The sequence below is a fragment of the Lucilia sericata genome, unplaced genomic scaffold, assembly GCF_015586225.1.
Source record: "Lucilia sericata isolate MDLA Ls3-8-SP2 unplaced genomic scaffold, ASM1558622v1 Contig001326F_arrow, whole genome shotgun sequence".
NCBI lineage: Eukaryota > Metazoa > Arthropoda > Insecta > Diptera > Calliphoridae > Lucilia > Lucilia sericata.
In genome coordinates, this window is record NW_023995271.1 from 28925 (window position 1) to 101013 (window position 72089).

General features: G+C 30.8%; 1 protein-coding gene across 1 annotated transcript; it reads left to right on the forward strand.

The window, feature by feature from the left end:
• The first annotated feature begins 4834 nt into the window (after nt 1–4834).
• LOC119610968 (transcription factor hamlet) lies at nt 4835–41619 on the forward strand. Its single transcript, XM_037966394.1, is given in 9 exon segments — nt 4835–4946; nt 10507–11006; nt 18886–19023; nt 19097–19256; nt 29818–29965; nt 34400–34556; nt 39219–40214; nt 40279–40544; nt 40546–41619. Coding segments are annotated over 9 exon segments (3285 nt in total). The 5' UTR covers nt 4835–4918; the 3' UTR covers nt 41438–41619.
• Nucleotides 41620–72089: the final 30470 nt, after the last annotated feature.

Here is a 72089-nt window from a genome sequence, read left to right on the forward strand (position 1 = left end):
AATTATTAAAAAAAAAGTGGAATTTTGCAGATTCTCAAGAAATTTTTTGAAACTTTTTATCATTTCACAAGAAAAACGAAGAACTATAAAAATTGGAATCTGTTTTTCTTCAAAATTAAAGTTTTAAAAGATAAATTTATAAAAAAACGAATCAAGTTCTGCAATCACACTTAATTGGTTAAAAGACGGCCATTTTTTTTCATCAGATATTCTTCTAACTTAAATAAAAGTAAAATAGAATACCAATAAGAAACGGATGAATGAATGAATGAGTGTAGTCTAACCTCAGGCTACTTGAATACAACAAATGCATTGTGATGATGATGAAGACTTTCTACTCATACTCTAAGGGAGTTTGAGAGAGAAAAAGAGCTCGGTGTAGTATTGGAGTGGGTATGTAAATGATATAAGTTGTATGTGTATAAATATTTAAGAGAGATGAGTGGTGACTCAAAAAAAGAAAAAGTTTTTATAAATTTGAAAAGTATTATATGGGTTTTATTTGATTTGGTTTCGTTTTGTACGTTACAAAACGATAAACTTTTCTTTATTTTTTTTTGGTTTTATAAATTCAGATGCTGACTGTGGTTTCAATTTCTTGACTGTGTTTAAACAACAATAACAAAATCCATATAAATGGAATGGCAAAGAATAAACGCCTTCGTGTATGTACATTTCAGAATATATGTATGTTGTTAAAGATATGGGGTTTTTGTATGTAAACCTAGATAACAACAAATACTCCTTAGGGGTCTTCGTTTCGTCGTAATGTGACATTGATTTGAGAGCAAAAAAGCAACATTTAAAAAAGCAGAAAAAAAGACGGCGCATAACTTGTACTATGTGATATAAAAAAAATAGAAAAATCCCAAATACACCCAGTCAACAATGTCTGGCTGAGGTTTACTTGTTCCCCAGACATGGAAATTGAAAATTCAAATAGTTCCGAGTTTTAGCAAAAGAAGAATGTACTTTTATTGGTTTCAAAGTACTTTTTATGTGATCTCTTCAATATACTTATTTCCATAGTCAATATACTATTCCATAGACAAGTCAATTGACTAGTTCATAGACTAGGCCATAATATAGTCCATAGTATGAATAGGCAAAAATATGATGGCCTAGTCTATGGATTAGTCTAAAGGCCATTGATTGGTCCATAGACTAATCTACGGACTAGTCTATGGACGAGTTTATAGACTAGTCTCTGGACTAGTATATGGACTAGAATATGGACTATTCCATAAACTAGTCAGTAGACTAGTCTATTGAATAGTCTGTGGACTAGTCTATTGACTAGTCCGTGGACTAGGCTATTGACTAGTCTGTAAACAAGTATACGACTAGTCTATTGACTGGTCTAAAACTAGTCTATTGACTAGTCTAAGACTAGTCTATTGAATAGTCTATAGTCTAGTCTATGCACTAGTTTATGGACTAGTCTGTGAACTAGTCTATTACTCAACTAGTCTGTGAACTTTTTTTATGGACTAGTCTATTCACTAGTCTACGGACTAGCCTATGGACTAGTCTTTGACTAGTCTATTGACTTGTCTATTGACTAGTATATGGATTATTTTATAGACTAGTCTACTGACTAGTTTATAAACGATTCTATGAACTATAGGTTAGTCTATGGACTAGTTCATTGAGTAGTCTACGGACTAGTCTATTGAGTAGGTCTATTGACTAGTCTATGAACTAGTTTATCGACTAGTCTATGGACTAGTTTATGGACTAGTCAGTGGTCCAGTTTATGGACTAGTCTATTGACTAGTCTACGAACTAGTCTATTGACTAGTCTACGAACTGGTCTATTGACTAGTCTACGAACTAGTATATTAACTAGTCTACGGACTATTCTATTCAGTAGTCTACGGACTATTCTATTGTCTAGTATATGCACTATTTTATGGACTTATCTATGGACTATAGACTAGTCTATTGACTGGTCTATTGACTAGTCTATGGACTTGTCTATTGATTAGTCTATGTACTACTCAATAGACTAGTGTATTGCCTAGCCTATTGACTAGTATATGAACTAGTCTATTGAATACTATATTGATTAATATAGGGACTATTGTATGGACTAATATATGGACTATAGACTAGTCTATTGACTTTTCTATGGACTTGTCTATTGATTAGTCTATGGACTACTCTATAGACTAGTGTATTGCCTAGTCTTTTGACAAGTCTATGAACTAGTCTATTGACTAGTCTATATACTAGTGGTCTAGTTTGTCGATTAGTCTGTGGACTATTTTATGGACTAGTCAATGGACTAGTCCATTGACTTGCCTATTGACTAGTATATGGACTATTTTATGGACTAGTCTATGGACTCCATTGAATATTCTATTGATTAGTCTATTGACTAGTCTATGGACTAATTTATGACCTATAGACTAGTCCATTGACTGGTCTATTGACTAGTCTATAGATTTGTCTATTAATAAGTCTATAGACTGGTCTACGGACTAGTCTATGGATTAATCTATGACCTATAGACTAGTCCATTGACTGGTCTATTGACTACTCTATGGATTTGTCTATTGATTAGTCTATGGACTAGTCTATAGACTGGTTTATGGACTACTACATAGACTAGTGAATTGCAAAGTCTATTGACTAGTATATGAACTAGTCGGTAAACTAGTTTTTGGTTAAATCTATGGACTAGTGTATGAACTAGTCTATGGATTATAAACTAGTCTACGGACTAATATATTGACTAGTCTATGGATTGGTTTATGAACTAGTATAGTCTATTGACTATTCTCTGGACTAGTCTATAGACTAGTCAATATATTAGTCCGATATTCTGTTGACTAGTTTGTGGACAAGTCTATTGGTTGTGGTGTGGACTAGTCTATGAACTAGTTTATTGACTAGTTCATAGTGTATCGACTGGTCTATGAACTTGTAGATACTAGTCTCTATTGAATTCTCTTTGGACTAGTTTATGGACCCGTCTAAGGGCTAATCTATGGAGTTGCATATGGATTAGCTTATGAATTACTCTATTGACTAGTCTATAGACTGGTCTATGCACTAGTCTATTGTCTAGTTTTTGGATGGGGCTATGTATAAGTCTATTAACTGGTTTAGGGTGTAAAGTAATGACTGGTCTATGGTTTAGCAAATGTTTTTGATATTAAAAAAGGTACTAAAAAACTACTACAATATATAAAACTTTCCATTCCTGTTTTACACAAAAATGTAAAAAGGAATACCAAGAAAAAAGTTATAAAAATATTTCTGAGGTTTTGGGACTGAGACGTTGGTTTAAGCGGGATGATGGCTAAAGTGGGGTTTTTAATATATTCTTATGGTTTTTATGTTTTTTTACGTTTGTGTTTTGCTTTTGAGGTTGGGGAAATTGAAACAGACGAATGTGTCTTTTTTTTTTTTTGTATATTTTTTTCTTTTCTCCTATATCGTATAATCTGTGTACTAGACTAGGGTTTGAACAGCAATACAGCTACTGCTGTTGGACATAAGTTAGTTGGTGTAAAACTTCTTAGCAAATAAACTAAACGGCGGTAAAAATTTTTCGTAACAAAATACGTGTGCTTGTTAGTAGAAAGAAAATTATCTTTTTGAGACAAAAAAAAATAATCAAAATAATTCCAATTAGAATATTTTAGTTTTGCAACAGTAAAATGTTAAATATACTCAAAAATTTGTGATAGGAAACAACCCCTACTGAGAGTATAGTTGATTGAGTAACTGGTTTAATCATCATCATCATTATTATCCTCATTATAATGTAAAGAGTACAACATATCATGTCTGTGTGAGTGTAGGATTTTGAGTAGTTGTATGAGTAGAAATAACGATACATCGTCCTGCAATCTACCCTCTTAAACTGTTGGTTTTGTTGTTCTTCTTGTTGTTGTTGATAATTGTGTTGCTGATGTTGTATATAGATGTTGAGGATGATACTTATAGGTTGATGCTCTACTGTTAGCATTTACCCATCATCTATGGCTACAACCACCACCAAGCAAAACCTTTATTATTGCTGTTGTTGTTGTTGTTGTTGGTTATACATTCTGCCCTTACTGATGTGAGTGTTCTGTTGTTGTTTTTTTGTTTGAAATTCAATCTCAATGTTTGTTTATTTGTTAGAAGAGATTCATCTCTTTACAGATACACGACGACAACGACAAAAACACAAACGGTCACAATTGAATATACAATCGCACCACTCACATACAACATCCTCACAACACACAACACAACATCATCATCTTCTTAATATTAAACCAACACACACAGTTCATTCTCTGTCACGACGTCATCACGTCAAATACGCGACACACTACGCATTCGTGTATATCCTATATAGATGGATATAATGTGATTGTGATATTTTACTAGTAGATTTCATAATTTGTTTTTGTTGTTATTACTACTACTACGGTTATTTCAAAAAACGAGAGACATCATCATCATCGACGTCATATTTATTATATATATTTTTTTTTCACTTTGGATACAAATTATTCTTTTTAAATGTGAAATATATATATAAAATTTCTTCCGTTTCTGTTACTGTGTTTCTGAGCGGTGGTTTTCTAATTCAGTATTTAATTGTAAAGAGTTTACGCAACCAGTTGTTACGCTTCCGTTTTGAAAATAATTGAAAAAAAAAACAAACAAAATTTTAAAATTGATAAAATTTGTGAAAAAAAAATTATATAAAAAATTTAAAATAATAATAAAAAACTAGTGTTTAAAAATTAATCTATGAAAATTATATAGAAATACTAAATATTTTAAATAAGTGTAACAAAAGTGCCAAAGTTTAAAAAAACCTAAATTAAAAGGATTTTAAAAACAAAAACAACGAAAATTTAAGGAAAATTTCTCAAAAATTTTTAAAACTGTGGAATAATATTCAAACAAAATGATATTTGATCGTTATGCCGTCTCAGGTAGGTTTTGGATTTTAAAAGTGTTTAAACTTTAACACGTCCCCCCTCCCCCCTTCTTAATAAGGGTCCCTTAGTCGTGGCTAAAAATATTAATAAAAGCCGTCGGAAAGACGGAAAACTTAAATGGCAGCATGATTGCAGATATTTTGCATAAATTGATTGGTTCAGAATTTTTTTGTTAAAAATAATGATTTTAACAAAAATGTTAAGAAAATTTTGAAACCAAAAAAAGTACTTTTTTCCAAATTTTCTTTATTAAGGTTCTTTATAACAAAAATATATAAAACAAGATGCTTGTGCCTTTAAAATAAAGTTTTAAAATAAAGTTTTAATACAAAATACTTTTAACGTAAATTCCCCTTAATAAGGGATTTATAACAAAAAAGTACTTTTTAAAAAAGTTAAATTTTTCATAAAAAATATATAAAACTAGTTGTCCCTTTAAAAAAAAGTTTTAATAGTTTTATTTTAAAAGAAATCTAACGTAAATTCCCGTCCATAAGGGATTTATAACAAAAAAGTACTTTTTTAAAAAGTTAATTTTTTTTTAAAATTTTATTAAAACCAAATTTAAACAGATTTCAATTAAAAAAAAACTCCAAAAAAGTACTTTTTTAGTTAAACTAAAACTACTAAGAAAAAAGGTACTTTTTTTGTAAATCCCCTTTATTAAGGTTGCTTATACCCAAAATATATAAAACGAGTTTTTAAGCCTTTCAAATTAAAGTTTTAATAGTTTTGTTTTAAATTAAATTCCAACAAAATACTTTAAACGTAAATTCCCCTCCATAAGGGATTTATAACAATAAAAGTACTTTTTTAAAAGTTAAGTTTTTCATCATTTTACCAAAACTATTAAAACAAATGGTTTTCAACAAATAAAAGCTTTATTATAGTATTTTAAGCTAAATATGTATTGAATATGAAAACGGCCCTGAAAGGCCCCTCAAATTTCTAAAAAATAATTTCAAATAAATTATATTAATAACAATATTTTGAGGGAAAAGTTTTTATTAAAAAAAAGTACTTTTTCGTATTAGCATTCGTTTCAGCAAGGGGACTAATAATTAATAAACAATTTTGTATTAATTTTCTTTCAAATATAATTGAAATGACTTATCAAATAAATTGACATCACTTTCTGAGCTTTTTTTTATAAAAAAATTCGGTTTATCTGAAAAAAGTACTGTTTTTGGTACTATTTTATAAAATATGTATCCTTCTACATATGAATATTTAGTAATAGACTAACACTACGTTACAGAATATTTTCAGAATAACATTTTAGTTGTCTCAACAGGGAAGGGGAAAAAGTACCAACGTTTTCATTTAAAATATTGGTTTTAACTTAAAAAATGTTCTTTCCAATTTACGGACTATTGCCACTATTAAGGGGAGTAAGATTGGGTAAATTCAATAACGTAATATCTACTAAAATAAAGAAAATACAACAACAATACTAAACGTGATTTATTACAAAGTGTAACGGTCTGGTACTTTTGGAACGTTTAAGGGTTTAAGGGTAATAGACTAACGTTATGTTAGTGAATGTTTTCAGTATTGTTGTTTTAATAGGGAGTGGGAAAAAAGTACCTAAAACGGCCTAAAAATGGTACATTAAAGTTTATTGGAACTTTTTAAAACAATTTTGATAAAATTTTAAAAAATTGTTACAATTTAGTCAAACTAAATAGTGTAGTATTTGGAATGTGGATATCAGGCCCTATATGGGACCAAATTTGTGGGAATAATTTGGTACTTTTTCTACATACTTTTTAAGCAATTCAAAACAGATTTGTTTAAGTTTAAGCTTTTCTGTTACCTAAAACTTTAAACTGTGAATATTTTGAAAATTTACATGTAGCAAAAGTATGTTGCTGAGTTGAAAAGTGGAAAAAAAGGTACTTTTTTTAAAAGAAGGTACTTTTTGCAAAACAAGAATTTTTTATAATTTTCAATTTCTAATTCTTTTTCTTTTAAATTTCAAGGTTGTTTTTAATATAGAAATAAGAATTTTAATATAATTGTTATCGAAAAAACCAAAAAAAAGTACCAAAAAAAGGGAACTTTTTGGTACTTTTTTTGTTTTTTATCAGGTACTTTTTGAATTTTGTTATAAATATTGAATATATCAACATAAAATTAATTAAAAGCAACATGAATGATTGCTAAGCTGTAAGAGAGGACTTTTGGTACTTTTTTTTTTTGTTCTTTTAAAGGGTACCTTTTGGAATTTTGTATAAAATTTAATCTAGAATTATAAATTAGTTCAGGCCATATCTTGTTAGAATGATAAACTATAAAAGAGAAAAGAAAGGTACTTTTTGGTTCAACAAATGGTACTTTTTTTGGTGCCACTCTAATAAGTACATAAGTACTTGAAAAAGTAAACAACATTTAAACAAATAGATAATAGTTAATATACTAAAATATAAAAACAAAATTTCAAGTTAAATTATCTTAAAACAATCTGACACTAAAGGAAATCACAAAATTTGGCATTATCAGGTGATGTCCATCAAGTGATTTTTTTTTTTTTTTTTTTGGGTTTTAACAACTATCTTCATATGACAACTAGATTTCAATAGCTAAGAAAATACGCAATAAGTACTTGATTGACAGTTATTGAGAGATGACAGACAAAAGACAAGACGTTTAATCGTGTTAATAGCAAATCATGCACACAGATAGTTTATTATCATTTTGAAACGTTTAACTAAAGTTTAAGGGGGAAAAAGCACAAAAAAAGTACTTTAAAACAAAACTGTCACACAACTGCAAATCTGCAGTAATGAAGAACTTAAAAAAGAAATTTTTGAAAATTAAGTTTTTAAAAGGAAATTTTCCTTATTTTTAGCTGACCACACACACATACATTTACACAACTAAATCATGTTAAATAATTTGGCGCTTAAAATTTTTGTTCCTTATTTATCTTAAAGTTTATTTATTTAGAGTGTTTTTTTACAATTTCTAACAAGAGCAAATATAGCATCTCTTACCTTTCTCGTTTTAGTGGTTCACCGCTTTTATTGTGTTTTATTTATCTTAAACAAGTGTGAATAACATTGTTTTTCAAAATTTTATGAAATTTAACAGATAAAACGAAGAAACACTTTTACAAAGAACTAATTACAACTCCCTTGTCAGGTACTTGATGTAAAGGGGAAACATACATAGACACATACATATATAAATAAATATTGATAAAGGATTTGTGTTGTTTCTTAAGAAGATATGGCGCTATATATCACACATTACATGGAGTGTAAGGTAAAAGATATGTTAATAAGATCAAAATGGTTAAACGGTTTAATTCAAAAAAGGAAAAGTTCTTTTAGACTTCTGCAGTACTAATCAAGTAAATTGAAAAACCTTGTTAAAAACAATATAATTAATAACAAAATAAAAAAGTTAAGAGAAAAATTATAATATCATTAGATTTGTAATCTTAGTAGCTATCTTTAGTTATATTTTTTGCTTTATAATACAATTCTAACATATTGCAAAGCTGTCCGTCCTTCTGTGTGAAAAACTTTTAAAAATTCATTTTCTATATGAAAAAAATTCTTATTAATTCTCTTAAAACTTAAAATTTTATATTGAATACTAAATTTAGCAGAATTTTGCTTATAGCATTAGATTTCCAAACAAAATATTTTTCATAATATATATTTTTTTTGTCCTTATTAAATTCTAGGACTTCGTAAGAACATCCTTCCTTCTGTGCAAAAGTTATAATTTTTGTCTTTAATTTTAACAGTTTCACAGCGGCTTTTTATAAAAAATATTTTTTTAAAAATATCCAAAAAATTTTAGCAAATTATTAATTTTTATATAATTGAATAAGCTGTGGGAGGAATATTTTTTAGGTTCTAAAAAAATTCCAAAACTTCACTAGAACGTCCGTCTTTCTTTTTATAAAAAGTAAATTTTTTCATATTTAGGATTTTTGCAGAGTGGCTTTTTATAAAAATAATTTTTTAAAAATATCAAAAAAAATTTAGCAAATTAATGATTTTTATCGTTATATATATAATTGAATTAGCTGTTGGGGGAATATTTTTTTAGGTTCTAATAAAATTCTAAGACTATGTTAGAACGTCCGTAATTCTGCCTAGAAAAAAAAATTGTATATTTAGGAATTTTGCAGAGCGGTTTTGTATAAACAATAATTTTTTAAAAATATCCAAAAAATTTTAGCAAATTAGTGATTTTTATCATTATATATATAATTGAATTAGCTGTTGGAGGAATATTTTTTTTAGGTCCTAAAAAAATTCTAACACTTTGTCAGAACGTCCGTCATTCTGCCTAGAAAAAAAGTAATTTTTTCATATTTAGGATTTTTGCACAGCGGATTTGTATAAAGAATAATTTTTTAAAAATATCAAAAAAAAAAATTTAGCAAATTATTGATTTTTATTGTTATATATAATTGAATTAACTGTTAGGAGAATAATTTTTTTAGGTCCTAATAAAATTTTAAGACTATGTTAGAACGTCCGTCATTCTGCCTAGAAAAAAAGTATTTTTTTATATATTTAGGATTTTGGCAGAGCGGCTTTGTATAAAAAATAATTTTTTAAAAATATCAAAAAAATTTTAATAGATTATTAATTTTTATCATTATTATATAATTGAATTAACTGTTGGGGGAATATTTTTTTTAGGTCCTCAAAAAATTCTAACACTTTGTTAGAACGTCCGTCATTCTGCCTAGAAAAAAAGTATTTTTTATATATTTAGGATTTAAGCAGCAGGCCAATGAGAAATGTTAGTTTGTAAGCGTTTTTAAGAATTTTAAAATTTCAATTTCATTGTTGTATTACCCATAGAAATATCAGTTCATTATATATAAGTTCTGTTAAATTATCCCCTACTAATAGGTTGTTTAAATGTCTGTCGTTCTGTCTGAAACTAATACAATTTATATAATAATGTTTTTTAATTTTTAGCAGCGGTCCTTTTATATATTAAACATTTTTCCTTAAAGCAAATAGCTAAAAGAAGTTTTATTTTATCGTTGTATTTGTTATCGTTTTATCCATCGTTTAAGATATTTTTGATGTCTTTATATAGTTCCCTGTTATTGTAGCTACGTCTGTCCTTCTGTGTAAAAATTTTACAATTTTTATTTTTTATTTTTTTTTTTTCATATTTGAAACCGGAGGGTTTCAAAAATTAAAATTTTTGACTTGAATCAAAACTTTATGGGAATTTTGTTGTTATCTTAGGGTTTCCTGGAAAAAATATATGTCATTTTTATATAGTTTTGGTTGCCTTGTAAAGATCTAAGGCACTGTATCAATGTCTGTCATTCTGTGTATTTATAAGCGTGATATACTTTGAAACCATTTGGAATCAAAATTCTTTAGGAATCAGAAAAATACTTTTTGATATAGTATTAGCACTTAGTACCAATTTCTATAATTAATTTTCTTCTGTTGCCTAGAACAAAATTCTTTGTAAATAATAATAACTTTATGTCTAGTTTAAAGAAACTTATTTAGTTTATTATTTAATTTTATTTTTTTCTTTTTAAATCCCTTTTTTTTAGGCAGCACAGTTGACGACTACGAATTCGGTGGTGCATTCAAACAATATCCCAATAATTTGGCCTCACCCGATTCCACAAATACTTTACGTTTGTCCACCAATACCAACGATATTAACAGTTATCATAATACACAAACACATCATCAGCATCAACATCATCAGCAGCAGCAGCGTCTTAACGGTTATAGTCAAAGTAATTCACCTACTAGTCGTTCATTGGGCGGTCTTATTGATTCTACAACATTTACGAATACATTATCGCATACACCAGCCCATATGGAACATTTATTTAGTAGTAAACTACAAGCTGAAAGGCTTTTACTAGAATTGACACGTTTTCAAGAAACTATCTGTGATTTAAAATCAAGCGAAAATGGCATTGGTTCTGGTTCTGGTCCGGGAGGCAGTGCTGGTGTTATAGCTAAACAGCATTTAAGAAGAGGCACACGTTTTGGCCCGTTTGCTATGACGGAAACAACGGAGAAATCAAATGCTTGGGATGTAAGTAGCAAAATCTACAGGACAATTTTTAGGCAATTTTAATCCTTTCACATCTGTTTATGTTTTGTTACGTTCTATCTTTTTTTTTCCCTTAAAATGTGTGCAATTTTTTGGCATTAGATCAAATTTCGCAATTATAAGACATTTTCATTAAAATTCAAACAGATTTTATTTTTTGTAACTTAATCCTGTTACAGCATTAAACCCAAAATAATATTCATGACGTTTAAATTTAGCCAGATATATTCACACACCGCACAAAATTGCAACCGAATTAGAAAGAAATCACCCAAAAATTAATTCGTTTTTGGGTGCGAAATTAAATGTTTGGAAAGTTATTTAATTAAAGAAAAAAAGATGTTCGTGCTAAAAATGTTCTCCCTTAGGGAAACTGTTAAAACTCTTCAAATTGACTGACAAATCAATTAGACAATTAAAAACAGGCAAAAAAATGTTTAGCACACACACATACACACACGCAAATGTGTTATATGCAGAATTTAACTGCCCCGTTAAAGGATAATACCCTAAATACCCCATCACTCACCCTACAAATGAACACAACCAGAGCTAATTTTCAACAAACACACGCACACACACACACACAAAAGATTTTGTCCAAAAAAAAAGAGAAGAGCGAAAAACTAAAACGGAAGCAAATAAGCGCAAATCCACAAAGTATTTCCTAAATGAGGCTTAAATTCGGTCTATAGATAATTCCAATTAGGGGCTTGTCACACTCTATGCTTAAAATAACAACAACAATAGCACCTTTATCATTTGCAATATCTCTATGACAAAAAAAATAAAGATTGACAGACAATCCAATCAATTTTTTTGGGTAAAGAAAGTAAATTGAGTTTAAGATCAGCAGCTACTCAGGTAGCATTCATGCTATATTGGCAATATTTATAAAACACACTCGAAACCGTATCTCTTGTATCTTTTTCATCCGACAACAAATAATAATTTTCACAGTTTTTAAGTGTTTGAGCTGTGAAACATCTATAAAATAAACATTTTGTAAATTCGAAACTATTGAAATGTTGTCTTGTCTTGTCTAGTGTAACAGGAATTATTATGATTTCATAAACATATTTCTACACTCTTTCATTGGCAAAGGTGCAAAAATGTCTATTCCTATGTTATGGTTTTATTTAAATCTTTTAACACAAAAACAAAGTCTCAGTTGACATTAGTAAATGTGTTAGACTTTTTTTTTTTGCTTTAGCAAGCAACAAAATAAAAACAGGAAACAAATGTATATCAATTTTAATCCTCATATTCAGATGAGATTAAAGATGATCCTGCCTTATTTAGGGATGTTTTTTTGCTTGTCCTTCTTTTTCATTATAATCATAAATTCTCATATTTTGTTTAAAAAATTAGCAAAAATAACCTAAAAAAATGTAAGAGTTAAATTAGAGCATTTTTAAGGCTTCAATATGAAAACCAAATTGAAAAATAGCTTAGAAATTTAAGATACATTCTTTAAAGTTTAAATTAGTGAGCAACAAACACAGTCCCAGATTACGAAGATTTATCAGTTTTTTTATACAGATATCAAACATTTATATTTTGCTCTTTCCCACCTCTTATCTAAATCGTTTAAAGCTGGCTTTAAACGACTAGACTATAGACTAGATTATAGACAAGACTAGGCTGTAGACTAGACTATAAACTAGACTACAGACTACTCTATAGACTAGACTATAAACTAGACTATAGACTAGACTATAGACTAGACTATAGACTAGACTATAGACTAGACTATAGACTAGACTATAGACTAGACTATAGACTAGACTATAGACTAGACTATAGACTAGACTATAGACTAGACTATAGACTAGACTATAGACTAGACTATAGACTAGACTATAGACTAGACTATAGACTAGACTATAGACTAGACTATAGACTAGACTATAGACTAGACTATAGACTAGACTATAGACTAGACTATAGACTAGACTATAGACTAGACTATAGACTAGACTATAGACTAGACTATAGACTAGACTATAGACTAGACTATAGACTAGACTATAGACTAGACTATAGACTAGACTATAGACTAGACTATAGACTAGACTATAGACTAGACTATAGACTAGACTATAGACTAGACTATAGACTAGACTATAGACTAGACTATAGACTAGACTATAGACTAGACTATAGACTAGACTATAGACTAGACTATAGACTAGACTATAGACTAGACTATAGACTAGACTATAGACTAGACTATAGACTAGACTATAGACTAGACTATAGACTAGACTATAGACTAGACTATAGACTAGACTATAGACTAGACTATAGACTAGACTATAGACTAGACTATAGACTAGACTATAGACTAGACTATAGACTAGACTATAGACTAAAGACTAGACTATAGACTAGACTATAGACTAGACTATAGACTAGACTATAGACTAGACTATAGACTAGACTATAGACTAGACTATAGACTAGACTATAGACTAGACTATAGACTAGACTATAGACTAGACTAGACTAGACTATAGACTATAGACTAGACTAGACTATAGACTAGACTAGACTATAGACTAGACTAGACTATAGACTAGACTAGACTATAGACTAGACTAGACTATAGACTAGACTATAGACTAGACTATAGACTAGACTATAGACTAGACTATAGACTAGACTATAGACTAGACTATAGACTAGACTATAGACTAGACTATAGACTAGACTATAGACTAGACTATAGACTAGACTATAGACTAGACTATAGACTAGACTATAGATTATACTAGACTGCAGACTTGACTATAACCAAGACTACAGTCTTTACTATAAACTAGATTACAAACTAGACTATAGACTAAACTAGAGACTAGACTAAAGAGACTATAGTCGAGTCTATAGTGTAGACTAGTTACTTCTATACTCTAGTTTTAAGACTGTTTTTTTATAGTCTTGTCTAAACTTTACTGTCTATAGTCTAGTCATTAGTCTAGTCTATAGTCTAGTCTATAGTCTAGTCTATAGTCTAGTCTATAGTCTAGTCTATAGTCTAGTCTATAGTCTAGTCTATAGTCTAGTCTATAGTCTAGTCTATAGTCTAGTCTATAGTCTAGTCTATAGTCTAGTCTATAGTCTAGTCTATAGTCTAGTCTATAGTCTAGTATATAGTCTAGTCTATAGTCTAGTCTATAGTCTAGTCTAGTCTATAGTCTAGTCTATAGTCTAGTCTATAGTCTAGTCTATAGTCTAGTCTGTAGTCTAGTCTATAGTCTAGTCTATAGTCTAGTCTGTAGTCTAGTCTATAGTCTAGTCTGTAGTTTAGACAATAGTTTACTATATAGTCCAGTCTACAGGCTAGTTTATAATATAGTCTACAGTGTAGTCTAGTACATACTAGTTTAGTCAATAGTCTAGTCTATAGTTTACTCTATAGTTTAGTCTACAGTTTAGTCTGTAGGTTAGTGTATAGTTTAGTCTATAGTTTAGACTATAGTTTAGTCTTTAGTTATAGTTGAAAGAATATAAGTTTTGAGTCAAAGTGTTAGCAAAAATTTATGATTGGATCGAGGTTTTCTATTTGTATGTAAAACAGGCGTATGGTTAACTCTCTAATCTTGATTCTTGTATATACATTAAAGTTTAAACTTTTTCTCCACAAAACGTTAGTTAAACTAAGTGTATACATGTGTCACATAAGATGCTTCACATCCACAAAAAGCATTTGGAATATTTGTATTTTAAACTCACACATTATACTTGAAGTTCTTTTGTAAGGCAGTTGTTGAAAAATTAAAAAAAAAAAAAAAACTTTTTTTTTTCAAAAAATTTATTTTAAATGAACAACTTATTTTAATAATTTCTTTAAACAATATAATTTTTGGAGCGTGTTGCATGTTGCATATTCACTTATGTATGTTGTTCATACGTACACATAAGCCACTTAATAAAAAAAAAACATTTATACATACAACAACAACAGCTGGATATTTAAAAAAAAGGACTCTTACATTCTGAAAGAGAGAAATAAAAATATCATTTAAATAACCGACGTTTTTCCAAATGACTTGCTAGACAAGAGCATCTAAATAAATTCAAACAGAGGAAAACATTTTTTATATCGAAAAAAAGTGAAGAGGGTACCATGTGCAGAAATATTGTATGTGTATATATAAAAAAGCACAACTTTAACTGGCCATTGAAGTCTACAAATACCATTTTTAGTACATACATATACATACATATGTATGTATGTATGTAGGCATATTTGTATATAGAAAGGGAGTAAGGATTTAAGTATGTATAATGAAAAGTGAAGAGTTTATTTTTTTATTCATGTATTTTCGAATAGGACTGAAGAGTTGTTTTTGTTTAAAAAAAAATCAAAAAATATAAACGTTTTTTATAATTTTTTACACAAACTTACTACTACTACTACTACCCTTTACACTCCAGTTAATGTAAAATAAGGCGAGACGTCTTTATCATCAACAAATATTTAAAAAAAAACTATATGGTAAAAGTGATGCTTTACCAACTGCTGGCTGAGTGAATTGTTTGTGCAAAAAAAAAAAAAGGATTTTGAAAGTGATTATGAATTATAGAAAACAAACCCAGCAGTAGCTGAATAATGACAGTCTAACAAACATAAATTTTGCTTAAAAAAAATTTCACCAAAAATTTCCTTAAAAAATAAGGATTTCTTAGTAATATGTAAAGGTTTTTGAAATAACTGTTAATAAATTTTGTAAAATTAATTATTTTAGGTTATGCTTGGTTGAGTTTTTCTTTTATCTATTTCTTTATTACTACAAATATATACTCTAGGGGAAAGTATGCAGTGTCTTGTCTATTTCTTTTGTAGACTATGTGACGTCTTTCTTGCTTTTTGCTCGCATGAACACACAAGTGTTTTATACTTACTTTTAGCTTCTTAAGTAAGTATGCCGGTTAGTAGTTAGGTAGTGGCTACTGTTTAGTATTTTCTTTCTTTTTTTTGTGGTTTTCCTTTTTTAATTAGTCATGTCATTGTCTTGTCGTAGGGTTGACCGAACTTATGACAATTGTCTGTCACGCTCAATTCATTTATTATTAAAAGACCTAGTATTTAAGAATCTTAGTACAATGTTAGTCCTTAGAGTCTCACAAAGTATTTTAAGTTGATTAAGGGGAAAATACTAAAACCCAGATTGAATGAAATATGTCGGTCGTTCTATAGACAATTTTGCTGAAGGCCTTTGATTAATAATAGTCCAGTCTAGTCTATAGTCCAGTCTATAGTCGAGTCTATAATCTAGTCTATAATCTAGTCTATAGTCTAATCTATCGTCTAGTCTATAGTCTAGTCTATAGTATAGTCTATAGTCTAGTCTATAATCTAGTCTATAGTCTAGTCTATAGTATAGTCTATAGTATAGTCTAAAGTCTAGTCTATAGTCTAGTCTAAAGTCTAGTCTACAGTGTAGTCTATAGTCTAGTCTATAGTCTAGTCTATAGTCTAGTCTATAGTCTAGTCTATAGTCTAGTCTATAGTCTAGTCTATAGTCTAGTCTATAGTCTAGTCTATAGTCTAGTCTATGTCTAGTCTGTGTCTAGTCTATAGTCTAGTCTATAGTCTAGTCTATAGTCTAGTATATAGTCTAGTATATAGTCTACTCTAGTCTATAGTCTAGCCTATAGTCTAGCCTATAGTCTATTCTATAGTCTAGTCTATAGTCTAGTCTATAGTCTAGTCTATAGTCTAGTCTATAGTCTAGTCTATAGTCTAGTCTATAGTCTAGTCTATAGTCTAGTCTATAGTCTAGTCTATAGTCTAGTCTATAGTCTAGTCTATAGTCTAGTCTATAGTCTAGTCTATAGTCTAGTCTATAGTCTAGTCTATAGTCTAGTCTATAGTCTAGTCTATAGTCTAGTCTATAGTCTAGTCTATAGTCTAGTCTATAGTCTAGTCTATAGTCTAGTCTATAGTCTAGTCTATAGTCTAGTCTATAGTCTAGTCTATAGTCTAGTCTATAGTCTAGTCTATAGTCTAGTCTATAGTCTAGTCTAGTCTATAGTCTAGTCTATAGTCTAGTCTATAGTCTAGTCTATAGTCTAGTCTATAGTCTAGTCTATAGTCTAGTCTATAGTCTAGTCTATAGTCTAGTCTATAGTCTAGTCTATAGTCTAGTCTATAGTCTAGTCTATAGTCTAGTCTATAGTCTAGTCTATAGTCTAGTCTATAGTCTAGTCTATAGTCTAGTCTATAGTCTAGTCTATAGTCTAGTCTATAGTCTAGTCTATAGTCTAGTCTATAGTCTAGTCTATAGTCTAGTCTATAGTCTAGTCTATAGTCTAGTCTATAGTCTAGTCTATAGTCTAGTCTATAGTCTAGTCTAGTCTAGTCTATAGTCTAGTCTATAGTCTAGTCTATAGTCTAGTCTATAGTCTAGTCTATAGTCTAGTCTATAGTCTAGTCTATAGTCTAGTCTATAGTCTAGTCTATAGTCTAGTCTATAGTCTAGTCTATAGTCTAGTCTATAGTCTAGTCTATAGTCTAGTCTATAGTCTAGTCTATAGTCTAGTCTATAGTCTAGTCTATAGTCTAGTCTATAGTCCAGTCTATAGTCTAGTCTAGTCTATAGTCTAGTCTATAGTCTAGTCTATAGTCTAGTCTATAGTCTAGTCTATAGTCCAGTCTATAGTCTAGTCTAGTCTATAGTCTAGTCTATAGTCTAGTCTATAGTCTAGTCTATAGTCTAGTCTATAGTCTAGTCTAAAGTCTAGTCTATAGTCTAGTCTATAGTCTAGTCTAAAGTCTAGTCTAAAGTCTAGTATATAGTCTAATATATAGTCTAGTCTATAGTCTAGTATATAGTCTAATATATAGTCTAGTATTAGTCTAGTATATAGTCTAGTCTATAATCTAGTCTATAGTCTAGTAAATATTCTAGTCTATAGTCTAGTCTATAGTCTAGTCTATAGTCTAGTCTATAGTCTAGTCTATAGTCTAGTCTATAGTCTAGTCTATAGTCTAGTCTATAGTCTAGTCTATAGTCTAGTCTATAGTCTAGTCTATAGTCTAGTCTATAGTCTAGTCTATAGTCTAGTCTATAGTCTAGTCTATAGTCTAGTCTAGAGTCTAGTCTATAGTCTAGTCTATAGTCTAGTCTATAGTCTAATCTATAGTCTAGTCTATAGTCTAATCTATAGTCTAGTCTATAGTCTAATCTATAGTCTAATCTATAGTCTAATCTATAGTCTAGTCTATAGTCTAGTCTATAATCTAGTCTATAGTCTAATCTATAGTCTAGTCTATAGTCTAATCTATAGTCTAGTCTATAGTCTAATCTATAGTCTAGTCTATAGTCTAATCTATAGTCTAGTCTATAATCTAATCTATAGTCTAGTCTATAGTCTAATCCATAGTCTAATCTGTAGTCTAGTCTATAGTCTAGTCTATAGGCCTACATGGCACACATAAAGACAGACAGACAGACAGATAGACGGACGGACGGACGGACATAGCGTAATGCACTCAGAAAGTGAATCTGGACCGAATGGTATACTTTTGGTGTTACAAACTACCCTCCTCACTATATCGGTGTATAAAAAAACACGTAAAAACTAGTTTACATTAAACAACTACCAAAATTTAACATTTTACTGTTAACAACACAATGTTAAAGTAAAGACACAAACCTCAAAGACAAAACCACAACTAGTTAACATAAAGTTAAACTTTACATTAGCTACGGAACGTTAGATGGCAGCAAAAAATATAAAAAAATTAACAAAATTCTATAAAATAAACTTTTTATTTAAAATTGTTTTTATATTAATTTTAAAACTTTTTTCTAATAAATTTCTTTTCGATTTATTTCTTTTTTACTTTTAGATCTTACCCATCTCCCATATACGCAGCCTATTAGAACCCTCACCCGAAGTTAAGCTGTTATTAAAGAAAATCCGTACCTCCTCCAATTTGGAAGGTGAAAAAGAGGCTAATTTTAATCATTTTTATGTAGCGGGTTGTGTAAGTAGTTGTTGTTTTTTGAAATAATTAAAATTTTTTTAAATTAATTTCTTCTTTGTTAATAAACACACAGCTTTGGTATGAATCAAATCGTGATATAGAGGCTGGTGAAGAGATAATAATCGATGGTCGACCCAAAGCCCTTTATGATCAACAGGATTTATTGACCAATGGTGAAATGCATAATGGTTCCTCAATACATAGCAGTGATGATAGAAGTGAACGTGATAATGGTAAGTGAAAGAAATTATACATCAATTTAGGGAATAAAAATCTTATAACATTTTTTAAAAATTTTGTTAAAATTTCACACTCTTAGTTTCTAGAAGATTTTTGTTAGAAAATTATTGTTAAATACTAATTATTTGTTATTTTAAAGTTAATTTTTTTTTTTTAAATTTCACTTTTAAGTATTTTCCCACCCTTTTTTTGTGTGGCAAAAATACTAGAAACGCATTAATTTATTGTTGTGCCATATGTCTTCTAGTCAAGGTTGTTATATATTCTTCTAACTTTGCACTCATATGTATATCGTTTTGATGAAGTGTATAAGTAGCAGGCACCTGAGCATGACTTCTTTTCCAAAATAAGTTTATGCCAACAAAGAAAATACGTTACAAACATATTTGTCTACTGAAAAGGTGTTTCGTTGGGTTGAGAAAATGTTTTTAAACTAAAACACCCTCTTCTGGATTTTAAATTGAAGACTTTGGGAAATTTTTTATAAAAAACGGTTACTTTAGCAAAGCATTTTTATTTTTTTGGATCACATTCAAAAAAGTTGAAGCACTTCGATCTACATATAAATCTCTTATTAAATCAATTACTTGGGCTTGAAGTAAAGTAATTGTAATCGTTACCCCTCAAGTCTGGTTTATATACAAATAGTCTAACTGTATTTAGCATTGTCCATCTGTCTTTCCATTATCCGTTTTCTGAAGGCCCTTGATTAACAAAGACTTTTTAACCCAGAAATCAAAGTTTACTATTCTAAAGGATTGAACTGTACTGGCCTCATCACATCAGGTTTTTCCGGTTGAAACACTCCCCCTTAAAAACCAACCTTTATTTATGAAATCTCTAATAACTTCTAAAAGTCTGATCTGATGACATGACAATAAAAGTTTATTATACCATAGAACTATATAACCATTTCGAATCGGTTGAAATATTATTTTTTCACATATACATATGTATGTACGTACATTGTACATATAAAACTGAATCCTTATTGAACGCTTTTGCGATATTCCTCTGTCTGTCCGTATTTCTATATGTTGAAAACAATTTTCTGAAGACCCCATTTATCTTTGGCATCTAAATTTTTAGTAATTGTATCAAATTTACTTTCGTTATATACATATTCTGAATTCTTATAAATCATTTAAGTTATATCCATCTGTCTGTATGTTTCCCCCTGGGGGCATGTTACCTTGGTGCAATATCCCGGGGAAAATAGGTGCTACCAATACCTCTCTAGTCTGCCGGGACTATAAACTGGTGATGATCAAATGTATCCTCGGCCTTTCCTTAGAATGATCATCTCATCTTCTTAGGACTTTAGACCAGTGATTGCTTTTTCCTTGTGGGGATTTGCATTGGGATTGCTTCCATGTTGTCTGTCATTCCGCAACGGTTCTACTATGGCAAGAGATTAGATAACTCGAGTTCTCCAGCAAAGTGCTTGTACATGGACCGTTACAGCCATGTACAAAAATTGCCACTTGAGACCGTTCTCAAGATAAGAGATAAGGCCGTCATGGCAGGTGTTAACGTTAAGCCCTTACACATCTTGTCTATCCCTCCGGTTGTCTGTCTGTCCGTATGTTTGTTAAAAACAATTTTCTGAAGACCCCAGATATTTTTGTTATTTAAATTTTCAGTAATTCTATCAAAATTACTTTCGATGTATAGATATTCTGTTCTGAATCTTTATAAAACGTTTTAGTTAAGTCCGTCTGTCTGTAGGTATATATGTATGTATGTATGTCCGTCCGTCTGTCTGTCTGTCTGTCTGTCTGTCTGCCTGTCCGTCCGTATGTTTGTTTGTTAAAAATTTTCTGAAGACCCCAAGTTAACTATTGAAAATCTAAAATAACGGAAAAATTTCCAAAAAATTCTAAATCCTGTAAGATAGGAAAATTCTAACCCTTTCAGCTCTTAGCTTGGGCAAATGCAAATTTGTTTTAAAACTCAACTACTTAAACACGTATTCACGTTAAGTATGTCAAACACTTATATTTTGATTAAATCCCCGACTTTTTCAATATAACAAAATATTAAAAAAAGTTTTTATAAAAACATTTTAAGCTGCAGGATTTTAAACATTGCCACGAGTCTTTATTTTAAAAGTATTTATAATTTTAATCCTTAATTGTGTTAAAATGAATCAACATGAAAACAACATTAACAGCTACTACTAGTTTAAAGTCTTGATCTGCAGTTAAGATCAGCAAGCAGGAAATTTTTAGCTCAAATCCTACAAACATTGTAAATTACAAGGCTCTTGCCTCATACACATAGCTACAACAACAGTAGCTAGCAAAACATTTTTATACGGGAGGATTAGGATTGAAACATGATGTTGTTGTTTTTTCCATATTTGATAATAATAATAAAGTTTTCAAGTCATATAATGTGTGTTATTGTGTTGGAGGTGCTGCTGCTGCTGAGATGATATTGAGTTATTCTCCCTTTTTGAGGGTATTATATTTAAAAGGTATTAACCAAACATTTTTAATAACAAATGAAAACATGTGTGTTTGTTGGTTGTCCAGACGGTTGCATTATAGTTTGCTGTGTGGTTGTGCAACTAACACATTTTTCGAGACAATTAATGAAAAAGTATCTTTTTTTTATACCCACACATTTACTCTCTTATATATGTGTTTGCAGTCATATCCTAATTCACACTTTTGTTGTAAGCTACATATGTACCACCGTGTGTCCTAGAGCTGCAGCATGTGCCTTTTTAATTGTTTTTCGTTAGTGATTTGTTGACAAAAGGGGTGCTGAGCCCTTATAATCTGTTTGACAAACATTGACATCAATTTAATGTCATATTTTCATGGGATTGCATGGATAGACAGACATACACAAATAACAATAACAAATAAGCATTTTGAATATATGATATGATATCGCGTAAAAGTATCATTGATCATTTGAAGTTGGTGGAGGGTTTTTACTATTATTATTATTAAGACAGAATCGTTTGCATGTGCCTGTCTGTCTGTCTGTCTGTCTGTATGATTAGGTAATTTCCAGCCAAAAAGCCCTTATAAAACTAAACTCACTGCAGCGATTCATTATTAAATTATAGCTTATTGTCTATCATTAGCTGTGTATGTGTGTGTATATTTGGGTGACAATTTTAAACGCGTGCCTTATACAAAGTCACGCATTTATCTCTATTAACACATCTTGTTGTCTTTAAAAGCCTGCAGCAGCAGCAGTAAAACACCAACATTAAAACAACCTCTAAAAAAAGGAACAAATCTAAAATTTTTGTTTGTTTCCCAGTTGTCGCTACTAATTGTTTTATGCCAAACTACTACTACTGGTACTGACTTTTATGTTTTGTTGTTGTTATTGTTGTGGTTTACTATACTCTAGTTTTTCCTTAAAAGTTAAACTTTACACTCGAACTCGAGTTTATACCATATAGTCACAGTAGAAACACTAAAAAAGAGTCCAGCTGTGTTGATTCCCACATTTATGACTGTGTGGCGTCAAGATCAAACATTAAAATGCTGAAGTTGAGGTACGTGTCTTACAATCTTATAATCTTGTTTGCGTAATGTGTTTTTTGGTTTATTTTTATTACATTTGAACAGCAACATACAATATATCGCTCAAATATAGGAAATTGATCTTTATCTAGTAACAATTGTTTTTTGGCGTAATGAAAACTTTAATTCAAACTCTTGAAGAGGTAGTGGTAAAAATATGTGGAACTAAGGAAATTTTTCATAGTTTTTGAAAATTTCTCAAAAATAAAAAATTTATCAAAATTTTGACGTTTCTAGTTGCCTTTGGTTTAAAGCTAAACTTCTTTTTAAGCTTTATTGTGAAAGCTAAACTTGAGGTCTATTACTCCGCCAAATTTTATACCCATCGGATTAGTATTTCAAAAGTTATAAACATTTTAGGAAAATTACCCTTAAGGGGACTCAAGAGAATTATTCGATAATGCAGATCCATAAAGTTTGAAAAAATTGGAAACACAAAAAACAAAATTTATTTTTCTAAAGGATTGATTAGAATCCGTTAACAGACTTGCTCTATTACATCAGATTTTTAAGATACAGAGTCTCAAAATTAAGGTTTAAATATAACTTAATTTGGTTCCCTCTAGCGTCCTTTGGGTTAGTGCTTAACATCTCTTTAAGCTTTATTGTGAAAGCTAAACTAAAGGTCTATTGATCTACCAAATTTTATATCCATCGGATTAGTATTTCAGAAGTTATAAACATTTATGTGACAATGACCCCTAAGGGGACTCAAAAGACTTATTAGATAATACAGTTCAATCAAATTTGAAGAAAATTGAAAACCCAGAGACCTAAGTATACTTATCTAAAGAAATGATTTGAATCTCTTAACAGAGTTCCTCTATTATATCAGATATTTGAGATATAGAGTCCTAGGATTGAAAGTCCAATCTAACGAATTTAAACTGAGGTTTTAGAAATATCTTAATTTGGTCCTCTCTAGCGTCCCTTGGGTTAGGGCTTAATATCTCTTTAAGCTTTCATATGAAAGCTAAACTTAAGGTCTATAGCTCTAAGAAATTTTATACCCTTCGCATTAGTATTTCAGAAGTTATAAATATTTTTGTGACAATGACCCCTAAGGGGACTCAAAAGTCTCATTAGATGAAGCAGATCAATAAAGTTTGAAAAAATTGAAAACCCAGAAACCAAAGTATACTTTTCTAAAGAAATGATTTGAATCTGTTAACACAGTTCCTCTAAGACATCAGGTTTTTGAGATATTGTGTGCTAAAGCTTAGAAAAATACGGTTTTGGTCATATTTGAGACTTTATAACTGCTCGAAGATATCTTTATTGATAAAATTTTAAAGTCCACAAAGTCGAATTTAAAACAAAGGTCTTTCCTTTTTAAAAACTTTTTCCTATTTCGAGAATGTGGCTTAACAAAGGGGTCTTTTTTTAAACTTAAGGACACGATAACTCTAAAACCTCAAGTAATGGAAAAATTCGTACTCGGATTCTGCTTTGTTTAAACTTTTGGGTTAAAAATTTGCAAGTAAACCCCACAATAAAACCTATAACCTTAATAAATCCAACATTTTACAAAAAAAGATTTTCAATTTCCCTTTAATTTCAAAGAAAGTTTAGGCATAACTTTATTAAACCTTAAACGCTTTAAAGGTCAAATAGCTTTCTAGTTAATTAACCCATTAAAAGCACTGGTGGTCTAAAGTCCCCCTTAACTTTCTTTATTATATTAACCTTAATTAGAAAAATTTTATTTCAAAATTTGTTCATAAAATCTTTTTAAATTTAATATTAATAATAAAAAGGTTTGTGTGGCTATTAAAGATAATTTTGAAAGATTTGTGGTCTTGGGTCCCCCCAAAAATTCTTATAAATTTTATTAATTAATTTGTTAAACATCTCAATAACTTTTTAAAGTTTTCCTCATATTGTTGCAGTGTGCACTAAGTATTATTGATTAATTAAGACGAACAAAAATCTGCAAACAACTTTATTTCTAAATTATATAGTATTTCCAATTAAACACACCTCACGCCAACAAAAGGGGTAAAAAACATCATTAACCAGTCCAATGTCAGTCATCATCAATTTTCACAAAACTCGAATGAAAAGAACATATTTAGAATTGATCATCATCAATCATGTTTTAACACCGTAGAAAAAAAAAAACGAGGCAAAAAGTCAAATCAACTAAACCAAGTGACTACTGTTCTGAGTTCCTAACTTCTTTTTGCAGCAAATTGATGACAAAACAATATGTGGCACATGTCATTAGGCGAAAAAAATCATATCAAATTGAATTGTTATCTTTTAATAGAAAATAGAGAAAAATCTAAGAATGTTAGTTTTTGGGATTTTGCAAATAGAAATTTTTTATTTAGAGTTAGAGCGTTTGGTCTCATCAATTGATTAACAGAAGTTATGTCATTTTTCATTTATAGGAAAGAAAAATCATTAAATAGTTTAGAGAGTATTAGTTTGTTAAGCTGTCAAAAGTGACAGGGTTTGGAGAAAAAAAGAGTTAAACTGAATATGTTTGAAACAGAGAGTATAGCTGCTTAGAGTTTTTAATAGTTTTAATTACATTTTTATTTGTTGTGATTAATAGTGTAGTAAAGTAACGTTATTTAAGACTGAAAGCTGTTGATAATAGTATTTAATCGATTTAATTATATAATTGATAGAAATGATTAATACTTTTATACAGTAACGGTATTTAAAGTAGATTATTAGTAGGCCAAGTTGTCAAAATTGCCAAGAAAGAGTTAAACTAAAGATTTCTAAAGTAGAAGAAAGCTTTAAAAAGGTTTTAATCAATTTAACGAAAATATTGTTAGAATTGATTAAAAATTTTGTAAAATGAAGGGTTTTAAAGTAGATTATTAGGAGATCAAGTTGTGCAAAATTATAGAGTTTAATAAAGAAAGAGTTAAACTAAAGATTTTTTAAAGCAGAAGGAAGCTTTTAAAAGTTTTTAATCGTGTTGATGTAACTGTTGTTAGAATTGATTACAAATTTTGTAAAATGAAGGGTTTTAAAGTGAAGTATTAGGAGTTCAAGTTGTGCAAAATTACATAGTTTAATAAAGAAAGAGTTGAAAGTAAAGCTTTTTAAAGCTGAAGGAAGCTTTTAAAGGTTTTTAATCGTTTTGATGTAACTATTGTTAGAATTGATTAAAAATTTTGTAAAATAAAGGATCTTAAAGTAGAGCATTAGCAGATCAAGTTGTGTTACAGAGTTTAATGAAGAAAGAGTTTAAACTAAAGCTTTTTAGGGCGGAAGGAAGCTTTAAATAGTTCTAATGAAACTGTTGTTAGAATTGATTAAGAATTTTGTAAAGTAAAGGGTTAAAGTAGAGTGTTAATGAGGTCAAACTGTCCAAATTGTCAAGATTTAATAAAGAAAGAGTTGAAACTAAAGCTTTTTAGAGCAGAAGAAAGCTTTTAAAAGTTTTTAATTGTTTTAATGAAACTATTGTTAGAATTGATTAAAAATGTTTGTAAAATAAAGGGTTTTAAAGTTGAAATTGTGAAAAATTACAGAGTTGAATAAAGAAAGAGTTGAAACTAAAGTTTTTTAAAGCAGAAGAAAGCTTTTAAAAGTTTTTAATCGTTTTAATAAAACTATTGTTAGAATTGATTAAAAATGTTTGTAAAATAAAGGGTTTTAAAGTTGAAATCGGGCAAAATGACAGAGTTTAATAAAGAAATAGTTGAAACTAAATCTTTTTAGAGCAGAAGGAAGGTTTTTAAAGTTTTTAATCGTTTTAATGAAACTATTGTTAGAATTGATTAAAAATTTTTGTAAAATAAATTGTTTTAAAGTTGAAATCGGGCAAAATTACAGAGTTTAATAAAGAAAGAGTTGAAACTAAAGCTTTTTAAGGCAGAAAAAAGCTTTTAATTGTTTTAATGAAATTAATGTTTAAATTGATTAAAACTTTTATAAAATAAAGGCTTTTAAGTTGAAATTGTGCAAAATTACAGAGTTTAATAAAGAAAGAGTTGAAACTAAAGCTTTGTAAAGCATAATGAAGCTTTTAAAAGTTTTTAATTGTTTTAATAAAACTTTTGTTAGAACTGATTAAAAATTTTGTAAAGTAAAAGGTTTTAAAGTTGAAATTGGGCAAAATTACAAAGTTTAATAAAAAAGAGTTGAAACTAAAGCTTTATTAATCGTTTTAATGTAATTGTTGTTTAAATTGATTAAAAAGTTTGTAAAATAATGTTATTTAAAGAAAAAAGCTGCTGCTTATGGTAGTTAAACAATTCAATTAAATTATTGTTTGAATGAATTAAAGCAAAACCAGAAATGATTAATACTATTGTATAGTAGTAGACAGGGTTTAATAAGGAGTAGATTAAACTAAAGCCTTTTAAAGCAGATAAATGTTTTTAATCATTTCAATGAATTTATTGTTTGCATTGATTAAAATATGTTGTTAACTAATGTTTGCGTGAAAATGAAAGCTGCTAAAAGTTTTTAATAGATTTAATTAAATTATTGCTTCCACTGATTAAGGTAAATGTTAGTAACGGTATTTAAAGGAAGAAAGATGCTGCTTGTTTAATTAAATTATTGTTTAAATTGATGTAAATGTTAGTAACGTTATTTAAAGGAAGAAAACTGCATCTTGTTTAATTACATAATTGTTTAAATTGCTTAATAATGTTGTTAAGTAAAGGATTTGTTTGAAATAATATGTTAAAAATTTTGTGTAAAAAAGTAACGGTTTTTTAAAATTTTAACTTTTTGTTTAAAATTCTACAAAAATTTATTCACTAGTTTTTAAAAATTGCGTGGGAATTTCGAACAGGTGCCTTACTATGGCTGAATATCACCACCCAATTTTATGTCATCGTTTTCTTGACTTTTTGAACCCTCTTTTTGTAGTTGTTGTTGTTGGGTTGGCAATTTAAATAAAATAATTAGTGTTGGTGAAAAATAGTTCATTAGAAAAGGTAAAAAAGAAATCCTTATTTAACCTTAGACTTGATACCCTTTTACCAACAGTTGGGTGAAAAAAGTCAAGTGGCTAAAACAACCACCAGCAGCAACTCATGGCCATCTGGGCCAAGTTCTAAGACCACAAGTAAAATAAGTTAATAGTAAAAACAGGGTAAAAATCACTCCAGCGTGGCCAGTTAAATCTTAGTGACATCTAGTGTCTAACATCCCCTAAAATACAAACCCGAAAACCATTTGACTTTATATTTTATAAAAAATATTTTTTGATTTCTTTAAAAACAAGACTTATATGCAAACACTTAATACTAAATTATGCTTGCCACACACATACATAAACATAATGCTTCTTTTTAAACTACAGGTCCTTTGAGGTTTATTAAATTCTACTTTAACTGTTCAGGTGTTTGTTCATATTTTTTAGGGGTGTAATGGGTAAATATTATTGAAAAAAGTTAAGAGTTGAGGGTGTTTTTGTTTTCCTACATACAAAGGCCAATTATCTATTCAGTTTTATTTATATGAATATGTTTACGTGTTTAGTGAATAACGAAAAAAAATGTTTTTAATACAAACCATAGACAATGAGTGTTACTAGTTATTAACATATGTATATAAAACAAGTCCTTGTATTATTTTGAGGCAAGCTTCACATAAAGGACACTTGACGCTCAAAAGGATTCAATGGTCAAACACTTGTTCAACGGAAACGGAAGAGTTCGGTTGCATCGTTTTGAAGTTCTTCTTGAAAATATTTTTTTAAAGAAATTAGTGCCTTAAAGTATTTAATTTATTAAAGAAGTATTTTTTTTATAAAAAATTTATAACAAAAAGTTAAATAATTTAACAAAAAAAGTAATAAACAAAAAGAAATTTTAAATAAAATTTTGAAAATTATTTCATTTAAAAAAATAATTATTTTACAATTTTAATTAAAAGTGAAGTGTTTTTTAAGCCTTTTCTGGGCTAAGCCTTATTTGCCAAATGGGTTAACTGCAGTTTTTGAAAAATTTTAAACTTAAAATATTAAACTAATACTCAATTATTTACATTCTAATAACATAATATTTTAAAGTGTTTTATTGCTGCTTAAAGCTGTTTATATTCAAAAAAGGTTATCTACAAAAATGTCTAGAAACAAAGTTATATAACTTTAACTAACTCTTAACTATTTGCTTTAAAATAAATATAAATTTTGTAAAGTTTTATTTTCAATAAAGTTTCTCTTCCATCTTATTTGCCTGCTAACTGTTTATTTGCAAAAGAAGTTATCTTTCAAAAATAATATAAACAAAGTTTAATAACTTATAATGAATCTAAACTATTTGCTTTAAAATATTACAAAATTTTTGCAAAATTTTCTTTAATTTACCATCATTTGACAGCTATCACTTTATAAGCAAAAGAGGTTATCTGAAAAAATATAAAAAAAAACAAAGTTAAACTACATAAAACGAAATCTTGTTTAAAAACCTCCAGATTAAAGTTTCATGGCCATCATATATGACTACTAATTGTTTATATGCAAAAGAAGTTATCTTCTAAAATTAATATAAACAAAGTTTAATAACTTATAATGAAACTAAACTATTTGCTTTAAAATAATTAAACAATTTTAAAAAGTTTTCTTTAATTTGCAATCATCATCTTATAAGCAAAAGAGGTTATCTGCAAAAATAAACCGAAATTTTGTGCAAAAGAGGTTATCTCTAAAAATATATAAAAAACAAAATTGTGACCAATGAGCTCTAGATAATAATTTTTTTAAATACTTTTTTTAAATAAACTTCTAACCAGAAACGATTAAGTCCATATTTTTAACATTTTCAATGCAAGTCCATGAAAATTATTAGAGATATGTTTTCCAAATAAATAATTGCAATTTTAAACACTATTCGTTGTATTAAGAAGTTAAACTATTTGACAAATTAGGCTATAACTCTTAATTTTTTTATTTTTATCATTTATGGAGTTAAAATATTTGGCAACTTAGTTGGATTTCGCTTAATTTAGTATTTTATTTAATTTCTAAACATAAATATTTTAAAATTATCTTTTGTTAATTTGTTACCCTTTTTACTTTCAGCCTCATTTTATGGTTCGAACCTAAATCGTGAAGAGGATTATAAAAAAGACAAATCATCGGATCAAATAAAAAGTGAACTAAGTGATGATGAAAACGGTTTTGATATACGCTGTGAAGTCTGCGATAAAGTGTTTATAGAACTAGAAGGGTAAGTACGGAAAAAAATTTAGAAAAATTCAAAGTTTAAAAGTCCTAAGTCCCTTTAAGAGACCTAAACTTCCTCTATACAATTGCAAAAAAATTTTGCTAATAAAAATCTACCCAATTCCAAATATAACGGACTATAAAGACCGACTTTCTTGAACAACTTTTTAAAATCACTTAGCCCCGTATTTATAAAGTTATGTATCCATTATTTAGGGTTTATTAGACGTTTCTGAATACGTGCGGCCGGTAAAACATAAAACAATCGATTTAATTTCTTTTCCTTACAACAAATCCCTTAGGGAGTAATCAAATCGCCTTAGACCCCCTCCCCCCGTCCTATAACTAGCTTTAGTAGTTGATAATTACTATGTTTAGAGTGTTTAATGATTTAATTTTATTAATTTGTCATTTACTCATCAACACACCTCCGTTTAAACAAATTAAATAAATGATTGAGTGTTTTATTGTTTACGAAAAAACACAAGAAAAGAAAACCCAAAAACAAAAGAAAATAAAAGGGTTAAATAAGAAAATACACAAGAAACCCACAAACTAAAAGAAATCATTAAAATCTAATAATATTTTGGGATTTTAATTAAAAATTATTTATTGAAATCTAAAATGTTTAAAAAATTTTATAAAAAAAAAATTTAACTATTTTTTGTTTCAAGGTCAAAGTTCAAATTTTCAAAAAATATAAAAATTTCCACTAAATATCACAAATTTTTTTTAAATCTTAAGGAATTTAGATAAAGAAAGTTTTATTAAAACCTAAATTATGTAAAAATTTTATAAAAATCCAAATTTTTGCAATATTTTGCCTCGAGGTCAAAGTTCAAATTTTGAAAAATATAAAAATTTCCTCTAAATATCAAAAATTATTAAAAAATCTTAAGGAATTTAGATAAAGAAAGATTTATTAAAACCTAAATTATGTAAAAATTTTATAAAAATCCAAATTTTAGCAATTTTTTATCTCGAGGTCAAAGTTCAAATTTTCAAAAAATATAAAAATTTCCACTAAATATCAAAAATTATTTAAAAATCTTAAGAAATGTTAATTTTTTAATTTAAAATTCAATAATTTTTGTCAAAAAATTATCTAAAAATCTAAATTTTAGCAATTTTTTTCCTCGAGGTCAAAGTTCGAATTTTGAAATATATAAAAATTTCCACGAAATATCATGAATATTTGAAAAATTTTAGGAATTTTAATAAAAAAAATACTTATTGAAACTAAAAATATATAAAAACTTTAATAAAAAAACTTTTTTTTCGCGGGGTCAAAGTTCAAATTTTGCAAAAATTTGTATTTTACCAAAACAAAAATATTACAAATTATTCAATAAATTTTAGGAATTTTACAAAAGTTATCAAATTTGTTTATAAATTATCACAACCAACAAATTTAAAACAGAATTTACATTTAAGGTCAAAGTTCACAATTTTCATTTTATTTATACCACAATATTCCTTTTTCTATATTATTCAGAAACATTTTTTATTGATAAATAAAAATTTAAAAACTTTTTTGATTAAGGTCAAAGTTTAAAATTTTTCAAATTTTCTAAAGAAACTAAAACTTTTAAATCTCTGCTAATTTTTCTTCCACAAATATCAAAAGTGTTAATTATTTTTAAACAATTTTTGCAAATATTTACTCTAAAAGTGTTGGTTAGCCATTTGCAAAACTAAATATTTGATGACTTATTTTTGTTTCGAAAATAATTTCCATTAGAATATTTAAATTTACATAGAGTTGTTGGATTGTCTACAAAGTATAAATCTATGTTAGTGTGTAGTCGTCGTTGTCGTCATCGTCATGATTTGTCAGGCGAGTGCTAATAGTTAAACTCAATAATACAGTTAATGGACAATTTTGATTTTTCAACAACACGCAATTGACAAATCACAAAAATCATCATCATCATAAAACATAAAAGTCACTTCAAAATGAAAACAACTCGACAGGCAACCATATAAACAACTTCACTCGTAGGATAAGTGCTTAAAAAAAAGGGGAAGTAGGCTAAGCATACAACATGTATGTTATGTTACATTTGATATTTTTTTTTTTTCAACTTTCTAATGGAAAAGGTTTAGTTTGTTATCCATTAGAATCAAGTAGTAATTTAAGTTTTATAGTGATTTGACCTTTTGACATTTATGCAAATTAGTGCAAAGGTCATCCAGACAAATTCCTTAGACTCTATTGGACTCTTAAGGATTAATTACCAAAAATCCTAGATTATTTAAGTTTAAGCTTTTGATTTTGTTGCCCTGTCTATTTTGCAGCTTATTGACTCATATTGGGTCAAACGTCAAAAGGTCATATCTCTATTATACTAAAAATACTTGAACATTTAACAACAGTATGTAAGCAGCAAATAAATTTTCAGATTTTTAATAATTTAATCAAGATTTTTCAGTTTTATAATGATTTGACCTTTTGACATTTATAAAAAGTAGAGTAAAGGTCACAGGCATGCACATTTATTAGATAATGTTGTGAAATGTCTAAAGGACTTATTACTAAATTCCTATATATATTCAAACGCAAACGGCTGAAACTTTTTTATGGGTCAAAGGTCAAAAGTTCAGATCCCCTTTATACTAAACATATTTTTTCTATTCCAATCTATAAGACGCAATAACAACAGTATGTAAGCTGTAGGGAAACATTCAGTTTTTGTTTTGCCATTTAATCAAGAGGTTTCAGTTTTATAATGATTTGACCTTTTGACTTTTATATATAAAGTCAGGGAGACAAATTCATCAGATAATGTTGTAATAACTTGAGGATTTTTTACTGAAATACCTACTTTTTTAACGACGAGGTGCTCTTTCTATAGCAAGTACTTTTTTGTAGCCTTGACACATATTGATTCAAAGGTCAAAAGGTTATATTTCTATAATATTGAAACAACTACTGAACCATTTACTAAACAATTGAAAAAGGGCGAAATGTTATTATTTTCCTATATTAGAGAAATTCGTTTTTTAAATCTAACACCTTTTAAGACTGCTGACAAACCGCTGACATTGTCACATAGATATCTGAAAATGTCATGAGAAGTTCATTAACAAAGATCAATATTTTTATTTTTCCAATAACAAAGTTTAAATGGTTCGACTTTTTGAAATGAAGTACATTTAAAGACTGCTGACAAACCGCTGACATTGTCATATAGATATCAGCAAAGGTCATGAAAAGTTTAACAATGGAGTCATATATATTTAATCCAATAACATAGTTTTACATTTCTGTTTTTCCAATAACAGAGAAACAAATTCTCGACTTTTTAAGATCTAACTTTTCTTAAGACTGCTGACAAATCGCTGACAATGTCTACAGAAAAGATCTTGAGAAGTTTATTTAATAACACAGACCCTCTGTTGTTAAGGACTAAACTGTGCTGAACCCTAATCTGGCATTAGAATTTCTCCATTGTATTAAGTTTGTCAGATATCGTTTAATAATGTTTGAAAACCCCTAGTTTTTAAGACGTTATAACAGCGCGAACTTAACGTTTTTTCAAAATGTTTCTTTATCATCCGATAGTTTAAGGTGAAGACTTTAAAATAGAGCTTTAATCTCTATTATAACTTCTTACTTCTTCGAGTTATCACAACCCAAAGTTTGAGTTAACCATTGTATTAAGTTTGTCAGATATCGTGTAATAATTTTTGAAAAAATCTGTTTTTGAAACGTTATAACAGAGCGAACTTAATTACTTTTCTAAATTTTCCTTTATCATCTGATAGCTTAAGGTGACGACTTTAAATTATAGCTTTAATCTCTAGTATAACTTCTTACTTCTTAGAGTTATCAGAACCTAAAGTTTGAGTTAACTATTACTGTAATGAAGATCATCTGATGGCCAATTTGGATACATAACAGCTACAACTTTAAGTTCAAACTTATTTGACCCCTGTTTAATAAATAACAAACTATATAGCTTAGCTTACCTTCCCCTTTACACTTAAGTGGAAAAAAGGACATGTGCCAAACGACAAACACGAACTGATGAAATCCAGTGATTTGTATTAGAAAATTTAAGCTAAAACGGGCAAATAGAAAAAAACCCCTTTCTAAAAAAATAAAAATGGAGAAAAACTAAAATGACATGACACACTTAGTTTTAGTGATTTGGATGGGTTTATGGGTCTGTTATCAGATGGTAATTGTGGGAGTTACACCAACTAATGCAAATATAGAACGCCTTGCTTTTCACTAACTAAATAAAAAGGTGGAATGTTTGGTTAGAGGGGGGGGAGGGGGTTGTTGGTAGCTTTACATGTCATAGAGATTTCAATCGGTAAATATTGAACTTCAATTTAACAACTAAATGAAATGTGAATTTCGACACATGTTGCTTTAATGTTGAGCTAATTATATTTATATTTATTTTATCTTGTTTTTTTTTTTTTGCAGACTTGATGATCATTTGGTGGGAGCTCATCATTTTCGTAAAGACGAATTTTTCTGTGAATTGTGTTCTCAAAGATTCTGTCATCGGCCTTTGCTATTGAAACATAGAGCTTTGCAACACAACGAAATAAGAAAATATCCCTGTGAAAATTGTACCAAGGTAAGTTTTGACAATTTAAAAGATAATAAGCTAAAACGGATATACACTCTAATTGGTTTTGAAATTTCAAGTTTTTAAATTTTAAATAAACATTACGAAATTTTGATGGATTATGGTTGTAGGTCTTGTTTATTTCAAATCAATGTGACCATGTCACTTCAATCTATTTATATACAATTTTTTTATAAATCTAAAGAGCTTCAATTGTTAATTTTAAAAAAAAGTAAGTGGATTGTCACACCACTTTACACTCTGAAACTCACAAAACAAAAAAAGTGTGAAGATTGATCAACTAAAAAACAACTGAAATTAAATTATTATCAAATGTATAATTGTTGAAGCCACAGCAGCAGCAACAGTTAAAAACTTTTGATTTCTAACAAAACCACACAACACCACACAGCAATAACCCAAAGGCCATTAAAATATATAAGTATTTGATACATTTTTTTCTCTCTACCAAACCAACCATCATCCATCCATACACAACAAACAAAAGAATTAAATTAAATCTGGTTTGAAATACCCTCAACACACACACAAAACAGTTAATAACAAGTTAAAGGAAAATATTCAGCAATTAGACATCATTTTTACTACAATAAAAAAAAAAAAAAACTTATATGTTCAGCGATACCAAATCAAATCAGTTACAATGAACAAAAAAAAGTAGTTTAAGTAAGAAAATATGTTTGAAACAAATTAAGGTGTGTTCCCTCCTCTAAGTATTGGTATGTTGCTTTTAAAAAAAAGCCTTTTTTTCATACTCATGTAATTTATGACAATATTTTTTTTTTTTTTGCTGCTCTCTGATGATGAGGCTTTGATTTCATCTCTAATGCCCATCATCATTTTCTTGATCTTTGGAAAAGTAGGTTTTCTTTTTTTTGTGTATGTGTGTGTGTTAATAACAAAGCTATTTAATGGATTTTGTTTAAAGCTGCTGGCTAAGGTTTCACTTAAAGTTTAGATCAATTGAAAAATTCTTTTTACATTATGTTTAAGATCATTATTATGTTTTAAGAGCAGAATGCTTTGAATTCATAAATTCTATGGATTTTTTATGGACATTTTAAACTAAAACTAAACTAGAACAGAACTAAAACAGAACTAGAACAGAACTAGAATAGAAATAGAACAGAACTAGAACAGAACTAGAACTAGAACAGAACTAGAACAGAACTAGAACAGAACTAGAACAGAACTAGAACAGAACTAGAACAGAACTAGAACAGAACTAGAACAGAACTAGAACAGAACTAGAACAGAACTAGAACAGAACTAGAACAGAACTAGAACAGAACTAGAACAGAACTAGAACAGAACTAGAACAGAAGTAGAACAAAACTAGAACTAGAACAGAACTAGAACAGAACTAGAACAGAACTAGAACAGAACTAAAACAGAACTAAAACAGAACTAAAACAGAACTAAAACAGAACTAAACAGAATTAAAACAGAACTAGAACTAGAACAGAACTAGAACTAGAACAGAACTAGAACAGAACTAGAACTGAACTAGAACTGAACTAGAACTGAACTAGAACTGAACTAGAACTGAACTAGGACTGAACTAGAACTGAACTAGAACTGAACTAGAACTGAACTAGAACTGAACTAGAACTGAACTAGAACTGAACTAGAACTGAACTAGAACTGAACTAGAACTGAACTAGAACTGAACTAGAACTGAACTAGAACTGAACTAGAACTGAACTAGAACTGAACTAGAACTGAACTAGAACTGAACTAGAACTGAACTAGAACTGAACTAGAACTGAATTAGAACTGAACTAGAACTGAACTAGAACTGAACTAGAACTGAACTAGAACTGAACTAGAACTGAACTAGACTGAACTGAACTAGAACTGAACTAGAACTGAACTAGAACTGAACTAGAACTGAACTAGAACTGAACTAGAACTGAACTAGAACTGAACTAGAACTGAACTAGAACTGAACTAGAACTGAACTAGAACTGAACTAGAACTGAACTAGAACTGAACTAGAACTGAACTAGAACTGAACTAGAACTGAACTAGAACTGAACTAGAACTGAACTAGAACTGAGCTAGAACTGAACTAGAACTGAACTAGAACTGAACTAGAACTGAGCTAGAACTGAACTAGAACTGAACTTCAACTAAACTAGAACTGAATTAAAACAGAACTAGAACTGAACTAGAACTGAACTACAACTGAACTACAACTAAACTAGAACTGAACTACAACTGAATTAAAACTGAACTACAACTGAATTAGATCTAAACTAGAACTGAACTAGAACTTACCTAGAAAAGAACTAAAACTGAAATACAAAAACTTAACTAGAACGGAACAAGAACTAAACTAGAACTGAATAAAACTGAACCTAGAACTGAACTAGAATTGAACTACAACTTAAGTAAAAGTGAGCTGCAACTGAACTACAAATGAGCTACAACTGAACTACAACTGAAGAACAACTGAACTAGAGCTGAACTGAAAGCAAAAGTTATAAGTTATGTATTATGAAATTTGATATGTAATGAAAGTGGTTTCCATACCTCCCCTTTGGGGGTCTTGGCCATAGTTTAAAGCTGCCTTTCTAAGTAATAGTTAAGTAATTCTTAAATAACCAAGAATCTCTCCTACAACCTTCAAAATCTAAACAATGTCATCAACATTGTGCCCATCAAGAGCAGAGCAGAGCAGTTTGTAGAAAAAAAGCAACAACATTAAGCTGACAAGCAAAAAGCGGCAAACACCCCCTCACAAGACCAAAGTCTACTCCTTTGATTTTTTCAGATTTGCTTATAATATTTTTTTTCTTTTGGTAATAGTAGTCAAACAGCACGAGCTAAACAATAATTGTAAAGTTTTTAATAGAGTTTTTTTTTTTGTTGTTAAAGTTTTTTTTTTTGTTGTGGTTATAAAAATGTAAAATTTAAATGCTCAAGCAGAAAAATATGTATAGAAAATTTTTGAAAATCTTGAACATTATGACAGCATGATTAGGCAAACAAATAAACGAAAAATAAAAGTGGAGAAATAGAAGAAAAAACAAGTAAGAAAGTATAGTCGGGCGTGGCCGACCATATGATACCCTACACCAGTTATGAATATTTTATGTGATTTACTTTTCATAATAAAGCATTTATCTTCAATATTCCCTTGTTCCGATACATTTAAGCAATTTACGGATGACAAACTAATTTTCTGAAAGAGGCTTTATATGGGGGCTAGGGGCAAATATGGACCAAGCCCGATAAAATTTTGTGAATATATTTATATTTACATAATATTTTATTGTGCTGAATTTCATCGCGATATTTGTGTTTATAAGTTAATTTGGGACATTCAAGTAATTTTCTGAAGGGGACTTTGTATGGGTGCTAGGGTCAAATGTGGCCCGATCTTTATGAAATTTGGCAGGGTCATCAAGACTTCTATAAAACTTAGTTGTGCCGTATTTTATCGGTATATATGTATATTTAACATAATTATGAGCTCAGAACCCCTTTTCGGGGGTCCTGTTCTATGGGGGCTAGGTGAAATAATTGACCGATTTTAACCATTTTCAATAGGCTTCGTCCTTAGGTCAAATAAAACGTGCGTGCCGAATTTCATCCAATTATCTTGAATATTGCGACCTGTACCTTGCGCACAAAGTTTACATGGACAGCCAGCCAGCCAGCCAGACGGACGGACGGACATAGCTTAATCGACTCAGAAAACGATTCTAAGCGATTGGTATACTTTAAGGTGGGTCTAGGACGAATATTTTTGTATGTTACAAACATCAGCACAAATCCAATATACCCTCCCCTCTAAAGTGGTGTAGGGTATAAAAAGGCTTTAAGTAAGAGTGAATAGGTTAAAAACGAATAGAAAATACCCTAAATAAGCAAGCAACCAACCAACAATTGAGATTTTTGTAAGCAAACTGTTGGGTGAATGTAAAGGCGGGTTATAAGGCTCTCCAATCTTTATTTTTATCAAACGACAATTGTTACAATTGATGGCCATCATAGCTAAAGTTAAGAGTAGGTGTTTCAGCGTTTAGCTGACTGGTTGCTAGCTGTTTGCTTGATTGGTTGTTTAGCTGCTGGGATATTCTTCGGTCTAATCTGCTTTAAAGTGAGCTGGTATTCAAATCGATTTTTTGTTTGTTTGCTTCTTCTACGAATTATTTTTATATATTTTTTTTTATATAGAAATTAAACAATAAAGTTTAATTTTGAATGTATGAGCGAACTATAGCATTACATTAGTTGTGGGTATGAGTTCGATATGTTCACTTTTTTTGTGTATTAAATTCATTCAATAAACATCGCTGGTATGATTGATTAATTATAGTTTTCGTTATCGTTTTTATGTACTAAGCGAGCTGTGCGTAAGCGTTTCAAAAAAAAGAGGGTTTTTTTTGGGGTAATTTAATTATTTGTCCTCAAATGAGATTTTTTACACTCGCAGCGTTGGAATAATAAAAAAAAAAAGGTTTTTTGTTAACTCTTCATTTTAAGGCTTGTCATTGTCTTGTACAGTAGCTAGGCCTGTTATTATTGTATACGAAATAACTTGGCTTTAAACTTTAAGCCTTTAATAGACAATAGAAAGCAACAAACTATACACATCAATCAAATTGTTAATAAAAATCTCTTCTTTCTGACCATTTGCAGGTATTTTGTGATCCATCGAATTTACAGCGACATATTCGTAACCACCACATTGGAGCCAGAAGTCACGCTTGCCCTGAGTGCGGTAAAACATTTGCTACCTCATCAGGTCTTAAGCAGCACACGCACATACACTCCTCCGTTAAACCCTTTCAGTGTGAGGTGTGTTTTAAAGCCTATACACAGTTCTCGAATTTGTGCCGACACAGGCGCATGCATGCCGATTGTCGCATGCAGATAAAGTGTAGCAAGTGTGGTCAAAGTTTTAGCACCGTTACTTCTTTGTCGAAACATAAACGATTTTGTGATTCTACCAACGTACCACCGGCGGGAGTAGGTTTACCTCCCAGTTTACAGCATTCTTTGCATCATCAAGCTCAGTCACAGACGCCCACACAAACTAGATCAGCTGGTGGTGTAAACGGTGCTTTACCCAACAATATGACTACACCACCGAATCCCTTTTTATTCTGGCGTTCTACCTTCTTTCCGGCTTTTCCTCCAGCCGCTGCTGCCTTTGGTCTACAGGGTATGTTTCCTCAGGCGCCCGCTGCCACTCAAACCTCCAGTTTTTCACCCATGTTCTCCAAACCAACGGTAGACTTTAAACTGCAACAAATTAGATCCCAATCTTCGGTTAATACACTCAATCACAATAACAATAATCATAAAGTCCACCCCTTGCCGCTTAATTCTCCCAAAGAGGATTTGCCGGCAACAGCTAATCAGGAAGCATTTGGTTTATACTTTAACAAATTCGAAATGGAACAGCAGAAAATTAAGCAAGAAATGGAACAAAAAGTTAAACGTGAAAGAACCTCTGCTGACAATTTTATAAGAAATCACCAGAGAAATGACTCACAGCGTTATACCTCCGATGAGGAGTCTCTGGAGGCCAAGGAAAGAACTATTAAACATGAAGCGAAAAAAGAAACTGAGCTGAAATTGAAAAAAGAAGATGAGGAAGAGGCTGGTTTGAAGATAAATGATGATGATAAGGTAAGTTCATCACTAGGAGGACTCAAACAGACAACAAAAATTAATTATTTATTTTCCTTTTTAGAAATCCATTGATATTGTTTCGGTTTCTCCGCATCATGAGCCGGAAGCTAAAAGCTCCTATACAGAACTGCCTTTGGATTTGAGTGTTTCACGCAAAAGAAGCAGTATTGACTCAAATTTTAGTCAACAATCGGCGGAACAGAAGTCTACACGTGGTGATAATGATAACAACTCTAGTATAAATATAAGAGAAATCAGTCCCATTGCCCATGAGGAACTAAGCAATGCTGACAGTTATGAGCAGACGGCAAAAAAAACCCAGAATTTTTAATTCCTCGGTTAACAGCAGTCGTACACCAACAGCCTCACCAGGACCCACACCTTCACCCTCACCACCCTGCAATGTCAGCAGTACTGCGGCAACACATGAAAATACTTCAGCCTCTCTGCCCACTTGCCCCCGGCCCATACATCCCATGCTGCTGGATGAAATCTATCGCACACATGCATTGGAATCCACCTTTCCACGTCCGTTCCCTTTTTTAGGACTAATGGGCGAACGGCCGTCTCTCGAGGCCAATGCATTACGCGCTAGAGAAGAGCAATTTGTAGCCGAACCCATGTTTCATAAGGCCTTGAGAGGGCTGTCGGCGGGTGCTCTACAAGTGGCCCAATCGGGTAAATTAAAAGATCGTTATACTTGCAAGTTCTGTGGCAAAGTTTTTCCCCGATCTGCCAACTTAACACGGCACTTAAGAACCCATACCGGTGAACAACCCTATACCTGTAAATATTGTGATCGTGCTTTCAGCATTTCCTCTAATCTACAAAGACATGTACGCAATATACACAATAAAGAAAGACCCTTTAGATGTCATTTATGTGATCGTTGCTTTGGCCAACAAACTAATTTGGATAGACATCTAAAGAAACATGAATCGGATACCACAGGCTTAGGTTTAGCCATCAGCGATTCACCCAGTTCGAATGAGGCCGATCGTGAAGATTCATATTTTGATGAAATACGCAATTTTATGGATCGTGTTACCTACAATGAGGATTTATACACGCCCTCTAGTATAGGCAATGCTGAAAATGATACCGACTACAATGCCAGCGATAATGATAATGAACTATCGGTTTCTAGGCCCTCATCGGCTGATTTAACTAATGAACAGCATAAAGTTTCAGAGGCTAATGAAATCTTAGAGGATGATTAATAAATTTATATTTAAACTCCCCCCCAAAAACAAATGCTAACTCAAAAAATTTTGAACAAACAAAAACTTTCATTGTTTACTTTTTGCTACCTTTCTCTCTCTCTTTCTCTTTGTAAAATGTACAGTTAATATTTACTACAAAAAAAAAACAAGATTTTTTTTTCAAATATTAAACATATAGTTAAACCACCATTGTTATAAGTATTCTAAATTTACCTAGTAATATTTTATAGTCACTTATGAAATACAAAAAAAAAAAAATAATTAATTAATTAAAAAAACAATAATTAAATATGTATTTATTTATGATATGATTTATCATTTATTAGTTTAAGATTGTTTCTTATAAATTGTTTAGTTTTAATTAAATTAATAACTATACGAATTTTTGCATAAGATCACTATTAATTAATTTTAGGTCTTTTTTTGTAACTATTATTTTTATATATATAATTTTTATTAATTTTTTGGATCAATTTTTTCACCATTTAAAACAACTACAAATTCTTAACTATTATAAATTAATATTCAAAAAAAAGTAAATAAAAAGATAATCGAATTATATATTAAACAAAAAAGATACTTTATTATTTTGGGATATAAAACAAAAAAAAAAATTGGGAAATTTTTAAAAAAATAATTTACCGTCGGTAAAAAGTTTTTAATGAACGCGTTTCCCTAAAAAGGCTGAAATTGAATAAAGTATCAGTTTAAAAGATTGTAACTATTTAGTTAGTTAGTTAGTTAGTTAGTTAGCTAGTTGTTAGTTAGTTAGTTAGTTAGTTAGTTAGTTAGTTAGTTAGTTAGTTAGTAGTTAGTTAGTTAGTTAGTTAGTTAGTAGTTAGTTAGTTAGTTAGTTAGTTAGTTAGTTAGTTAGTTAGTAGTAGTTAGTAGTTAGTTAGTTAGTTAGTAGTTAGTTAGTTAGTTAGTTAGTTAGTTAGTTAGTTAGTTAGTAGTTAGTTAGTTAGTTAGTTAGTTAGTTAGTTAGTTAGTAGTTAGTTAGTTAGTTAGTAGTAGTTAGTTAGTTAGTAGTTAGTTAGTTAGTTAGTTAGTTAGTTAGTTAGTTAGTTAGTTAGTAGTTAGTTAGTTAGTTAGTTAGTAGTTAGTTAGTAGTAGTTAGTTAGTTAGTTAGTTAGTAGTTAGTTAGTTAGTTAGTTAGTTAGTAGTTAGTTAGTTTAGTAGTTAGTTAGTTAGTAGTTAGTTAGTTAGTTAGTGTTAGTTAGTTAGTTAGTTAGTTAGTTAGTTAGTTAGTTAGTTAGTAGTTAGTAGTTAGTTAGTTAGTTAGTTAGTTAGTTAGTTAGTTAGTTAGTTAGTTAGTTAGTTAGTTAGTTAGTTAGTTAGTTAGTAGTTAGTTAGTTAGTTAGTTAGTTAGTTAGTTAGTTAGTTAGTTAGTAGTTAGTTAGTTAGTTAGTAGTTAGTTAGTTAGTTTAGTTAGTTAGTAGTTAGTTAGTAGTTAGTTAGTTAGTTAGTTAGTTAGTTAGTTAGTTAGTTAGTTAGTTAGTTAGTAGTTAGTTAGTTAGTTAGTAGTTAGTTTAGTTAGTTAGTAGTAGTTAGTAGTTAGTTAGTTAGTTAGTTAGTTAGTTAGTTAGTAGTTAGTTAGTTAGTTAGTTAGTAGTTAGTTAGTTAGTAGTTAGTTAGTTAGTAGTAGTTAGTAGTTAGTTAGTTAGTTAGTTAGTTAGTAGTAGTTAGTTAGTTAGTTAGTTAGTTAGTTAGTTAGTTAGTGTAGTTAGTTAGTTAGTTAGTTAGTAGTTAGTTAGTTAGTTAGTTAGTAGTTAGTTAGTAGTTAGTTAGTTAGTTAGTTAGTTAGTTAGTTAGTTAGTTAGTTAGTTAGTTAGTTAGTTAGTAGTTAGTTAGTAGTTAGTAGTTAGTTAGTTAGTTAGTAGTAGTTAGTAGTTAGTTAGTTAGTTAGTTAGTTAGTAGGTAGTTAGTTAGTTAGTTAGTTAGTTAGTTAGTAGTAGGTTAGTTAGTTAGTTAGTTAGTTAGTTTAGTAGTTAGTTAGTTAGTTAGTTAGTTAGTTAGTTAGTTAGTAGTTAGTTAGTTAGTTAGTTAGTTAGTAGTTAGTTAGTTAGTTAGTTAGTAGTTAGTTAGTAGTTAGTAGTTAGTTAGTAGTTAGTAGTTAGTTAGTTAGTAGTTAGTAGTTAGTTAGTTAGTTAGTTAGTTAGTTAGTTAGTTAGTTAGTTAGTTAGTTAGTTAGTTAGTAGTAGAGTTAGTTAGTAGGAGTTAGTTAGTTAGTTAGTTAGTTAGTTAGTTAGTTAGTAGTTAGTTAGTAGTTAGTTAGTTTAGTTGATACTTACCAATTAGTCCATATTAACTGGCATAAGAATATCTTAACACTCTTTTCCAAAAATTCTAAATCTCTAAAACGTCTTCGATTGGTTTTTCGATTTTTTTTTTTCCGAATATTTTCTTAAAATTAGAGATGAAAATTACAATTGACAAATTTTGCACGCATGAAATAAAATGTCTTTAGTACTCGTGCAACTAAATAAACTAAATAAAAGCAACAAAAAAAAAAATAGCATTAATAAACATCGTTAAAGAATGGAAACTGTCAGGCAGTCCAACGTCTAAGTGGTCAGTTTCAGATGAATTATGTGAATTGAAAAAATATCATGCAGCAAGAACAACAAAAAAAAAGATATTTAACCAAAAATCGAAATATAATTTTTTTATATGACTAAGTAACTATATACTATTGAATTGAGAGGACGTCGCGACGTGATAAAAATTAAATTCACCTACCAAAAACTGTAAAAAACACAAACGACCAACTACTAGACAGCACGAGATTTAAATTTCAATATTATTTATATGTATTTGGTCTATGGATACTTTTTTCTCTATATATATTTTACTATTAAATGCCAAACCTGGTTTTAAGGAGTATAGATTGATCTGAAAAATTTTATAAAAATAACTAAATAAATAAATTGAAGAAAAAAAACAGTCTAGCAATCTCTTCAAAGTTGTTAGAAAAAAAAATATGCACTAGTTTAGTACGAGTGTATATTGGGGGGATTTCATAACTAAACAGATATTAGAAGAAGAAACAGTCTAGCAATCTCCTTAAAGTTGTTAGAAAAAAAAAAATATATGCACTAGCTTTAGTACGCAAGCAAGTTGCTTACCTTGGGCGAAGTGCCTTAACAGAAAAAAAGTCTATAGTATAGCCTATAATCTAGTCTATAGTATAGCCTATAATCCAATCTATAGTGTAGTCTATAGTCTAGTCTATAGTCTAGCTTATAGTCTGTTATAGTCTAGTTATAGTCTAGTTTATAGTCTAGTTTATAGTCTAGTCTATAGTCTAGTTTATAGTCTAGTCTATAGTCTAGTCTATAGTCTAATCTATAGACTAGTCTAGTCTAGTCTAGTCTATAGTCCTAGTCTATAGTCTAGTCTATAGTCTAGTCTATAGTCTAGTCTATAGTCTAGTCTATAGTCTAGTCTATAGTCTAGTCTATAGTCTAGTCTATAGTCTAGTCTATAGTCTAGTCTATAGTCTAGTCTATAGTCTAGTCTATAGTCTAGTCTAAGTCTAGTCTATAGTCTAGCAGGTCTTAGTCTATAGTCTAGTCTATAGTCTAGTCTATAGTCTAGTCTATAGTCTAGTCTATAGTCTAGTCTATAGTCTAGTCTATAGTCTAGTCTATAGTCTAGTCTATAGTCTAGTCTATAGTCTAGTCTATTAGTCTAGTCTTATAGTCTAGTCTATAGTCTAGTCTATAGTCTAGTCTATAGTCTAGTCTATAGTCTAGTCTATAGTCTAGTCTATAGTCTAGTCTATAGTCTAGTCTATAGTCTAGTCTATAGTCTAGTCTATAGTCTAGTCTATAGCAGTCTATAGTCTAGTTCTATAGTCTAGTCTATAGTCTAGTCTATAGTCTAGTCTATAGTCTAGTCTATAGCTGTCTATAGTCTAGCTATAGTCTAGTCTATAGTCTAGTCTATAGTCTAGTCTATATCTAGTCTATGTCTAGTCTATAGTCTAGTCTATAGTCTAGTCTATAGTCTAGTCTATAGTCTAGTCTATAGTCTAGTCTATAGTCAGTCTATAGTCTAGTCTATAGTCCTAGTCTATAGTCTAGTCTAGTCTAGTCTATAGTCTCAGTCTATATCTAGTCTATAGTCTAGTCTATAGTCTAGTCTATAGTCTAGTCTATAGTCTAGTCTATAGTCTAGTCTATAGTCTAGTCTATAGTCTAGTCTATAGTCTAGTCTATAGTCTAGTCTATAGTCTAGTCTATAGTCTAGTCTATAGTCTAGTCTATAGTCTAGTCTATAGTCTAGTCTATAGTCTAGTCTATAGTCTAGTCTATAGTCCAGTCTATAGTCTAGTCTATAGTCCAGTCTATAGTCTAGTCTATAGTCTAGTCTATAGTCTAGTCTATAGTCTAGTCTATAGTCTAGTCTATAGTCTAGTCTATAGTCTAGTCTATAGTCTAGTCTAGTCTAGTCTATAGTCTAGTCTAAAGCCTAGTCTATAGTCTAGTCTATAGTCTAGTCTATAGTCTAGTCTATAGTCTAGTCTATAGTCTAGTCTATAGTCTAGTCTATAGTCTAGTCTATAGTCTAGTCTATAGTCTAGTCTATAGTCTAGTCTATAGTCTAGTCTATAGTCTAGTCTTATCTAGTCTATAGTCTAGTCTATAGTCCAGTCTATAGTCTAGTCTATAGTCTAGTCTATAGTCTAGTCTATAGTCTAGTCTATAGTCTAGTCTATAGTCTAGTCTATAGTCTAGTCTATAGTCTAGTCTATAGTCTAGTCTAAAGCCTAGTCTATAGTCTAGTCTATAGTCTAGTCTAAGTCTAGTCTATAGTCTAGTCTATAGTCTAGTCTATAGTCTAGTCTATAGTCTAGTCTATAGTCTAGTCTATAGTCTAGTCTATAGTCTAGTCTATAGTCTAGTCTATAGTCTAGTCTGATAGTCTAGTCTATAGTCTAGTCCATAGTCTAGTCTATAGTCTAGTCTACAGTCTAGTCTATAGTCTAGTCTATAGTCTAGTCTATAGTCTAGTCTATAGTCTAGTCTATAGTCTAGTCTATAGTCTAGTCTATAGTCTAGTCTATAGTCTAGTCTATAGTCTAGTCTATAGTCTAGTCTATTGTCTAGTCTATAGTCTAGTCTATAGTCTAGTCTAGTCTAGTCTATAGTCTAGTCTATAGTCTAGTCTATAGTCTAGTCTATAGTCTAGTCTATAGTCTAGTCTATAGTCTAGTCCATAGTCTAGTCTATAGTCTAGTCTATAGTCTAGTCTATAGTCTAGTCTATAGTCTAGTCTATAGTCTAGTCTATAGTCTAGTCTATAGTCTAGCCTATAGTCTAGTCTGTAGTCTAGTCTAGTCTATAGTCTAGTCTATAGTCTAGTCTATAGTCTAGTCTAGTCTATAGTCTAGTCTATAGTCTAGTCTAGTCTATAGTCTAGTCTATAGTCTAGTCTATAGTCTAGTCTATAGTCTAGTCTAGTCTATAGTCTAGTCTATAGTCTAGTCTATAGTCTAGTCTATAGTCTAGTCTATAGTCTAGTCTATAGTCTAGTCTATAGTCTAGTCTATAGTCTAGTCTATAGTCTAGTCTATAGTCTAGTCTATAGTCTAGTCTATAGTCTAGTCTATAGTCTAGTCTATAGTCTAGTCTATAGTCTAGTCTATAGTCTAGTCTATAGTCTAGTCTATAGTCTAGTCTATAGTCTAGTCTATAGTCTAGTCTATAGTCTAGTCTATAGTCTAGTCTATAGTCTAGTCTATAGTCTAGTCTATAGTCTAGTCTATAGTCTAGTCTATAGTCTAGTCTATAGTCTAGTCTATAGTCTAGTCTATAGTCTAGTCTATAGTCTAGTCTATAGTCTAGTCTATAGTCTAGTCTATAGTCTAGTCTATAGTCTAGTCTATAGTCTAGTCTATAGTCTAGTCTATAGTCTAGTCTATAGTCTAGTCTATAGTCTAGTCTATAGTCTAGTCTATAGTCTAGTCTATAGTCTAGTCTATAGTCTAGTCTATAGTCTAGTATATAGTCTAGTCTATAGTCTAGTCTACAGTCTAGTCTATAGTCTAGTCTATAGTCTAGTCTATAGTCTAGTCTATAGTCTAGTCTATAGTCTAGTCTATAGTCTAGTCTATAGTCTAGTCTATAGTCTAGTCTATAGTCTAGCTATAGTCTAGTCTATAGTCCTAGTCTATAGTCTGTCATAGTCTACAGTCACGTCCTCGTATATTTATATAGTCTAGTCTATAGTCGGTACATCTTTAAAAACAGCTGCTTTAGGGATAAAATATATTAAGTTTGACTTGCAATGAAATCCGAAGGACCCAAGAAGGGAATTAAAGTTAACGCAAAATCAATATGACACAACACCCCACAATATATTTTCTATAAAAAATCCGAAATCAAACATGTAGTGGCATGGTGTTGTATGAAAATTTGTATGTTGGTTTGTTATATTTTTACTCGATTTTAAATAACTGAAAAATGTATTTAAACTGTAACAACGACGACAGATACCTCTCGTTAGATGAATGAATATTCACACATACATTCAACAACACTGCAACAAGACGTCAGAGAGACAAACTAACAAAAAAGACAAACGAACGGGTGGACTCCACTTTGTGGACAGACACAATTATAAACGAACGCATAGCTTGGCAAGGCATGTCCATATCTAAGTCTAAAACTCTAACTTTAAGTCTAAATGTAGTATTTTTTGTTTTGTTTTTGTTTCATCTAGAGGTTGTTCTTCTTGTTCACCTGGGTTGGGGTATATTACGATTGCCTAGTACAATACTTAATAATAAAGAAAAAAAAAAATAAATACAACAACAGCAGCAAAAAAAGTTAGAAAAAATAGAAAAATACAAATAATAATGTAGCAAAACTGAAACATACAACATAAAACCAGATCCAACGTAATTGGGGCAAAATGCGTTGTATTTGTTGCATTTATTATTATAAAATACTGTGTGTGTCTCATATCGGATGTTATAAGTTAAAAATATGTGCAGCATTTAAAAATTGAAATTGTTTGGAGATGTAAAAAAAACACAACAACAAAAAAAAAACAAATAACAAACTGATTGTTGCGTCATTGCAAAATCTATGTAATTTCAAAGGCCTGTGTGTCCGTCCGTCTTTATATTTTCCATTTTGCTTTGGCTGTCTGTCTATTATAGTTCTTGTTTAGTTGGTGCAGGCAGGCATCTTTTGAACAAATTGGAATGCAGTTTAAGATCAGTTTTAGCTTTATTTCTCTAAACAACCTAAACAGTAACACAAACTTTATCGACAACCTCATAGGCCAGGTCACTTGCCTTAGATTTATTATGGAAAAAAATGTTGGCAAAACTACTCCCACATTCAACATACATATGTATGATGCTTGCAGAACAAACATTTGTAATTAGCTATGTTGTTGGTTCAGGCATTTTTTTCACTTTTAATGTTAAGTTTTAAATCTGAATTTCAATGAAAAATTTAGAGAATTTCTTAAATTTACAAAAACTTAAATCAGTTTCTTAGCGGCTTTACTAACTAACTAACTAACTAACTAACTAACTAACTAACTAACTAACTAACTAACTAACTAACTAACTAACTACTACTAACTAACTAACTAACTAACTAACTACTAAACTACTACTAACTAACTAACTAACTAACTAACTAACACTAACTAACTACTAACTAACTAACTAACTAACTAACTACTACTAACTAACTAACTAACTAACTAACTAACTAACTAACTAACTAACTAACTAACTAACTAACTAACTAACTAAAACTAACTAACTAACTAACTAACTAACTAACTAACTAACTAACTAACTAACTACTAACTACACTAACTAACTAACTAACTAACTACAACTAACTACTAACTAACTAACTAACTACTAACAAACTAACTAACTAACTAACTAACTACTAACTAACTAACTAACTAACTACTAACTAACTAACTACTAACTAACTAACTAACTAACTAACTAACTAACTACTAACTAACTAACTAACTAACTAACTAACTAACTAACTAACTAACTAACTACCTAACTAACTAACTAACTAACTAACTAACTAACTAACTAACTAACTAACTAACTAACTACTAACTAACTAACTAACTAACTAACTAACTAACTAACTAACTAACTAACTAACTAACTAACTAACTAACTAACTAACTAACTACTAACTAAACTAACTAACTAACTAACTAACTAACTAACTAACTAACTAACTAACTAACTAACTAACTAACTAACTAACTAACTAACTAACTAACTACTAACTAACTAACTAACTAACTAACTAACTAACTACTAACTAACTAACTAACTACTAACTAACTACTACTAACTAACTAACTAACTAACTAACTAACTAACTAACTACTAACTAACTACTAACGAACTAACTAACTAACTAACTAACTAACTAACTAACTAACTAACTAACTAACTAACTAACTAACTAACTAACTAACTAACTAACTACTACTAACTAACTAACTAACTAACTAACTAACTAACTAACTAACTAACTAACTAACTAACTAACTAACTAACTACTAACTACAACTAACTAACTAACTAACTAACTAACTAACTAACTAACTAACTAACTAACTAACTAACTAACTAACTAACTAACTAACTAACTAACACTACTAACTAACAACAACTAACTACTACTAACTAACTAACTAACTACTAACTACTAACTAACTACGAACTAACTAACTAACTAACTAACTAACTAACTAACTAACTACACTAACTAACTAACTAACTAACTAACTAACTAACTAACTAACTAACCTACTAACTAACTAACTAACTAACTAACTAACGAACTAACTAACAACTACTAACTAACTAACTACTAACTAACTAACTACTAACTACTAACTAACTACTAACTAACTAACTAACTAACACTACCTACTAACTAACTAACTAACTACTACTACTAACTAACTAACTAACTAACTAACTAACTAACTAACTAACTAACTACTACTAACTAACTAACTAACTACACTAACTAACTAACTAACTAACTAACTAACTAACTAAACTAACTAACTAACTAACTAACTAACTAACTAACTACTAACTAACTACTACTAACTAACTAACTAACTAACTAACTAACTAACTACAACTAACTAACTAACTACTAACTACTAACTAACTAACTAACTAACTAACTAACTAACTAACTAACTAACTACTAACTAAACTAACTAACTAACTAACTAACTAACTAACTAACTAACTACTCTAACTAACTAACTAACTAACTAACTAACTAACTAACTAACTAACTAACTAAACTAACTAACTAACTAACTAAACTAACTACTAACTACTACCTAACTACTAACTAACTAACTAACTAACTAACTAACTTAACTAACTACACTAACTAATCTAACTAACTAACTAACTAACTACTAACTAACTAACTAACTAACTAACTAACTAACTACTTACTACTTACTAACTTACTAACTTACTAACTTACTAACTAACTAACTAACTTTAATGAAACACATAATTTTTCATATGTCCCAACCAAAAAAAGTAAAACACTTCTTCTCATTTTGTCACGCGCCACTTTTAACGATTGTTGCCGCCAACTTGTTTGAAAGCAGAAAAAGATCTCGTAGTTAAAGAGATATGCAGACAAGCCATTTTATAGGTTTTGTGCTTAATAGCCGTGGCGTATGCTCGTAATTTTACAAATTTAAGTCAAGAAGTTTGTTGTAGAAAACAACAGACTAAACAACATTCAAAAAAAAGGACAATAATAAAAGCGACTAGTAATGCAAGTAACACTCCTAAATACTAACAGTTACTCACTAAACTACTTATAGGGCTTTTAAATGACGCCAACTTCGATATATGTACAATAAAGTTCGACCGATCAATTATATCTTGGACTTTAAATTTTGCGAGTTACAAAGGTACTACTCTCACTTCGATATTATTTACTACTGTTAACTGAAATAACTGCTTATAATTAATATACTATTCTATAATTTTAAAATTTATAAATTTTTTCCGTTTCATAAATTATTAAAACATTCCTTTAAATCACCTATAAAACTACAAACGACTTGTCTATTTATTGCATCTGTAAATATCTAATTTTTCAGTGGGGCAATTGGTGGCGGTGACCCACCCGTTACCGTGTGTTGTTGAATTTCTGGTTGCAGTCGTCAATGTGTTTCCTTAAAGACCATAATTTTACACGCGCATTTGTGCAATTGCGTAGCATTTGTTTCAGCCACAAAAATAGTGTAGAAGAAAAAAACCCATAATAGAAAATCTGCAGCTGGCCAAAGTCTTTTTTTTTTTTTTTTTTTGCTTTTTATGAATAAAATCTTGAAACTATTGAATGAAACAATAGCAACAACAGCCAGTAACAACAATTTCAATTTTTGGCGTTTCCACATTTTGTGGCGTTGCCTTTGCTGTTGAATATGACGATGATGATGAAGACGACGATGACTCACTCATAAATGGGGAAAATTGGTCTGGGGCTCTTATATTTGTCTTCATTGTTGGTTAGTTGTTAAATAGCAGAAAGGAAACTTTAGCATGTCACTACTCTAAATATTTATTGTTGTTTTGCGGTATAAGTTTAGAGCAGTTCTTTAAAATGATGTAGCGTTAGGGAAAATTAGGAACTAGATTATTTGTAATCACTCAAATGTTTTCATCAAAAACCCTTTTCTAATATATTTCGAATTACACTAGAACTGAACTAGAAACTGAACTAGAACTGAACTAGAACTGAAACTAGAACTGAACTAGAACTGAACTAGAACTGAACTAGAACTGAACTAGAACTGAACTAGAACTGAAACTAGAACAGAACTAGAACAGAACTAGAACTGAACTAGAACTGAACTAGAACTGAACTAGAACTGAACTAGAGCTGAACTAAAGCTGAACTAGAGCTGAACTAGAACTGAACTAGAACTGAACTAGAACTGAACTAGAACTGAACTAGAAACTGAACTAGAACTGAAACTAGAACTGAACTAGAACTGAACTAGAACTGAACTAGAACTGAACTAGAACTGAACTAAAACTGAACTAGAACTGAACTAGAACTGAACTAACTAACTGAACTAGAACTGAACTAGAACTGAACTAGACTGAACTAGAACTGAACTAGAACTGAACTGAACTAGAACTGAACTAGAACTGAACTAGAACTGAACTAGAACTGAACTAGAGCTAAACTAGAGCTGAACTAGAGCTGAACTAGAACTGACTGAACTAGAACTGAACTGGAACTGAACTAGAACTGAACTAGAACTGAACTAGAACTGAACTAGAACTGAACTAGAACTGAACTAGAACTGAACTAGAACTGAACTAGAACTGAACTAGAACTGAACTAGAACTGAACTAGAACTGAACTAGAACTAACTGAAACTGAACTAGAACTGAACTAGAACTGAACTAGAACTGAACTAGAACTGAACTAGAACTGAACTAGAACTGAACTAGAACTGAACTAGAACTGAACTAGAACTGAACTAGAACTGAACTAGAACTGAACTAGAACTGAACTAGAACTGAACTAGAACTGAACTAGAACTGAACTAGAACTGAACTAGAACTGAACTAGAACTGAACTAGAACTGAACTAGAACTGAACTAGAACTGAACTAGATTAGAACGAACTAGAACTGAACTAGAACTGAAACTAGAACTGAACTAGAACTGAACTTAGAAACTGAACTAGAACTGAACAGAACTGAACTAGAACTGAACTAGAACTGAACTAGAACTGAACTAGAACTGAACTAGAACTGAACTAGAACTGAACTAGAACTGAATTAGAACTGAACTAGAACTGAACTAGAACTGAACTAGAACTGAACTACAACAGAAACTACAGCAGAACTACAAAAGATATTGAACTGAACGAGAACTGAACTGAATTAGAACTAGAACAGTGTAGTTTCATAAAAAAGCGCTCATATGAGTAAATGGATGATTATTATAACGACCACTGATCGCTAGACATTTGCTTACTTTTGTGATGTACATGTGATGTACGTGTAAACCGGTGATTTTGTTTTGTACCATGGTATCTCTGTCCAGCACATCTGACCTGTAATAAACTAACTAGGGAGGTCTAATGATGTTTTATATCTAAATGATCATATAGATACTTCATTATATTGAAAGCGGACACCTACATATATTCGTCTATTATAGCTAAACTAACTACAGAAATATGGATCCTTTCCTTATTCAATAATTAACCACAACCGAAACACCTATTTTACCCAATAAAACAATTGCAAATATCATTTAACAAAACACATAAAGATTGGCAGCAGGTTGCACATTCATTTCTAAATTAAACACCAACAAAAACAATATTTTGTAGATGGAACAATAAAAATTAAGAAACTGAAATCTTTGCCTTTTTTTAACCAAAAAAAAACATATATCTCAAAAAAAACAATAACAACGACAAAAACATAATGAAACTAATAATTTAATGTTAACTGTGGTCAGGGCCACACATTTTGCAAAATGGTACGAAATAGTCGCAGCAACAACAATAATAACAATAAAAACTTACATACATTCATTATTTCATTTAATATAGATTCAGTATGTACATACCACGTAACGTCCACGAAGAGACAATACAATCGAAAGTGACCGCAATCTGTTTGAGAATCGTTAAATAATAACGGTGTTAAGGCTTACTTAGAAATCGCAAGAAAAAATAATATACCGAAACAATGATACCAAATCTACAGGTTGTTTCAATATATTCCGCTGTCAATGAATGTTTTGAACAAGAGCATAAATCAAAAAAAAAAAAAAAAAAAGTTTGCTACTGATATAAACCATTAAATCGTACAAACATACATACAAATATGTATTTTGTATTTATATATAGACAGACATACCCCATAGACCAGAAGTCAAGCTCATATATAATATTATAAAACATTTGTATTGAACGAAGTATTTGCACCCAAAAATATGTGTGCGATATTGATTGTATAAATATTAGGGTAGTACAAGAATATAAATTTCGGTTACAGTGCGATCAACTGAACTAGAACTGAGTAGAACTGAACTAGAACTGAACTAGAACTGAACTAGAACTGAACTAGAACTGAACTAGAATTTAACTAGAACTGAACTAGAACTGAACTAGAACTGAACTAGAACTGAACTAGAACTGAACTAGAACTGAACTAGAACTGAACTAGAACTGAACTAGAACTGAACTAGAACTGAACTAGAACTGAACTAGAACTGAACTAGAACTGAACTAGAACTGAACTAGAACTGAACTAGAACTGAACTAGAACTGAACTAGAACTGAACTAGAACTGAACTAGAACTGAACTAAAACTGAACTAAAACTGAACTAGAACTGAACTAGAACTGAACTAGAACTGAACTAGAACTGAACTTGAACTGAACTAGAACTGAACTAGAACTGAACTAGAACTGAACTAGAACTGAACTAGAACTGAACTAGAACTGAACTAGAACTGAACTAGAACTGAACTAGAACTGAACTAGAACTGAACTAGAACTGAACTAGAACTGAACTAGAACTGAACTAGAACTGAACTAGAACTGAACTAGAACTGAACTAGAACTGAACTAGAACTGAACTAGAACTGAACTAGAACTGAACTAGAACTGAACTAGAACTGAACTAGAACTGAACTAGAACTGAACTAGAACTGAACTAGAACTGAACTAGAACTGAACTAGAACTGAACTAGAACTGAACTAGAACTGAACTAGAACTGAACTATAACTGAACTAGAACTGAACTAAAACTGAACTAGAACTGAACTAGAACTGAACTAGAAACTGAACTAACTAGAACTGAACTAGAACTGAACTAGAACTGAACTAGAACTGAACTAGAACTGAACTACAACTGAACTAGAACTGAACTCGAACTAAATTAGAACTGAACTAGAACTGAACTAGAACTGAACTAGAACTGAACTAGAACTGAACTAGAACTGAACTAGAACTGAACTAGAACTGAACTAGAACTGAACTAGAACTGAACTAGAACTGAACTAGAACTGAACTAGAACTGAACTAGAACTGAACTGAACTAGAACTATGAACTGAACTGAACTACAAAAATGAACTAGAACTGAACTTTTAAAACTGAACTAGAACTGAACTATAACAGAACTAGAACTGAACTAGAACTGAACTAGAACTGAACTAGAACTGAACTAGAAACTGAACTAGACTGAACTAGAACTGAACTAGAACTGAACTAGAACTGAACTAGAACTGAACTAGAACTGAACTAGAACTGAACTAGAACTGAACTAGAACAGAACTAGAACTGAACTAGAAATGAACTAGAACTGAACTAGAACTGAACTAGAACTGAACTAGAACTGAACTAGAACTTAACTAGAACTGAACTAGAACTGAACTAGAACTGAACTAGAACTGAACTAGAACTGAACTAGAACTGAACTAGACTGAACTAGAACTGAACTAAAACTGAACCAGAACTGTATTACAACTTTAAACTATAAATCTTTTCTTACTTAATACAAAAATTGTATTTTATTTTTTCTCAATCCCCCTAATATGTTTATAACTAAATAAATGAAGAAATTATTCATGAAAATTCATGCAACTGTAAATACAGTGGTCGCCAAAATACCCAAAAACCAAAATATGTTCAGTAATTCAAACATTCCATTATTTGATCACCGCAATACGAACGCTAAAGGCGTTAACAACTAAACTAAAAATAAAACACTCATACATACCAAATATAAATATGTATAATCCAAAAAAAACGGTAAACAATTCACAAAATATTATAATACAAAACCAAAGTCGGTGTCAACAAACACACAACATTCAAAAGCAACAACAAAGTGCCAGCCAGCACCGGAAGGGTAATTAACTCACTTTTCAAAATAACAAAAGATCCAAATTCGAAAAAATTCAATAATATAAAACAGAGCAGCAGCCAGCACACGCCTTTCCCTACAGTCACTTTACTTAGCTTCACTTGCAAGATGATAAAGATACCAACAACTAAACAATGAACAAATACAACCATCCAATATAACTTCAATATAATATGAGAAGAAAAATATTTTAAATTGTTTTGTTGAACTTTTAAAATTTATAAAATGTTATTCATGCGTGCAAACTTACAAAAAAAACCTTTTTCTTTTTTTCCGTTTTCTTAGGTTTTTATATATTTAGATGCTTCTTTCTGCTAAAGTTGACTTATTTTAGCTGATGGGTGTTTATAAAGATGATTTTTTGCCAAACACACAAATTATGTACCTTAATTACCTTAAAGTTAATTAATTAACCCACATTTAGTTGGGCCTCAAAGAATACCATCCATCCAATCATCCATCTCATTTCAATGTTAAATTATTGGGCTTTGACAATGAGTATCTCAATAACTGTGTAGATACAGACAGACTTAGTATACATACATATTGAGGTTTAGAGGAGACTCCTTTCACTGTAACTGATTTAAAACGATTATATTTAATTGAACATCTTGTGTGAATAAGTGAATACATTACCGATTGCTATGTAAATTACACAGATGCAAAAAACAATAATAAAATAATATAAACAAATATATCAATACAGTTATTTAAAGGTATAAATTGATAAGAATAATAAATTAGTTTGCGATACCGAAAGTTAAATTCATATAGCATAGAATAGTTCAGTTCTAGTTCAGTTTTAGTTGAGTTCCAGTTCAGTTATTCTTCAGTTCTAATTCAGTTCTAGTTTAGTTCTGGTTTAGTTCTAGTTAAGTTCTAGTTCAGTTCTAGTTCAGTTCTAGTTCAGTTCTAGTTCAGTTCTAGTTCAGTTCTAGTTCAGTTCTAGTTCAGTTCTAGTTCAGTTCTAGTTCAGTTCTAGTTCAGTTCTAGTTCAGTTCTAGTTCAGTTCTAGTTCAGTTCTAGTTCAGTTCTAGTTCAGTTCTAGTTCAGTTCTAGTTCAGTTCTAGTTCAGTTCTAGTTCAGTTCTAGCTCAGTTCTAGTTCAGTTCTAGTTCAGTTCTAGTTCAGTTCTAGTTCAGTTCTAGTTCAGTTCTAGTTCAGTTCTAGTTCAGTTCTAGTTCAGTTCTAGTTCAGTTCTAGTTCAGTTCTAGTTCAGTTCTAGTTCAGTTCTAGTTCAGTTCAGTTCTAGTTCAGTTCTAGTTCAGTTCTAGTTCAGTTCTAGTTCAGTTCTAGTTCAGTTCTAGTTCAGTTCTAGTTCAGTTCTAGTTCAGTTCTAGTTCAGTTCTAGTTTAGTTCAGTTCTAGTTCAGTTCTAGTTCAGTTCTAGTTCAGTTCTAGTTCAGTTCTAGTTCAATTCTAGTTCAGTCCTAGTTCAGTTCTAGTTCAGTTCTAGTTCAGTTCTAGTTTAGTTCTAGTTCAGTTCTAGTTCAGTTCTAGTTCAGTTCTAGTTCAGTTCTAGTTCAGTTCTAGTTCAGTTCTAGTTCAGTTCTAGTTCAGTTCTAGTTCAGTTCTAGTTCAGTTCTAGTTCAGTTCTAGTTCAGTTCTAGTTCAGTTCTAGTTCAGTTCTAGTTCAGTTCTAGTTCAGTTCTAGTTCAGTTCTAGTTCAGTTCTAGTTCAGTTCTAGTTCAGTTCTAGTTCAGTTCTAGTTCAGTTCTAGTTCAGTTCTAGTTCAGTTCTAGTTCAGTTCTAGTTCAGTTCTAGTTCAGTTCTAGTTCAGTTCTAGTTTAGTTCTAGTTCAGTTCTAGTTCAGTTCTAGTTCAATTCTAGTTCAGTTCTAGTTCAGTTCTAGTTCAGTTCTAGTTTAGTTCTAGTTCAGTTCTAGTTCAGTTCTAGTTCAGTTCTAGTTCAGTTCTAGTTCAGTTCTAGTTCAGTTCTAGTTCAGTTCTAGTTCAGTTCTAGTTCAGTTCTAGTTCAGTTCTAGTTCAGTTCTAGTTCAGTTCTAGTTCAGTTCTAGTTCAGTTCTAGTTCAGTTCTAGTTCAGTTCTAGTTCTAGTTCAGTTCTAGTTCTAGTTCAGTTCTAGTTCAGTTCTAGTTCAGTTCTAGTTCAGTTCTAGTTCAGTTCTAGTTCAGTTCTAGTTTAGTTCTAGTTCAGTTCTAGTTCAGTTCTAGTTCAGTTCTAGTTCAGTTCTAGTTCAGTTCTAGTTCAGTTCTAGTTCAGTTCTAGTTCAGTTCTAGTTCAGTTCTAGTTCAGTTCTAGTTCAGTTTCTAGTTCAGTTCTAGTTCAGTTCTAGTTCAGTTCTAGTTCAGTTCTAGTTCAGTTCTAGTTCAGTTCTAGTTCAGTTCTAGTTCAGTTCTAGTTCAGTTCTAGTTCAGTTCTAGTTCAGTCTAGTTCAGTTCTAGTTCAGTTCTAGTTCAGTTCTAGTTCAGTTCTAGTTCAGTTCTAGTTCGTTCTAGTTCAGTTTTAGCCCAGTTTTAGTTCAGTTCTTTGTTCAGTTTTATTTCACAAAAATTGTGTTAATTTTTCTTGAAAGATTTCATTCCTTTAAATGAAATATTCATTCAATCAATCGAATGCAAGTAATTAATAAACATGTTACTAATTGCATGTAAGTAAGTAAACAGCATTATATTGGAGTCAATCATACGTTTAATTTAAATGAGATTTAATTTTTAATTAGAAAAAAAAAACGTTAACGTAAATCATTAACCCACTTTTAAGGTAAGCGAATTATAAATATTAAATTAATTCTGTTGACTTTAGCAAATTAATATAGTTTAAATATAGATCTTAAAATACGCAAAAGTTTTTATGAATGGAAATTTAGACTAGTAAAAACGACAGCAACTAAAGGGTTAAATTGTCTGACATGCAATTCAACATTGTTATTATTATAATTATTGTCAACCGTTAGAGACCTATGAAGCCAAGAATATTGTTTAAATTAAAATGCAAATTTATAAAATCATACTTTCTTTTATAAATAGTTTTATAATAACTTTAGAAATCTATAAGAAATGAAGTGAGCGTAATTAAATAGATTTATTATTAAAAGTCTGTTAACCTCCACATATACGCCAGTCTATTACAGTAGTAAACGTAGATACGGAAATAATAGAAAGACACAGGATCGCAGATCTTGCCGAAAGCATGAAAATAAATTGCAGATCGAGTTATTTTAAATGGCTGGCTTGAGTTCTAAATCTCATCGTAAAAAATAGATTCTGCTTTTTATTTGATATTCCAAGTGTTAATTAAACCCAATTTACCAACTGATGCTTTTATCGCCCCTTGTTACACTTTAAGAAAATACTTTTTAATCCATTAACTCATTATGAAGATTCTGCAATTACTTTCCCTTTCCCTGCCCCTTTTTCCATAATTGAGGCGCTTTCACACATTTCTATTACAACAAAACATTAAAACAATTTTCACATTCCTGACATAACCCAAACAAAATACATTCGCCAGTTGCAAGCAAAACAACAAAACAAAATGTTGTTTTTTTTATAAACCTAAATGAACATTAGTTCAACTCTGAGAAACGTTGAATAAATGATGAAAAAATAAGCTCAGCAACATTTTCTAATATAAATTATATCAATTGATACTCAATAAACCGCATGTTAATGACCAGGTCTTATGATTTAGTTGCCATCTACCATGTTACACTTTAAGAGCGTTTTTTATATGGATTTTTAGACGATCTCGTAAAGTAGCAATAGCATTTGATGTCTCAATTTCCTTTCAAACCTGTTCAAAAGTAGAAAAAGAAAAAAACTCTGATATATTTAGTAGACAACGACGAGTACGAACGTTCATATGAAGTATATGATGGTATTGCACAGTGTAACTGTAAGTAATCAGTGTGCAATGGCAATTGAAAGAAGTCCATATACACATGTATCGGGGTCTGTACTCGTAAATGTAAGTAGTATGGGAGCCTAAAGTAAATCAATGTAGTGAGTAAGCAGCGCGTATGTGTTTATTGTTGTTATTTTATTTCTTGGTCGTCATAAGTGGTATATGATGATTGTTTGTATTCATAGACGAGATATCCATAATATTTGATGAATGTTAATGATGATTACTTATGATCATTGTAACGATTGGGATTAAGCGATTGAAATATATTGATTAAAAAAGAAAACTTGATTGAATAGAAGATAAAAGAAGAAATTTTCATTCATAGAGCTAAATCTTAGAACTGACATAGAACTGAGTCATAACTGAACTAGAACTGAAATATAACTGAACTAGAACTGAACTAGATCTGTACTAGAACTGAACTAGAACTAACTAGAACTGAACTAGAACTGAACTAGAACTGAACTAGAACTGAACTAGAACTGAACTAGAACTGAACTAGAACTGAAACTAGAACTGAACTAGAACTGAACTAGAACTGAACTAGAAACTGAACTAGAACTGAACTAGAACTGAACTAGAACTGAACTAGAACTGAAATATAACTGAACTAGAACTGAACTAGAACTGAACTAGAACTGAACTAGAACTGAACTAGAACTGAACTAGAACTGAACTAGAACTGAACTAGAACTGAACTAGAAACTGAACTAGAACTGAACTAGAACTGACTAGAACTGAACTAGAACTGAACTAGAACTGAACTAGAACTGAACTAGAACTAGACTAGAACTGAACTAGAACTGAAATAGAACTGAACTAGAACTGAACTAGAACTGAACTAGAACTGAACTGAAACTAACTAGAACTGATCTAGAACTGAACTAGAACTGGTCTAGAACTGAACTAGAACTGAACTAGAACTGTACTAGAACTGTACTAGAACTGAACTAGAACTGAACTAGAACTGAACTAGAACTGAACTAGAACTGAACTAGAACTGAACTAGAACTGACAGAACTGAACTGGAACTGAACTAGAATGAACTAGAACTGACTAGAACTGAACTAACTGAAACTAGAACTGAACTAGAACTGAACTAGAACTGAACTAGAACGGACTAGAACTGACTACTAGAACTTGAACTAGAACTGACTAGAACTAGAATTGACTAGAATTGAACTAGAACTGAACTAGAACTGAACTAGAACTGAACTAGAACTGAACTAGAACTGAACTAGAACTGAACTAGAACTGAACTAGAACTGAACTAGAAACTGAACTAGAACTGAACTAGAACTGAACTAGAACTGAACTAGAACTGAACTAGAACTGAACTAGAACTGAACTAGAACTGAACTAGAACTGAACTAGAACTGAACTAGAACTGAACTAGAACTGAACTAGAACTGAACTAGAACTGAACTAGAACTGAACTAGAACTGAACTAGAACTGAACTAAACTGAACTAGAACTGAACTAGAACTGAACTAGAACTGAACTAGAACTACTGAACTAGAACTGAACTAGACTAACTAGAACTGAACTAGAACTGAACTAGAACTGAACTAGAACTGAACTAGAACTGAACTAGAACTGAACTAGAACTGAACTAGAACTGAACTAGAACTGAACTAGAACTGAACTAGAACTGAACTAGAACTGAACTAGAACTGAACTAGAACTGAACTAGAACTGAACTAGAACTGAACTAGAACTGAACTAGAACTGAACTAGAACTGAACTAGAACTGAACTAACTAGAACTGAACTAGAACTGAACTAGAACTGAACTAGAACTGAACTAGAACTGAACTAGAACTGAACTAGAACTGAACTAGAACTGAACTAGAACTGAACTAGAACTGAACTAGAACTGAACTAGAACTGAACTAGAACTGAACTAGAACTGAACTAGAACAGCGCTAGAACTGAACTAGAACTGAACTATAACTAAACTAGAACTAACCTAGAGCTGAACTAGAATACTATAAAGAGATAGCTTGCAACAATATATTAAAAACGGTAAAAAAATTATAGAAAAAAATCTAATATATCTAAAGATTGATGAAAAAAGCATGTTAGTGTATGTATGCCTCCTAGACCAAAAATAACCCAAGATTAAAAACACAAACTTGCTGCACCGAAACATAGACGTCATAAACTTTTAATCTTAACCTAGCCTAGATACTAAGATGGCTCTTGCCATCTTCTAATGAAGGAACATGCTGTTGACCTTTTGCTGTTAAGCTGAAAATAAAAGAAAGAATTTCTCTCTCTCTCTTCCTGATAACGTACAATTGAATACAAATGAATTCTTTTGTTAACGGCTGTTTAGATGGCTGGTTCGTTGGCTAACTGACTGACTGATATTTATATGAGGATAGGGATGCGGTTTTTGTTATAATTTCCGCATGACTATAAAATTGTAATAATTTTCATCTAATAACGTTTTTGAGAGTTTAATCTGATTACAAAGAAGAGAAGCAGCAGCAAAACAAAAACAAAAAAACAGCAACACAAGACCGTTAGGCATTGCACAATCGAGGTAAGGAGAGAAAAAAAAGCGGTCATAACATCAGCAACAACAGCAGCATCAATACCAACAACAACAACACAATTTCAGCATCTTAAACATTTTCCGAAGTAATGTGTGCTACAGCAATGTGTATGTTGGTTTGTATGGATTTCTCGTGTCGGACCAACAATACACTCACTCTGGTACACCACACAACAGCACAGATCACTCTAATCAGCTATAGATAACTACCTACAGAAAAAATTGTAGTAGGCACTCACTCACTCAGTGTTTAGACACACAGCTGCAATTCTTTTTGCTTCAGCTTTTTTGCTGCTCCATCGTTCGTTTTTGTATTGCAGATATGAGCTTTAGTCAGGGACAATATTGGTCTATAAAAAAAACAAAACTTTAAAAACAGTGGTTCCTGAAGCGAAGGACATCTTGATGTAGTTTCTATACTCATATAAATGTTGTTGTTGCATGTTGCAGCAGCAGCATGGTTTTGCTGCAGTGGTATACATTACTCAAGCTGATGATTGTGCACTAATTGCACAATTTGTGCAACAGTCAGTCGGTCTGTTGAACGGTAGGTCGGTCGGTCTGTTGGTCTATCTGTGGTTTGTCTATTAAGTACGGCTGTGTATTAAGTGTGTGTTTGGAAAAAAAAGGTTTACCACACCCCCAACTTCTATAACCCCTCTTCTTAATAGAGGCTGCTGATATATTCCAAATTATTTAGGTTTATGTTGATCTGACTGTCTGTCCCTCCATAAGCTTTTTGCCTATCCCGAGGTGGCAATAGTAACAACAGCTAACACAATAATATTAACAATAATACCAGCAACAATAACATCAACAGCAACAACAACAGCAACATGAGCAAAATGGTTGCCGATGGCCAGTCAGCCAGCCAGCCTGCCTGCCATCCACCACTAGTAGTAAATGCTAGTTGATTCTTAGAGTGCACATTTGTGGCGTTAGTTTTGGCCCAGTTGGCATACATTTCATAGGTACGCCAAAGACAACTGCTATAACAATAACAACAACAACAACAACGACGACGACTCGTCGACGATGACTTGATGACGACCACACCCAATCCAATTCAGTACAAAATCACACTGCACCGACCGTCAGCAGTTGCAAAAATATACAAATAACTACCAACAAACGTGCTACGCCCGTGCGAAAGTGTTTCATAAGTCTGAGTACATGAATTCTAATGATGATTTTAGTTTTAATCGGTTAATCGTTTATATGGTTACTTTTCAAAAAAAAACAAAAGATGCTGGTCCCTTAAAAAATCTAAGGGACTTCACCAAAACAACATTCGATGTTCACTAAATATTCCATTATTCACTAAAAATGAGATTTTCTCTCAAAAATCCATTTTCACTAAAAATTCAATTTATCACTAAAATTCAATATTTTCTTAAAAATTCAAATTTTCAATAAAATTTCGATTTTTCATTATAAATTAAATGTTTCAGTAAAAATTCGGTTTTTTTACTAAAAATTTGATTTTTTACTAAAAATTAGATTTTTGACTAAAAAATTGGATTTTTCACTAAAAATTTGATTTTCACTAAAAATTCCATTTTTCACTAAAAATTCCATTTTTCACTAAAAATTCCATTTTTCACTAAAAATTCCATTTTTCACTAAAAATTCCATTTTTCCCCAAAAATTCCATTTTTCCCTAAAAATTCAATTTTTCACTAAAAATAGTCGAAGCTATGAACCATCGTCCAGACAATAGGCGATATAAAATAATATAGTCCAGACTATAGACACGACTATAGTCCAGACTATAGACACGACTATAGTCCAGACTATAGACACGACTATAGTCCAGACTATAAACACGGCAATAGTCAATTCTATAGACACGACTATAGTCCAGACTATAGACACGACTATAGTCCAGACTATTAACACGACTATAGTCCAGACTATTAACACGACTATAGTCCAGACTATTAACACGACTATAGTCAAGACTATAGACACGACTATAGTCAAGACTATAGACACGACTATAGTCCAGACTATAGACACGACTATAGTCCAGACTATAGATACGACTATAGTCCAGACTATAGACACGACTATAGTCCAGACTATAGACACGACTATAGCCCAGACAATAGACACGACTATAACCGTGTCTATAGTCCAGACTATAGACACGACTATAGACACGACTATAGACACGACTATAGACACGACTATAGACACGACTATAGACACGACTGTAGACACGACTATAGACACGTCTATAGACACGACTATAGACACGACTATAGACACGACTATAGACACGACTATAGACACGACTATAGACACGACTATAGACACGACTATAGACACGACTATAGACACGACTATAGACACGACTATAGACACGACTATAGACACGACTATAGACACGACTATAGACACGACTATAGACACGACTATAGACACGACTATAGACACGACTATAGACACGACTATAGACACGACTTTAGACACGACTATAGACACGACTATTGACACGAGTATAGACACGAGTATAGACACGACTATAGACACGACTATAGACACGACTATAGACATGACTATAGACATGACTATAGTCCAGACTATAGACACGACTATAGTCCAGACTATAGACACGACTATAGTCCAGACTATAGACACGACTATAGTCCAGACTATAGACACGACTATAGTTCAGACTATAGACACGACTATAGTCCAGACTATAGACACGACTGTAGTCCAGACTATAGACAAGACTATAGTCCAGACTATAGACAAGACTATAGTCCAGACTATAGACAAGACTATAGTCCAGACTATAGACAACACTATAGTCTAGACCATAGATACGACTATAGTCCAGACTATAGATACGGCTATAGTCCAGACCATGGATACGACTATAGTCCAGACTATAGATACGAATATAGTCCAGACTACAGATACTACTGCAGACCATAGACAAGACTATAGTCCAGACCATAGACAAGACTATAGTCCAGACCATAGACAAGACTATAGTCCAGACCATAGACAAGACTATAGTCCAGACTATAGACAAGACTATAGTCCAGACTATAGACAAGACTATAGACAAGACAAGACTATAGTCCAGACTATAGACAAGACTATAGTCCAGACTATAGACAAGACAAGACTATAGTCCAGACCATAGACAAGACTATAGTCCAGACTATATACAAGACTATAGTCCAGACTATAGATACTATAATCCAGACGACCATATATACGACAACTATAGGCCAGACTGTAGTCCACACTATAGACCAGACTATAGTCCACATTATAGACCAGACTATAGTTCAATCTATAGACCAAACTATAGATGAGACTATATTATAGACAATAGTCCAGACAATAGACCAGACTATAGTCCAGACTATATATTAGGCTATAGTCCTCGCTATAGACCAGACCATCGTCCAGACTCCACGACTATAGACCAGACTATAGTCCAGACTACAAACCACACTATAGATCATACTATAGTGCACACCATAGACCAGACAGGACTATAGTCTGACATAAAAATTTTTGATATCATTCCGACCCAAAAACACCTTTAAATTTTACTTTAATAGTACAAATGTTAGACATCAAAACCCGATTAATTGTTTTAAATTTGTAGAACACTATTCCCAAATGAAAACCAACCAGACAAAGAAAAAATTTAAACACACAATCATACAGAATGGAATATTTTATATTTCTTAGCCAGTTGGCTATTGCACTTATTAAAATGCGCCCCGTTTGTCAGTCAGTTGGTGTTTCATTTTATTTTTTGTCTTCAGTGTTTTTTTTTTTATGTTTTTGTAAATCTTTGTAAGTATGTAAGTTTTTGTTGTAGTTTTGGTTTGACTTAAATAGGATCAATTTAAAACATTGCACAGATCACATTTCTTTGTATTTCACAACATTTTGATGTCTCGATTGGTATGTGTATATAGAAACTGGGTAATGTTACTAAATAATATTTTCTGCCAAATCCGTAAATATTAAAGTACTATTTATTTGAAAAATTAATATGTTATATAACTTAATAATTTTGCAATATATATTGATTTAAATTCTCTGGATCTTTTTATTAATAATCCAAAAAATTTCTTGGGTTAAACATTAATCTTACATTATTGGTCTACATTATAGTATAAAGTATGATTTATATTGCTTCTACTTACTTGCTGTTGGGACATATATTTTTTCCATAAAAGCAGAAATACATTAATCCAATTGCTTGTAAAATCCAATAAACCAATTCCAATTCAAATTCCTGCTTAAATCGTTAGTTGGCGCATTAAAATGTTTACTTATTTAGTTCGCCAAAATCATGGAAAAACTGAAACACAGAAATAAAACCTGATTAATCATTATGGGCTAGAATGCAATTATGCTTTCTTCAGGAAAAGGAAAATTTGTGGCTTAAGGACATCACGCGTACCAAATGATCACCAATTCAATCCGCACACAGCCACACACACACACAAACACAAATAAAACAAAAAACAACCAACAACATCAAAATGTAACTGTAACTGTAACAACTAGCGATAACACCTACATAGTAAGTGACGTGATGCCTTCTCAAACATCAATCTTTTCTAGTGACTCGTGCTGTGTCTTCCTAACGACAACAACAACAGCAAATACAAGATACAAATAAACAACAACAACAACAAAAGCGCAACTGAACCAATATCATCAAGATTCGCTAAAATAGTACATTTCGTTCGTAAAGCTTGAAAACAGAAAATTTAGCGAAATGTTTTGAAAATAAGTAGAAATAGCGCAAAGTTTTCTTTTTCTTTACAATCAGCAGATGTTGATCAAGACTCTCACAAGGGGTTTTCTTCAGAAAAACTAATTTCTTTAACATTTTCTGCCACTAAAAATGTTTAGCCTTCTGCAACCTTTTTTTTTCGTCTTCTTCATTATTGTGTTCTTCTCTAAATTCCAAATTCAATGCATTTCGATTTAACTGTAAAAGTGTTTGAAGAATTGGTACTCTACATGTGGAACTTAAAGACAAAGACACTGTTCAACTTGATCTATAGCCCAGACTATAGGCGAGACAATAATCCCGACTATAGACAATTCTATAGACAAGACAATAAACACGACTATAGACCAGACAATAGTCCAGAATATAGAATAGACTACAGTCCAAACTACAGACAAGATTATAGTAAAAAGAATAGACAATACTATAGTCTAGACTATTGGCCTGACTATAGACGAGGCTATAGTCCAGACTATAGACGCGGATATAGTCCAGACTATAGACGAGGCTATAGTTCAGAATATAGACGAGGCTATAGTCCAGACTATAGACGAGACTATAGTCCAGACTATAGACGAGGCTATAGTCCAGACCATAGACTAGACCATAAACCAGACAATAGACAAGACTATAGACCAGACTATAGACAAGACTATAGACCAGACTATAGTCCAGACAATAGAGAAGTCTATAGACAAGAAAATAGAGAAGACTATAGACCAAACTAAAGACAAGACTACAATCCAGACAATAGAAAGTACATACTATAGACAAGACTATAGTCCAGATAATAGACAAGACTATATACAAGACTACAGTCCAGACAATAGACAAGATTTTAGTACAGAGTATATACGATACTATTGTCAAGACTATACACGTAACTATAGTCCACACTATAGACAGACTATAGACCAGACAATGGATAAGACAATACACAATACTATAGACCAGACAATAGACAAGACTATAGATCAGAATATAGACAAGACTATAGTCCAAACAGTAGACAAGACTATAGTCCAGACAATAGACAAGACTATATACAAGACTATAGTCCACACAATAGACAAGACTATATACAAGACTATAATCCAGACAATAGACAAGATTTTAGTACAGAGTATATACGATACTATTGTCAAGGCTATACACGTAACTATAGTCCACACTATAGACAAGACTATAGTTCAGGATATAGAAAAGACTATAATCCAGACTATAGACAAGACTACAGTCCAGACAATAGACAAGACTTTAGTCCATACAATAGACAAGACTATATAATATAGACTATAGTCCAGACTATAGACAAGACTATAGTCCAGACTATAGACAAGATTATAATCCAGACTATAAACAAGACTATAGTCCAGACTATAGACAAGATTATAGTCCAAACTACTGATAAGACTAGAGTCCAGACTATAGACAATACTATAGTATAGACTATTGTATTGACTATAGACAAGGCTACAGTCCTGACTATAGTCGAGATTATAGACAAGACTATAGCCCAGATTACAAACCATACTATGGACAAGGCTTTAGTCCAGACTTTAGACTATAGTCCAGACAACAGACTACACTATAGTCCAGACTACAGACAAGACAATACTATAGCCCATACTATGGACAACACGACAGTCCAGACTATCGACAAAACTATAATCCATACTAAGGTCACGACAGTTGTCCAGACTATAGGCAAGATTACAGATTAAAATCCAGACAATATAAAGAAGACTATAGTCCACACTATAGACCAGTGTATAGATTCGACAGTAAGTAGTCCCGGCTATAAGAATGACTGTACTCCAGACTATTTACAAGTCGATAGTCCAGCTACAGAAGAGACAGTAGCCCAGATCATAAGAAAGACCCATAGTCCACACTAAAGACAAAACAATAGTCTTAAACTTAGGCAAGATTACATTAGAAATTATAGAGAAGCACTTTTGCACAAACAACAATTTCACCATAACATTCGAGAAGTGTTTAAAACTTTCATTAGAAATTATAGAGAAGCACTTTTGCACAAACAACAATTTCACCATAACATTCGAGAAGTGTTCAAAACTTTCGTCTACTACCATTTAGATCGTGTAAGTAGCAATTTAATAACATAATAGTTCCTTTAAGCTAAACACAAAAATAAAACTCCAACTAAAAATAAAATCTAAACAAAACAAAAAAAAAAAACGCTAAAATCTTGCTAGACAAATTGCAGATGGTTCTGAGGTTTAAAGTAAAATGTATTTAAAGTTGTTCAATCTTTAATTTTTTACCCAAACAAAAAAGTCGCGGAACCAATACTAAGGGTACTAAGTCTAGGCTAAGAAGAAACCGTTTTTGGGCAAAACTAATTTGAACAGAAATGGTCAAAAAAACATATACAAAGCTTTATAAAAAGCGACACTTTAAAGAAAATATAGTAATTAAATTTTAAACACTGTTTTAGGTTAAGAGTTAAAAAGTTGCTTCTTTTTAAATCAATCACATATACATAAGTACAAGTCTAAATATGTAGTTACAACTTTAATTTACTGGCAATTATCTAAGGATGAGACCTCAATATAACAAGAGTTTAGCAAAATTATCATCATTATTATTCTCTAGTTGCTAAATAGCTAAAGAAGACTTAACTGTATTGATTATTTTCGGTCATTTGTGTGGTTTACCAATAAAAAATTTTATGGTAGCAGGCATGAAGATATTTTTGGTTTTGTTTTCTAAGCTAAAAGCTGTAGATGATGGTGCTAAAGGTATTGGACATTAAAGGCATTAAACGAGTAGGTTGATAAAATGGGCCACAATGAAACTAAAAGAAAAACCCAAAGACACCAAGAAAGCAAAAAGGAAAAAAAAGAAAAAGTAAAATATTTGCAACAACATGGAAATGTTCGCCAGTTTAATTTTGTAACAACTCGTGCATACAAGAGTGCGGTTAGATTTTCTTTCAATGAATGCCGGCAGCTGTATTGAGAAATTTTTGTGAGTAAATAATGGAATAGTAAAAAATAAGTAACAATGACTGTATTGGAGCGACGAGGACGATTTGCGCAGAGTAATATAACTGGAAAACACCCTTTGGCGCATAATAAAAATTGCAAGTAATGGCAAACTGTGTATTGTTTGCAACTCGAACATAAGCAGATAGATAGATGGACGGACAGACGGATGGATGAATACGTATAAACTGGCAAACATCATTTGCGCGTGCCCAAGTGAATGAGCAAAAAAAGATTAGGAAATTATTGTAAGGGCATAAACGACATGACAATACCCTGCAATGGGAAGTTTCGAATGGCTATAGAGATTATAATTTAGATTAGATTATAGACAAGTTTAGAGACGATACCAGACTAAAGTCTGGACTAGACTATAGACTAGACTATAGACTAGACTATAGACTAGACTATAGACTAGACTATAGACTAGACTATAGACTAGACTATAGACTAGACTATAGACTAGGCTATAGACTAGACTATAGACTAGACTATAGACTAGACTATAGACTAGACTATAGACTAGACTATAGACTAGACTATAGACTAGACTATAGACTAGACTATAGACTAGACTATAGACTAGACTATAGACTAGACTATAGACTAGACTATAGACTAGACTATAGACTAGACTATAGACTAGACTATAGACTAGACTATAGACTAGACTATAGACTAGACTATAGACTAGACTATAGACTAGACTATAGACTAGACTATAGATTAGACTATAGACTAGACTATAGACTAGACTATAGACTAGACTATAGACTAGACTATAGACTAGACTATAGACTAGACTATAGACTAGACTATAGACTAGACTATAGACTAGACTATAGACTAGACTATAGACTAGACTATAGACTAGACTATAGACTAGAGATAGACTAGACTATAGACTAGACTATAGACTAGACTATAGACTAGACTATAGACTAGACTATAGACTAGACTATAGACTAGACTATAGACTAGACTATAGACTAGACTATAGACTAGACTATAGACTAGACTATAGACTAGACTATAGACTAGACTATAGACTAGACTATAGACTAGACTATAGACTAGACTATAGACTAGACTATAGACTAGACTATAGACTAGACTATAGACTAGACTATAGACTAGACTATAGACTAGACTATAGACTAGACTATAGACTAGACTATAGACTAGACTATAGACTAGACTATAGACTAGACTATAGACTAGACTATAGACTAGACTATAGACTAGACTATAGACTAGACTATAGACTAGACTATAGACTAGACTATAGACTAGACTATAGACTAGACTATAGACTAGACTATAGACTAGACTATAGACTAATAGACTAGACTATAGACTAGACTATAGACTAGACTATAGACTAGACTATAGACTAGACTATAGACTAGACTATAGACTAGACTATAGACTAGACTAGACTATAGACTAGACTATAGACTAGA